This window comes from Eublepharis macularius, chromosome 5 (genome assembly GCF_028583425.1).
Source record: "Eublepharis macularius isolate TG4126 chromosome 5, MPM_Emac_v1.0, whole genome shotgun sequence".
In the NCBI taxonomy this organism is placed as follows: Eukaryota; Metazoa; Chordata; class Lepidosauria; order Squamata; family Eublepharidae; genus Eublepharis; species Eublepharis macularius.
Window position 1 is genome coordinate 24585404 of NC_072794.1, and position 72089 is coordinate 24657492.

Sequence of the window (72089 nt, forward strand, 5' to 3'; positions counted from 1 at the left end):
GGACTCATACCCACCCTCGCCCCCCATGCCATTTTCCTGAGAGCCAAGCTACAAGTGATGCCTGACACAGGTTGGAGACTTGTCAGCTTCCCTCAAGTTTTGATGGGAAATGTAGGTGTCCTGGTTTTACAGCTTGGCTCTCCATTACAGCTGTAAAACCAGGATGCCTACATTTCCCATCAAAACTTGAGGGAAGCTGACAAGTGTCCAACCTGTGTCAGGCGTCACTTGTAACTTGGCTCTGAGTCAAAATGGCCCTGGGGCATTATTTGTTCAATCTATAGAAAAAATAGAGTTTGGCCCTTAGTTTATAATTTGGACCTTAGCACAGCAGTTTCTAACTCTTACACCACATTAAGCATAAGTTGCTTGCTTTAAGGCCCTGCCAGCAATAAAACCTTCCACATCTATCTCAATAGGCAACAAAATCATTAATTATATATTCAAAAAGGATAGAAACATGCAACAGTTAGGCTGCAGGGAAAGACGGGGTTTTTTTTGGAAGCCACTGTGGATAGAGGGAAGGGCGGCATAGAAATAGTCTGAGAAATAAAATCACAAACCCTGTTACGATCATTTTTTTATTTCTTTACATTATTTATAGTCCACTTTTTCAAGATGGATTACAGAGTGTGGATTAATATAATCAACAGCAGGGATATTCAATAAACAAGGCAACAGGTTATACCAATGAAAATCTGAAGAGAAGTGAAAACAAGCAAAGATCCAATATGGAACTGAAATAATGCTGAAACTCAGCATCAACATACCGATGAATGATTTCTTAGTGAAGGTACCATTTTGCGAATTGCTTCATTTGTTTTTCAGTCAGGCTAAGATGGTTACTGTAAAAAAACTTCTAATGGAATACTAATCAGGCATGGTCTAATGATGAATCATGCTTAGTTTATGCTAACTTGATATTTACTCACTGTTAATCTTTAGGAGGCAGCTGAAGACTTGCTTTTAATTCACTTAATTTTTCTACTTACTGATAGTTTTAACCGGTGTTTTTAAATTCGGGGGGGGGGGGTTACAGTGAAATCCTAAGCAGAGTTTCTCCAGTCAAAGCCCATTGATTTCAATAAGCTCAGAATAGAGTAACTTTGCTTAGGATTTCACTGTTAGTGTATTTTAACTATTGCCATTTTATTTATCTTGTAAGCTGTCTTGAGTTCCTCGAAGGTAGAAAGGAGACTAATAATTGTTTTAAATAAATAAATAAACAACACATGTCAATGTTGTGGCAACTTGGTGAATGTCAAACTGTGTGAACTATTAAGCTTTTATGATGCCCGTAAAGTATTTTAACATATTTGATGTTGATCCAGAAGAATTAGTATAATAATATTATTAATATTAAATTGACCCGTTGAAGACTTTTGGGGCCAAGCTAGAAATGATGAATTACACTAAAGCGCAAGTGGAGCGCAAGTGAACAGGGAGCAATACATGTGAGTCTGTTCACTTGCCGTTCAAGTGTCATTTGTCACTTGCAGCTTGGCCCTGAGTCTGTTCACTTGCAATTCAAGTGTAATTCGCCACTTCTAGCTTTTCTTAACAGAAAAATGGGTAGAGCTCCTGCAGTGTAAGTGCTTAAATCCCTTTGACTTCTGTAACTTCTTAGTCCAACTTTATGTAGGAGTTAGGCAACTAGACATACTGAAAAAAATGAAAAGCACACCCTGGGAGTACTAGAGAGAATATGGTAGTAACCATGACTTCTGATCTCATTTGCCACACCCATAACTGCTTTGCATTACTTTGCTGCTCTCTCTCCAGCCCTCTGGCCATAAATCATTGGGCCAATCAAAGCAGGGGGAAGGTCAGGGGGTGGCTTGGCCTTGTTATACTTGGCCAAAATCCCACTATGTTGGCTGTGTTTTTGCCAGGGCAGCTGGTTGCGTCACACCTGGAGCTGAAAGGAATTGCCACTCTCCGGCACTCTGTAGTTTCTTTACCCTTATGTGTGACACACAACCAGCCCGACACCTTTGGTTCAGGATAATGTTATAGCAGTGTTTTCCAGACTCATTTAATCTGACTTAAAACTGAAGGCACATTTCACCCTTATAGGCGTAGGGTTTACTTTTAGGCTGACAGCAAACCTTGGCTTATTTTAACTTTGGTCAGCCTGTGAAATTAGGATTTGGATTGCAAATGATCACTCAAATCCTGGTTTGTCTCAACTAATACTGGTTTCACCGTCTTTGCTTCGTAGCTGGGAAGGGCAGCATCAGGGAACTCACTAGGATTAAGTCAAGATATCCGTGTTCACACATTATTCAAAACCATAGCTGGGACTCACCATGGTTCGCTACCTTACTTTAAAGCATGGTTTCCATTCCTGGTTTGACAGATCCGATCTAGCCCTAGTTAATCGAGCGGCCTGCATTCAAATTCCACAGACACTTTTTGCTCTACCACAGCTTCCCTATAGGAGCACTGTTTTCAGGAACACGCACCTGACGTTATCCTCTATTCATCCGTCGTCTTTTCTATCATGTGGTTCCCTTGGTCAGGACTCAGAGTCGTATTATAAAAGTGACGTGATTTTTTTCTTCCTCACATTCTTGTGCATGAAAAAATGTTGGCACTGTTCCCAGGCAGTGAAGCTTACTTGCCCACATGGTTGGAAATTAGAAAGTATTAGTTATCTATGATTGGTATTGTCAAGAAAATATTCTCTGAGCGAATCTTTTCTCCCTTTCTCTCCATACTTCTTAGATTCCACGCAGTGTTTACATAGTCTGCAAGGCAGATTGTAGTGGGTTTTGAGAGATAATTTGGGCAGGCGGTGTTAAAAATAATTCATTTATGTATGAAGGAGTTTGACAGTGCCGTTCCAAACAGTTACATCCTCGTAAGCCCACTGAAGTAACACTGCTTAATACTGTACTGTATGCTTTTTTTTCTGTACTGAGGAAATCCAAATGATATTGGAACCATGGAGCCTTGAAGGTGGTAGAACAGCATCTAAAGTAAGAGAAATAAAAACAGACAATAGGAAAAGAAAGTGGTCTTCCTGATCCCCTAATAGCTTATAATACTTCGGAAATGGGAGGAGGGGCATTGGGTGAGGGTAGCTGCAGAGCTCAGGAAATGCTATGAGGAAGGGGGTTCCCCTTTTTTTCATAGGTCCCCTACAAGTTTTGTCTTAGTTGCAATGGGATCCATGCAAAATAACTGTAGAAAATATCCACAACCCAATGAGCACAATCTTCACAACGGACACAATCTTTACAGTGGAATTGGCTGCCTAGGGATGTGTTGGGTTCCCACTTACTGGCTGTCTTCAAGGAGCAGCTGAATACTTGTTGGGGATGCTTTAGGTTGTCCCTGCATTGGGCAGGTGGTTGGACTAGATGGTCTGTAAGGCCCCTTCCAACTCTAGGATTCTACGATCTTCTTCCAGATAAGAAAGATTTTTATCTGCATCTTAAATGCACCCAGCAAACTAGCCAAGGTAAAACCTCTCTTTAGGCAGGTAGATCCACAAGGGGACAGAAGGGTTGCTATCCTTCTGCTAGGAGCAGGGGGGTGTCCCTTGCCCCCAGCCTCTCCTCCCTGCCTCTACTTACCTGGCTGGCAGGGCAGAAATGCATCAGTGGAGGGAGGCACATGCACAAAGCGCACACGTGATTTTCACTGCACCAGAAAATGTCATTTTCCAGCACAACATTCCAGCAAGACTAGGAATGATTTTTTGTTAACTTTTCCTCCAACACAACTGTACATTCCATGTCACGCAAGAAAAGGATATCATTTTCCAGTGCAATGGGTGGGTATGGAGATAAGCAATCCACTGCCCCCCCAATCCCCTTCCCCAATTTTGTCCCTGGGTGACCTGGCACTCCTAGAGGGCCACCAGTGAGAAGAGCATCAGCCTTGGCCATTTTCACGTCTTACCAGCTGTGCATCACACCACAAACTGGAGTCGTGATGGGAAATCGCGTCAGGAAGACACCATCGTTCCGGAAGTTTTGTGCGATTCTGTGTGGCCGGTAAGACATGTGAAAACGGCCCTCATCTCTGAAGAAAGAGGTAAAAGCAGGGCATCACTCAAAGATCTCAAGGCTAACAGCATGCAAAAACACTTGGAAGGAGGTACTCCTTCAAACGTCCTAGGCCTAAACCAATTAGAACTTTAAAATGCCTGTGTTGTGTGCATGCATGTGTACTTCCTTTCTGAAGTATGGCAAAAAAACAGAGAACATTGTTGCTGTGTATGTTTCCATCTACATGTCGCTTTACAGTGAAGCACAAGGCTACACTACAAAGGAATTGACCATTTAAATTTTGACATGGTGGGTGAACAGAGAGATACCAAAATAAGAGAAGACAGAAAGTTCCGAATAAGAAAAGAGGAAGCTGAGCAAGGAAGGCTATTATTTGTATTTAGCCTTCTCTTCAGCTGGAGAAAGGCTTCCTGGGGGAAAGTGGGTTTTTGAGAGAAGTTTGAGGTATTTTCCCCTTGGCATTTTTAAGAATGAAAATACACACTACTTTGGTAAATGCTTGCTGATAAAGGGTAGGGTTGCCAACTCTGGGTTGGGAAATTCCTGGAGATTTAGAGGTGCAGCTCAGAAGAGGAGGGACCTCAGTGGGGTATAATGCCTTAGAATCCACCCTCAAAAACAGCCATTTCCTCCTGGGGAACTGATCTCTGTGGTCTGGACGGAGACCAGTTGTCATTTCAGAAGGTCTCCAGGCCTCCCTGGAGGTTGGTAACCCTAATTAAGGGTAACGGAGGCATCTGAACGGAGTATCTGGTAGGAGACTGCATAAACATTCTTCCATTCCCCCCCACCATGGTTGGCCCCCACCCTCTTTTTTGCCTCCAGTCAAGTTTATTTCTAATTTCAGAGATGGAGGGGAAACAGCTAAAGGAGAGATTATGGTAGAAAATCAATTGGAAGGTCTGAGCATTTCTTGTCTCCCACTACTTGTCCCCTGCAAATACCTCTCCTGTCTCTGTACGACTATTGCAAAGCATGCACACAAGGTTGAAAAAGACTGCATTTACCTCGACATGTGCAATTCCACCCCAACTAGAAGCTTTTAATCTGTGCAGCCAAATTACAGGCCTGCTTTTTCAGCAGAGAGTCCTACAGAGTTCAGAGGTAAGTGTGTATACGGCTGAATTCTGCAGCTTCGGCCCTGTTTTCTGAGGCCAGGGATCCTGCACTGCCCTAGACGATCTGCTAACGTACAGATGCTCTGCTAATGTACGTCACAGCCAAGCCTATTGGTGCCAGATGGAGCGCCTTAAAAAAAAGCCTTCCAATGCAATCCAGATAAACAGCTGACCTTAGCTACATTCAAAAACTATTTTGAAACCAACGATCATCTACCCCTGACCTGGCCGGTTCTTCAAAGACGGCCCAGGACCTCTCTGGACCTTTCAATATTTATTCATTATAAAAGCAAACTGAGCACGTAGGCCTCTGTGAGAATTTCATCAACCTCCATACCTGAAATCCAAAGGCTGTAAATCTACTAGTATATGCACAAGATCAATGTAGGCTGCACCTATTCAGATCTCTCAAGATGGCCCTGTACATGCATGCGCACGCAGCATGCACACGTGCACTGAAAATTTTATTTATTTGCTTATTTATGGACTTTATTTATCGTCCACCTTTCTCCCTGAGACTTAAGGCGGATTACACAGTGTGGGTCAGTACAGTCAATTTCTAAGACATTTCAATACACACACACACAAAATCTTATTGTCAGCAGAATCATGCATCAAAGTTTTTATTGGACTGTATCAAGTGGGGGCTCACAATATAGTACTCCATTCTCCGTTAAAAAAAATCTCTCCACATGCAAAACTAGCATTAGCTCCCTAGCAGTTTTCTACATTCAAGGTATTTTTTTAAAATATGGTGGATGGAACGTTCAGTCAATGTTCCATCCACCATTCAGTCAATGTGAGCCCTCACCTGCAACCTGAAGTGGTACAGCTCAGAATCAGGTTTACGTCTTGGGTGAGAACTAGGCCTCCTGGTACTGCCTTGCTTACAAGCCAACTGAGGGCCAAGTGACAAGTGACGAATGACACTTGAGCGGCAAGTGAACAGACTCACGTGTATTCCTCCCTGTTCACCTGCGCTCCACTTGCCCTCCACTTGATCACGTAGTGGAGCACAAGTGAACAGGGAGCAATACACGTGACGTGAGTCTGTTCACTTGCCGCTCAAGTGTCATTCGTCACTTGTCGCTTGGCTCTACGATAAATGCCTTTAAATGTTTTAGTACTGGTATTAAAGGGCAGGGGGGGTTGCTTTTGATTTCAAAGATAATACACTATGTTCAGGGTCAGAAGCCAGAACCCCAGTCAAAACCTATTTATATTTTTTAATAAATGTAGATAGATAGATAATTTTATTGTATATGACCAAAACCTTTCATTAAAAAAACAAAAAAAAATATATGAATACAAATATAATTACATGCATATAAATAAAATTACAATACAATGCATTTGACCTAAAATGTAAAAAATAAACAACATTAAAACCAAATGGTTTCTAGCAGCTTGTAAGACAACAATCTGTATCAGGTGTTTACTCTCCTGGTTGCCACACTTGCCCTTATTTTCCTAGCAGCCAGGGTGTAGAGTGCCATCCTATTTGAAATAAAAGGGTCTGCGTCTGAAAGTATAAAATTTAGTTTATCAAAGTCAGACAGAAGATGGAGACCTGATAAAATATTTGCCAGAAATTTCCCCCTTGGTTCCTGGTATAAGGGACAGTTTAAAACATAGTGTAGTAAGTCCTCAATCGAGGTTCCACAGATACATATACGCTGATCGATGGGGTTTTTTTTGGAATCGCCCAAGTAGTATCTCAGTTAGCGTAGACTGAGGGTATAGACTGTGATATCAGTCAGGTAACGTGCTCTAGTATGGTCTTTTTTGATGGTTTTATACCATGGAGCAAATTTTGTTTTATTGATTAAAAATGTATCAATTAGGGAATCCTCTTTGTAAACCCATTCCCTTAAGTCAACATTGCTTCCCAAAGGTTGAAGTAATTCATCTCGGATGGTATATCGCGATGCGATGCCATTAAGGAAGGCCAACCAGGTTTTATCCTTATTTTGCAGCAGGTGATAGCTCAAATAACTCAAGTTACTGAAGGAACCAGGGTCTGTTAGTTGGTATTTTTTCTGCAATTTGAGAATCGCTAAATGGGCACGTGCCCTGATCAAAGGGAGACCGAGTTCTGCCCGCAGCAAGGCCACTGGTGTCCCTTTTGGTAGGGCTAGAACACACCTCATGAAATTTTTTTGAATTATTTTGAAATTGCTAAGTGTTGTTTCCTTCCATCCCCAGATCTCAATTCCATACAGTAAATGAGTAATAACTTTGGAAACAAAAAGCTTTATGGCCGGTGCTATCAAGAAACCACCCTTAGAGTAGTAAAATCTCATTATTGCTCCTATTGTCTTGAGCGCTGAGGCTTTAATAAGTTTTACAAGGGCATCCCATTTCAGGGTCTCACTAAAAGTTAGACCTAGATACTTATAAGTCCTACACTGTTCAATTGGGGTGTCTTGTATACTCCAATGATACTTTTTTGGTCTCTTACTAAATATCATTGTTTTGGTTTTTGTGTAATTAATTGTTAATTGTTCCTCTTTACAGTATTCACCCAGATGGTCTAACAGTTTCTTTAATCCAATCCTACTTAGAGAAATTAGGACCATATTGTCAGCGTACAACAATACTGACACTTTCTGTTGGCCTAGGGTCGGCGCAACAAATTCTGGTCCAGATACTTTCGTGACAATGGCAGTTTCCAGACGGCTTACCAGCCCCCGGAACGTCACGCCACGTTGCGGGGAAAATGCGAAATATAGCGTTTTCTCGCGCGAGTTTTGGGCGACGTCATGCGACATCGCGCAAAACTCGCGCGAGAAAACGTGATATTTCACGTTTTCCCCGCAACATGGAGCGACGTTCTGGGAGCCGGTAAGCCGTCTGGAAATGGCCAACATCTAATAAATGTATATACCTCTTTTTTCTCTGTTTGGAGACCCAACGCAGCTGCTTACATCTCTCTCCCACACCCCTCCACTTAATTCTTACAACAAACATCTTGTGACGGTCGGGTAGGCTGAGATAGGGTTTTGTAGGGTTGCCATTCTCCAGGTGGTGGCTGGAGATCTCCTGGAATTACAATGATCTCCAAGTGACAAAGATCAGGCATATAGATATTGAAATAAGGTTCCATAGCCATGTCTCTAAAACCACATCTTTTTTATAAACATACAACAAAATAGAGTCAGTGGGTTACACCACTGAGAGTGACGCACAGAGCCAGTCTGTTCTGTACAAGTGTGATGATTAGCCAAACGCTGTAACTGGAGCCAGAGAACAAAATGTGAGCAAGTAAAAAGGGGAGAAGTAATAGGCACAGGTTCCCTCACTAGATGGTGCTGAATTCACACCAGCCAAGCTGACATGGCCTCCCTGTAGGCTTTACCTTGTAAACAACATTTGAATAGCTCTAGAAAAAGAAAGAAAACAAGAGTGGGAGGACAGATGAATACTGAAAATGACAGCCTTCCTAGAAACCAGAAGAGAAACCGCTGTGAAATCTCTGTTCGGAAACACGCAACAAAAAAACAGGAGTCATGTAACAAACAAGTACAGAGTTACAACGATCCCGTCTGGAATTCTCCTTAATGGACCCTCTAGGAAAGCCAAAATTGTCACACATAATTAACAGCAGGGGAAGAACTCTTTAAGAGTTCATATGAGAAAAATAGGTCAGGATTCCCGCTCCTGTTACAGCCAAGTAGAAAAGGGGGCTTCAATAGATGCAGCTTGTCAGGCAGAAGTTGCCCCTGCTCAAATTTACCAATTAAACAGTCATGCTGAGAACTTCGCCTTGAACATGTTTGCCGGGCAAATGCACATGCTTTCCCAGGCATGTCTCACCCATGAGCTGGCCTGTGACTGATTCGCCTTGACCCCACTTTTCACCACCCAGCTCCTGTACGGAACTACGCAACTGTGCAGCAGTTGCTGTCAATAGGTCTTGGGACTGCTGAAGTTAAACACATACACACACATGGAGTTATGTTTGTGTCGGATTATTACAGAGCACTCTGTTGCCTCCTCTTCACACATGCGCAGTGGGAAGTATCATTTAAATAATCTTCTGACTGACTGCTATTGGCTGGCGTGCAGTTACTAGGATCTAGCGCAAGAGTCATCACCCAGGGATATGGCTGGGCCGTGAGCCTTTGCATAAGCTAACTGAACCACAGCAAGAAACCTGACAGGTCAGCAGCCATTAACGTAGTTGTGTCAGACAGATTCAGACAAACAACAAACGGTAAGAGACAGGGTTCCTCCTCCATATGGTGTAAAACCAGGGCTTTTTTTCAGCTGGAATGCGGTGGAACGGAGTTCCGGCACCTCTTGAAAATGGTCATATGACTGGTGGGCCCGCCCCCTGATCTCCAGAAAGAGGGGAGTTTAGATTGCCTTCCATGCCGAGGGCAATCTAAACTCCCCTCTGTCTGGACATCAGGGGGCGGGGCTACCAGCCATGAGACCATTTTCGCCGAGGGTGATTTAAACTTTAAAAAACTCCCCCCTTAAAAAAGCCCTGTGTAAAACAATTGTGGTGGCACATGATGCAGTGGCAGGGGGGAATTAGAGGACACCGCCTACGCATATGAGGAAAGCAACTCAGTGAACAGGCTCAAGGTGGGCTGAGCGCCAAGTGAACTCCATAAACATGACACATAATCATGACCAGGGCTCATTTTGAGGGGGAACACACAGGAACGCAGTTTCGGCAGTTCCCCAAAGAGGTCATATGACAGGTGGCCCCACCCACCTATTTGGGGCTCGTTTTGGCCTGGATTGGGGCCAAAACGGCCCGGATTGGGCCTCTGACAGGTGGTGGATCACTCTCCCACTCAGCATCGGCCCAATCCTGACCATTTTGGGCCCCTTTTCGGCCATTTTCAGCCCCTTCTTGCCATTTTGGGCCTAATTTCAGCCCTGAATGGCCAGGATTGGGTCCAAAACAGCCAGCATAGGTGATGTCAGGGGTGTGTGGCATATGCAAATCAATCATGCTAATGACACACTACTGGTGATGGCAAGGGGCATGGCATATGCTAATGAGTTATGCTAATGAGTTCCTCCAGCTCTTTTTCTACGAAATGACCCGATCATGACACGAGTCGAACGGGCAGAGCTCAAGCGTGCCTTGTGTCTTATGTGTGGGAACTTGTCCTCCTTTGCGTATCTTCTACAGCAAACAAATAGATGTGATATGTGACTTGCTTCCCAAAGGGACACAGATTCCATCTCTTTATTAGCTTTGAACTACAGCACTATGCTGTGGGGACTTTCTCCAGTCATCACTGCGACATATGCCAGGGGAACCTGAATCTATGGAACCTTTTCTTTCCTTTCCCAAAGCTCATAAACAGGCAAGAGCCTTCTAGAAAATGTGACCGTATTTACATATGTAGCTGATTACCAAGCACACAATAAGACTGGTCCAGTACCTAGAGGCTTGGCCTTGGGTCTGCATTCAAATCTCACCTCCAGCATGGACTAGTATGAGAATCACCATCTTCACAAGTGATCATGAGCCTTTACCAAGTTGCGTAGAAGAGGAACGCTGCTGCTGCACAGGGGTGAGAAAAGTGACGCCAGCTGAAAAATCCTTCCTTTTACAGTTTGCATCTAGCCACCCGAGCCAGTAGATCTTTGGCAAGTTACTGCAGGCATTTTATCAAGTACCATCAAAGGCTATTCGCATGGTGTGCTGCACAACAGGCTCGGAGATCCAAATTTGCTGGGTGAAATGGGGCCAGTGAAATGGGTTCCCCAACACTGCCTCAGCAAACGATGGGAGATTTGGGGGTGGTGCCTGGGGAAGGCAGAGCTTGGGGAGGATGTGACATCACTGCCAGGTGACACTCTTAGCTGCCTCTCCATGTCTACATAGTCTTTGCCACAGTGACTAGAGAATATTTCTAGTGTCACAATATGAAGGCCATTTTTTCTCTTGCTCCTCAATTCCTTAAGGACAGGAAATTGGGCCAGGGGGCTGGTAACTCCCCACCCTGGGTGGGTAAATTGGAGGCCAACCAGTCACTCTCTCCACCTAACCTACCTCACAGGGATGTTGTGAGGATAAAATAGGAGGAAAGTAGGATCATACCTACCATCCTTAGCTCCTTAGAGGAAGGAAAAGCAGGTTAAAAAGGTCTAGATAGTATTAGCCAGAGGTTTGCCATAGGATGCCCTTGACAAGCAGCCAATTGTGTAGCCTTGACAGCTGTACTGGTATGACACACATGCTGGCAAACATGAGTTCGCTACAGTCACACCTTTAATGTGTACACATAAGAAGTTGTGTGTGTGTGAGACCAGGCCCTAAGGTGGCAATCCTATGCACAGTTTAAAGGGAAATCTCATAGACTCACTTCCAAGTAAACAATGAGAGGATCAGACAGTACAAGCACTATTTACTCTCCCCTCCTGCTATATTGTGTGTCTTTGTAAATGGCATAACCGTACAGCTGTGTACTGTCCATCCTAGGTTAAGTGAGGGAGGGCCCTCTCTGTGCACCAGCTTGCATGGAAGCCTGACAACATTTACAGCAGAAACCTTGCTTGCCGAAGGAAGAAAACTGCAAACCACAGGAACGTATTTGGGTGTCATTGCACATTTGATCATCAAAAATGGCTCAACTTTCTTGTGAAAACTTCTTGACTCTTGGGGCCCAAATCGACAGGATTGATACCCATAGAAATTGTTGCTAAATCAAACACAGTATTGAGCACTGCATTTTATAATCATTAAAGGGCTCTGTGTGTGCTAAAAAGAATACATTAATTTGTGTGTCTCGATACCATATCCATCCAGCAACCTCAAGAATGCATTTTTTGTGTGAATAAAGGGTTTTGCCTATGAAAACAAGACCAAATTAAACATAATTCCCAAACCTAGTTTACTGGGATGTGCTTTGTGCCAGACAATTTCCAAGGTCATACTAATTACTTTGGAGCACAAACGTTCAGATCATTTGCTCTCCCTCTTTACTCCTCCTTGCTCTCCAAATCCATTTTCCCCCAACTTGAGCAATTAGGCTCAAGTGACCAGATATGAACTGGTAAGAATAATACCCATCTGTGTCTCCTGAGAAACAGTCAACCGCTTTTACGAGACCCACCATCCTCAAACCTGGCACCAAGCAAAGAACACTTTGATCCGTTCTGAGGGCTAAGAGAATTGGAAATGACCAGATGGGTCTGAGGGAGTTGAAGAGAACAGAATGCAGCTAGGGTTGCCAGCCTCCAGGTAGTGGCTGGAGATCCCCCGGAATTACAACTGGTCTCCAGGCCACAGAGATCAGTTCACCTGGAGAAAATGGCTACTTTGGGGGTGGACTCTATGGAATTATGCCATGCCAAGGTCCTTTCCCTCCCCAAACACCTCTTTTCCAGGTTTCACCCCCCAGATCTCCAGGAATTTCCCAACTTGGAGTTGGCAACCCTAAATGCAGCTCAAAAATCAAGACTTGCACTAAACTAAGCTTAATAATTTCGGACAAGGGTTTACATTGTCCAGGATCTTCAAGCAGAGAATGAAGGCAGCCAAAATCCACAACTACCTAAAGTTCTTCTTTATGCCTGCCTAGAGTCTACTGTCAATCAGTCTCACTGGCTGACCCTTCATTCTGGCACCACTCTCAAGCGAGGAAAGCACCTCCAAACTGTTAGCCTATTCAAAATTTAGGTACCAAGTGTATCGAACGGAATGACCCAAGCTTATTCCTCTTTTGTGACAAAGGATCCGCTTTCTGAAACCTGCCTGAAGATACGGCTTTCCCAGGTGCTCAAAGTGGGAAGACAGGAAGGCACAACTCTGACCTTTTAGCTCCAGTTATTGCGATTACCGGCATTAGTCCCAACAACAGACGTGCTCCTTTATCTCCCAGTTTGGGCTGCATCTCCACATTGTTGGCTATTGCACTTTTTCATTCAGCACTACTGTGCAGTTTGTCCAGAAGACAAGGTTCCAAATGACTGCTGCAGCACAGTGCTGGAATATACCCACTGATATTTAGGATGATTATAACCTGGGCTGCATCCATGAACTTTCAGACACCACGGCACCTATCAGTGTTATTTCCTAGTGCCCGTCTGCCTCTTCCCCAAAGCAAAGAAACAGTCCTGGTTTTCCTCTATCACTGGGGCCACTCATACTGAAGCAGCTGCCTCTACCCTTGGTTTAGAACCTTCCAATGTGTTGACTGACCCTGCTCCCAATGGCAGTCATTGTGTGATGGCATACATAACCCTTTGCTTAAATTTCCCACAATCTCAACAAAGTTGGGGATTCCTGTAGTACGGAATGTGTCATGAAGCTGCAGATTTATTAACTATTAAAAATGCACTGGATTATACTGCACATGTAATCGGAGGGGAGGTGGAGGTGCATGGAAGATCAGAATATGGGCGTTTTCACATACCCAAAGCCTCCAGAAGATCATGCGAAACTCATGGCATGAAGCATCTTCCTAGCGCGATTTCCCAGCACGATCCCGTTTAATGGCACGATTTCTGATGTCATTGCGCTATTAAAGGGGATCGTGCTGGGAAATCGCGCTAGGAAGATGCTTCATGCCGTTTCGCGCGATCTTCCGGGTGCTTACAGGTACGTGTGAAAATGACCTACCTTGAGACATCACAGAAGATAGTAGATGCAACTTTTAGACCACATGCATTGGCAACTATAAAGTGAAAGAATTTCTCCACAGCCCCATCATATTGAAGATGATTCAGGGATGCAACATCTTTTGTTCATTTGCTTTAGTGATTGCAGTGCCACAAGGTGAGAAGTGCATCTGAGAGACATCACTGCAAAAGATGCTGGGTGCCCCCCCCCTTGGGCAACCTTTAGTTTCATTGGGGACTGCTGTATGACGCTGAGTTGCTGTACTGTTTACTGCATAAAGGTGAACAAGATCTTGATATGAACATGGGTTTTTTTGGAGGAGGGGATTTGCATCTTACACAACAATGACAAAAACTAGGTTTGCCACCAACGCTCAAGAGAGAGCCACAAGAACCGGTCCTTGCTTTCCAACAAGGGTATCGATTGTCAAGGCTTTGCTTCCCAACATCAGTGATGCGTTCACCATTTGCAGCTTTTGGTGTACAATCATCGAAACCTTAGATGCACGTTTGAAACTAATCATAATGTGTGAAGAGGACCATCCCCCGGAATAGGGCTAAGGCTTGTTCCAGATGGCAAGATGAATAGGCTTGGGTTACAAGAGGGGAGACTTTGGGTTGAACCTTGGAAGAAATTCCCTAATGGTAAGAACAGGACAATGGATGCAACTACCAAGGGTGGGGATGACCCCTTTCCAACTCTTACAGCCACAAATTGCAAACAGACAATCGCCTTGGTCAAGTTCCTTCCTTCTTGATAGTGGGAAGGGAAAGCAAACTCGATTTCAGGGTCGCTTCTGAACATGGTCAAAGAGGTGACTCCACCTCCCTAGCCTAGAACCTGTTTACCATGTTAACACTGAATGTGTGGGGAGCTGTGTTCACTGTTAAGTGGGTGGGTTTATGGAAAGGAGGCCGAATTACCCCTTTAGCTCAGACTGACAACTTTCGATGTTTGTGCAAACAGAACAAAATGTCACGCAAAGGCATGTAAACACTTTGGAAATCACCCCAGGGCTGCTCCTGTACTCACTTTCTGGGAAATCTTCAAGGATCGGGTACAGGGCGGGGGGAATGCGTCGTTCTTTGGAGTGTTTCTTTTCTGCTTTCCCAAAACAAAGGGGAATACAGGAAGAGGGGATGGATGAAGGTAGGCGAACCTCCTCTGCGGCAAGCTCAAGCAAGCAAGCGTCCACACGCTGGCTCGGACTGCAGGCTTCACTGCGACGCAGTTAACCCCCAATGCAGCACCAGTAAACACGATTTAGCCGGGGAAAGTGCAACATTAAAAGCTCGGGGAGGGGGGGGGGGCATTTGCAACTGGTGGACGACAGCCTGCCATGCTTTGAGAGCCAAACGAAGGCAACAGCCAGTACACCGCGCACATCTTGCTTTCCCACCAACCACAACCCACCCACCCACTTTTTTTGTACGCTTCTTGCTACTTCGCGAGCCCACCACCGTGTGCTCCAGGAACAATGCGAAGGGAACACTCCAGCCTCAGAGCTCAACCGACCCCTGCGTACAAGTTCGCTCCAAAGCCCCCCTCCCCAAGCAAAGATGTTTGCAAAGATTGCAACGTCCCATTCCAAAGGAAGCCACCCCCTTCCCCCACCCACCCCTCCAGCTGGGTCCCAGCGTTTTGCAAGCGTGCACGTCTTAATCAACGGTCGTGCAACCGTGCACCAGCTTCTCGGGAAAAGGCATGCGCAACCGCGCAGAGCGAAAGCAGCAGCAGCTCCGCCCGCCCTCCAGCTTTCTGCTCTTGCTCGTTATTTCGCTCGGTCCTTTTGCAGGGGCGCCTCCTCCCCTCGCCCGGCACGGCTCTTGCTTTGCTTGCCTCTCCTCCCTCCCGCTCGCCTTCGCCAACTCCCCCTCCCCGCCCCGGGCCGCCTTTCTGCGCTGCCCAATGGCTTGCAACCCTGCGCCCCCACATCAGCTGATCATGGCCCGCTCACGCCGGTAGGGAGCCAATCAGCAGGCGGGGGGGCCGGCGCAGGGCAGCCCTTAAAGGAGGCGGCAGGCAGCCCTGCGCCTCTAGAGCTGAGCATGGGAGCGCGCCCGTGAAACTGACTAGCCAGCCCTCATCTCTGCCCGCGGACATCTCTCGTCTCCCGCAGCAACAGCCGCCCAGGTAAAAAAGGGCTTATGCGCGGCGCCTAGGAAAGGCTTGTGCTATGCACGGAGGGGGGGGGGGGGAGTGCTCAGAGGACTCCCACGGAGGAATTGGGGGAGGGGGGCTGTTTCAAGGCTCGAGCCTCTGCCGTTTGCTCCCTTGCTGGTTTTAAAGCGTACAGTGGATGCGGGGGAATTGTCTCGGGTACATTTTTCGGGGTGTGTTTATATCTCTCATGATAATCTGCTGTGATGCTGTTCACAATAGTGGGGAGGGGGGGTGTCTAGAGGATGAGATTTCTTTTTTCAAAATGCTGTGGTTATGTACGGTTTGACTGCTCGTGCATGCACGCTTGCAGAACAGGGGTATCTTCTGCCTCTGGCAGGTTTGGGGAAACAAAGGCATCGACACAGTTTTTTTTTTAATGCCATCACATTTTTCCTTGGCTCTCCAAGATGTGTCAACTAAATGTACTTTATTCAGATTTTTTTTAAAAAAATTATTTTAAACTTTTTGTTGTAGTAGGCAAAGAAGTTCTTGATCTTCTGTTTCTGGATTGTCTAATGGGAACTGTGTATAGGAGAGTGAAAGGTGCTGTTCTTTCCATACGGGGCTTCTGAGACACAACAGCATGTTTTCCTAGCTCTGGTTCATATAGCTGCCTTGGAAATGACAAGTGGAAACTCTTGTCCCATCTGTTACATAAAAAGAAAATTGGTAGGGGTGCGTGTGTGTGTGTTAAATTGTCATAGGTCTATAAGGAGCTTCTACTCCACCTTTCAAAGAGTGGAAATCTCCAATTGGATTGCTTTTCAAATTGGAAGCAACCATAAAAACAAGAGGACAGTTGAACGGGTGAGAGTGGATGGATGGGAAATGGCCTCCTTTCTCCAAAGTGGACAGGGGTGGGTTCCATTCAAGGAGGGGGATTCATTACACACACAAAGGGATCAACACTCTTTTCTCGCAGTTTGAGACAAGAATGAAACCACATTGCTGAAAGAATGCACAGACTTCTCTAAAAAGGGTTAAAAGAGGAAACTCCCTGAGGGTGTTTTTTTGAAGGGCTAAATTTGTCTGGACACTGAGTACAGAGGGGGGACTTGATTTCAGACTAGGAGAGAAGTAAGCAGGTGTGTGGAAGCAGTTCACACATTGGTAGGCTTCAAAGTGAAACATAGGGATGTGCCAGTCACCTGTAGCGTGCAAGAACTCTAGTTGAAAAGCTATAATTGGCTGCCCCTCTCAAAGTAGGCAATGTAGCAAACTCAGGTTTGTTGCCCCCATAACATGTGACATGGTCTTTAAGGTGGTGGTGGAGAGTGCCCTCAGGTCAGAGTTGACTTATGGCAACCCCTGGTGGGGTTTTCATGGCGAGAGACTACAGAATATTAAATGGAGACCATCCAGGTTTCTCAAGGTACAGGTCACAGCAGACTTCCTTGTATGATTAGGAAGCAGCCAAGATGTGATGGAGAAGAGAAGGAAACTAGAAGGTGCCACTTTTTCTGATAGGTTGCTTATGTCTTGCTCTGTTGGTCAGTGAATGCCCAGGACTGCTTTTCCTAGAAGGGGGCAGTTGGAAGCTGTAGGCAGCAGTGGCAGGAAAAGAGTGGACGATCCTTGCTTTGGCAGAAGTAGTTCTGCTAGGCACTACTGAGAAATCGGCTCCGTTCATTTTGCAGTTTGGTGTTTATAGCATTGATTCCAGAATTCTGCTAAAAGAAGAGCATGAAAATTTGCTGGGCGCACAGTTCTGTAATGAAGAGTTCATTGCAGGTTAAGTTTTCATAGTTTTGCATGTACCAGTGCTGTGATTGCAACAGCCATTTATATAATTCTGTTTCATACCTTGGTGTGCCTCAGGCTGCATACTTCAAGGGGAGCCACAGTCAGTCCTAGTTCCCTACGGAATGTGCCTGCGTGTGTGTCTATTAGGAATATACCTACAATTTCATTAATAGCAATGGCTATTAATGTGGGCTTCTCCTGAATGAGTTTAAATATTTGAAAGAATTATCTAATTGTGACCATCATTTCTGTTAAGCGATAGCTGTTACAGGAGTCATGCAGAAGGAAGGGGGAGAGGGACAGAAATCATTCAGTGAATCGTCCTTTCAAAATCCTTGCAAAATTTATCACCTTCTTATCCTGAACAAGCAGGGTTATGAGTTTAGTGGTAGCGCATCTGCTTTGTGCACAGGTTCAACTCCCGGGCAGCGCTTGTTAAAAGGATCAGATGTGATATGAAAGCCTCTGTCTGGGACCTTGGAAAGCTGCGCCAGACAGAATAGACAGTAAATGTTCTAGCTCAGGATAAGTCCGCTTCATGTATTCGCTATGTTCTCTTAGCTGGAAAAACAGAATCTTTTGCATTTGGAGGGACATCAGATTTCTAATGTTTCATGGTTGCTTTTTTATTCATCAGAAAAATTCTATTTAACCATTAAACTTGCACATCTTCTAGATCCCCGCGTTATTTTTATTTATTTATTTACTTCCTTTATACCCCACTTTTCTTCCCAACGGGGACCCAACATCATTCTTTTCTCCTCCAGTTATCCTCACAGTAACCCTGCAAGGTAGGTTAGGCTGAGAGCGTCACCCAGCAAGCTTCCATGGTCGAGTGCAGATTCAAAACGGGATCTCCCAGATCTTTAATCTGACACTCTTAACTACTATACCTCAGTGGCACTTAAGAACTCCTTAATGGATGTTCTGCCTGAACCAAACTAGAATTCAACCACCCATCATAAAAGGGAGCTGTTCTGGGCTAGATTTCTGCTGTCAAATATCTAAGCTTAACTGTTCTCTCTTTGGCTACTCGCTTCTTTTTTTTCTGAATGATACAGATAGTTTATTATTGACCAGAGTACTGTACAAGACAATAGGAAATAAAAGTCCTCGTAAAGATCTTAACTTGTAATGTTAAATGACCTTAGAATGCTAGAAAATCAGCTTCAACCTATATTGTCCAGTACACATTTAGGCTAGTGCAATCCTGTTTAGAGTTACACCAGTCCAAAGACACTGATTTCAATGGGCTTAGGAAGGGAGTAACTGCACAGGATTGTACTGACAATCCTGTGCAAGAAGGCTTTGTGAGCCTTCCTGAAGCCTCCTTCCTTTATACAATAGGAACCGACTTCTTGCAATCGGGTATATCGTATTACATGTTTAGGAACAACGCGTTACTGGAAGGGATCTCAAATGCTAAAAATAGTGGAAATGGCAGCACCCATTTACATCGAGACGATGCAGAGCTGAAGCGATGATATCAAGATGCAGCTGGATCTTGACTGACTTGCATTATAAGAAAAAATGCAGGCGGTGAATAGCGTGGTACGGTACCTCTTAACAGACGATTGCCATCTGAAGCAGATTTACTACCCTTCTCAGCCCGGTAGAAGGGTGTACCTCTGCTTAGGATGCCTCTGTGCATTTCCATAGGATATGCTCTGCCATTTCAAAGGCAAATGAATAGAATGCCCCTGGCTTTGCAACCCTGCATATGGGTTCCAAAAAATCAGAACACTGTCCGCATAAAATCCCTGATTAGGACCAACCAAATGACCTAAATAATAGTGTGTGCAAGCTTTTGAGTTTGCTAGAATCCTTCCTCAGGCTAGATGTTATACCGTCTCTTACCTTTCCCCTATACTGTCTCTTCTCTTTTACCCACGACTCAACAGATATCGTGTACATTTCCTAGTGAGAATCCTTAAAATCTAAATAGGCCGCACTGGGAGGAGCCTTATTTGCTCTGGATTTTGATCGTTTTTCAGGCATGATTCAAGGTGTTAGTTATTTCACAGTAGCAAAAGGCCCATCATGATCGGAGAAAGATTTGCAAAGGAGAGCTCGGTTATCGCCGGGATCTGTGTGCCGTGTTCCCGTCTGTAAGCAGAGGAAAACCTTTTACCTTTACCTAATTGCCCCCAATGCCATTGTCTACATTTCCCCTGTAGGAGTGATTGGTAGACAAACTTGAACTTCAGGACAATTAAACTTGCTCCTATCTTTATTGCTCCATGGTGGATTTTGTTTCTTGGCTACACTAAAATGTGATGGGATTCTTAATGAGAGAGATTAAGTGCCTGCACAGGCTGGGTCAGTGCCTTAGCCATTTGCTTGAGGGTTGCCAACTCTGACCTGGGAAATGCTTTGGAGGCAGTGTCGGGGGGGCAGTAGGATTGCCAACCTCCAGGTGGTGGCTGGAGATCTCCCAGAATTACAACTGGTTTCCAGACAACAGAGCTCAGTTCCCCTGGAGAAAAATGGCACCTTTGGAGGGCAGACACTATGACATTATACCCTGCTGAGGTCCCTCCCCTCCTCAAACCCTGCCCTCTTCAGGCTCCATGCCTAAAATCTCCAAGAATTTCACAAGTTGGAGCTGGCAATCAGCGCAGCTGTGATGCCATAGAGTCCACCCTCCAAAGCTTCCACTTCCTCTTGGAGAACTGATCTCTGTAGCCTGAAGATCTATTGTAATTCTGGAAGAACTCCAGGCCTAGGGTTGCATGCTCCAGGTTAGGAAATTCCCAGAGATTTGGGAGTGGCGCTTGGAGAGGGGGAGTTTTGAGGAAGGGAAGGGTGTAATGCTATAGAGGAAGGGAAGGACCTTAGCAGGGTGTAATGCTCTAGAGTCCACTTTCCACAGCAGTTGCTCTCTGTGGCAGTGGGGATCGGGTGTAATTCCAGGAGATCTCCTGCCACCACCTGGAGGTTGGAAACTCTTCTTGATCAGCATTGACGCCAGGGTCTTTTCTGCCACTGCATTTAATCTCTGGAACTCTCTCCCAGATGAGGCTTGCCTGTCTTGAGCAGGCAAGTGGAAACTTTCCTTTTGAGGCATGCTGTGAACGGGTTTCCTTTTTGCTTTTTTTGTTTTATGTTCTGCAGCTGAAGATTTTTTGTCTTAGTTTTCTGATTTCATTGTACTGATGTTACTGCACATTACCTGGAGCAGCTGTTTGAAAAGATGAAAGATACATTTCTTAAACAGATTATTCCCCCACCCAGTCTATAGTGGTTTTTGTGCATTGTTGTGTTTGTGCACGTGCATGTATAACCTGTGCAGTGTTACTCGTCGTTTCATCATCAGATGCTTGCAGGATAGCAGCAACGAGATTTTTCTTCCTAGCAGTACAAAGTGGCAGACTAAAACTCCACGGACATATTCCCCCAAACAGCCTAGTTTCCCTACCAAAGCTCCATAGAGAAGGACCACAAAATTCAGGCCAGATGCAACTGGAAGTATGATATAGGAAGCAGAAGCCCAATGAAAGCTCAGATATAGAGATAAGAGAAAGACAAGGATGACATGCAGACTGAACCTGCACTACTGAAGTGAGTGAAAGCCACACTTGGACATGATAATCTGTGAATGCAAGAGTATCCCTGTTTATTCATGATAAAAACAAACTGCACCTGGCATTGGCATTGCATTTAATAATGGATATGCCAGCACATAACTGCATTGGCACCGTACCTCCTTTGCACAGACATGCCCCAATTTAGAACTTGGAATCTGCATAACACTTCCAGCTTCTCATCCTTAGTGTTGCTCTGCTATGTATCTCAATCTGACGCGACAATTGCTTAAGACTGATTGACACAGCCTTGTTGATCATGCAGAAGGTTAATTATGTAGGCACCTCTGTACCGGCAGTCAAGAATCTGGCTTTTTTGATTACGTAAAAGCAACTGGGCGATAAAATTTAGTTGTCTTTCAGTGTATGAGCTTTTTTATGTCCCAGCTGCTTAGGCAGGGCCTGGTTGCCAGTAAGGAGAAATCACGGGCAATCCTCCATGGCTTTCAGTGGAGATAATGGTAACTTGAAGCTATGGACTTTGCCCATGGACTCTAATCAGATGCATAAAGTTGCATGGTAAACTGTTTTGTCAGACTCTAGGTGGCAGATGAGAAAGTGAAGACAATGAAAGTATTCTCCCATGTGATTTTTGGCAAGAATCTTTTTGAAACACAGGGAAATTTTCATGGCATTCCCTTCCTCTGCCCCTTTGCTCACCATTTTGCAGGACTTCTACGACAGCTTCTGCAACCATGGCCACCTCGGCGAGCTCCCACTTGAGCAAAGCTATAAAACAAATGTATATGAAACTACCGCAGGGGGAAAAAGTACAAGCCATGTACATATGGATTGATGGGACTGGCGAGTACCTGAGATGTAAAACCCGGACACTGGAACGTGAGCCCAAGAACATTGAAGGTAAGCAAATACCATCTTAGGAGAATAAGAGGAGCCCATCTCTAGCTAGACTGCAAGCACCATTTGGCTTGCTAGTTGATATAAGTCCCTTTTTCTGGCTCTGTGGTGTCATTCCCTGCACGGGGTCCCCTACCTCTCCCGATCTAAACTGCTCTTCAAAAACTACCTGTTCAGTGGAGCCTCTGGGGTTCATCCCCCCAACACAAACAAAGCCAAAATACTTGGAACCACACTTGCTCTCATTCACCCCTCTTTAGCTGGCTTTTACTTGTGTTCTGTAAACCTCCATGCACACAGACAGCCGCATCAGGAGAACAAAATCATAATTTAACAATTCAGTAGGGTTCAGAATCTGGTCCAAAGTTGCTAGACATGTCTTGCATTTAAGTCAAAATAAGTTCCCTCACAGCTGTAGAGAAACCTGAAGACATGTTGGGTCAGTGACCACTAAAAGACCAGAAACAAGCAAGTAGAGGAGCATGGCTTCCAATACTTAGGGGAGCAAAATTTCATAAAGGAAGATGAGCCCAGGTCTTTCTCCATAGCACTTGGCCTACCTCTTCCAAACTTCATAACTAGTCTAAGGGCAGTGCTGTATGTTTCATGCATTTTTTTGATTATTTCTTCCATGTTTTCAATTCACATAGTATACCGTAGATACTATGTAAAAGTGGGGGGGGGGGGAGCTGTTTACATTTTTTGCCGGTGTACTGTTTTTCCCCACTGAAAATGGTCACTGTTGGGGGGGGGGCGTTCCCCCAGCATAAGTAAATGTAGTTTGAAGGTGTCTTCTTTTGGAAGGGGGGCGGGGTTAGGAAAACTGCATGAGGGGGGAAAGGATTAAATAGCCCTTTTCCTTTCCCATGCCATTGCTCCCCTGGAAATCACAGCCCCAGCACTTTCAGAGAAATAGCCGCTCAGCAAAAATAAACTGAAGTCTTGTGGCACTGTAAGACTGGCATTATTTTATCCTACCCTAAGCTTTCGTGGACCAGTGCCCACCTCTTCAGATATACTGAGTGGCGCCTCGCTATGCTCTATGTCTGCTTATTGAGGATCCACTCTTTGTGTTTGATTCTGAAGAGCCTTGGCAGCTGCATTCTATCTGAAGGGCGAAAAGGTTGGGGAAAACATTCTTAGAACAACACAGCATGTTGTTCTGCCCTAAGGCACGCATTCCAAGGAAATGTATCATATTTCCATGAGTTACTCATTTTCTTCCCGGTTCCCCATGTGTAAAACTGGAATATTTGTCAAGATCTGCCTCATAAAAATTAGGGCAAAATGACTGTTTTGTCCATTCAAAGACAATTTTCTTCAGAGGAAAAACGAAATCCCAAGAAAGATAGTGGGTTGCAGAGTGTGAAACGTGTACAATTCCAAACAGGTTCACACGTGTAGTAATGCAGATACGATGTAAAGGTACAGTAAAAGAACTGGCTGGTAGGTTCTAATCAATAGTTCGGCACATACCTCTTTGCCCTCACTGCCCCTTCGAAGCAGTTCAGTGATGGTCAAAGTAGGAGCTTGCAGAATCCTTCCCTGTGGTCCACTGTGAATTGCACAGGAGGCTTCTTAAGGCCTAGACTGACAGCCCCTTTGCTGCTGTGCCCACAACCTTCAAGCCTCTTCCTCAGACTTCAGTCACTTTCATTTGCCCTTCTTTGAAGTTCATGCATATCACTCAACCTTCCTCCACCCTGCCTCTGGGTTCTTTTAGGTCCCCTACCTTCTGGGACCTTCCTAGCCAGGATTTCCTCTTGGGTTTTGTTTAAGGTTGTGCACTTTAGGGGATGACTGCTTTCATGCTTGGTTTATCCTCATGTCCCCTGCAAACAGCTGGGCTGTATCGTGCCCTGTTCTGCCTCTCAGCTCCCTGGCTCCAGCTCTTGGCCACTCAGGCCCCCATTTTGATAATTTCTGATATGACATTCAAGAGGGATAGCGCTGTTAGTCTATTACAGCAAAAACAAAGAATAGCCTTGTGGTACCTTCCTAGCCCCACAAAAGCTTATACTGCAATAGTTTGTAAAGGACCACAGGGCAATTTTTATTTTAAAAGGGGGCAGTGCTATTAGTCACACCCCTGTTTTGCCTACTGCATTGATTCACCAACGGCATAGGGACAGTGCCTGGAAAATCATGATGTAAAGGACTGTAGATCTCAGATCCTGGAAGAAGCCATTTATTGCAAAGCCCACAGGCTGTCTTTAGAGTAACCCTTCTTGTTTGCTCTGTCAGCTCCATTCGTTCCTTAACCTAGGCACAGAAGGGAAGAAAAGCTAGCCAAGAATTTGCTGTGTACATAATGAGTTGGCTTTTAAAAAAAACATTTTTGTGCATCGCTCTAAACAAAAACAGCCATTCCAACACAGTAAATAGCATTGGGATTTCTTCACGTTGCCATGGAACTGGCCGGAAACGGTTATGAAACCAATCTAGCCCGTATGACCAATTAGAACTATTGAGCTGAGTGCTTTGTTTTTGTTCCGAAGAAGTGGCTGGCACGGCTTTGTAAAAGCCCTTCTCCACCTCAACCGTATGAAAGGGCTAAAGTTGGCTGGAAAGGATTAAGCAGTTTAATGCCACTTCAAATGTGCTTACATTCATTCCTCTCTCCCTGTCCCGTCTCCGGGTACACTCGTGAGTACATACGCGGACAAAATCTGAACAGTAATGAAAGATCTGCAGCACGCACACATCCCGGCCTTGAACCCAAAAAAAACCATGCAAATGCTTGAGTAGCTTTTTTAAAAATTCAGAACCCAGTGTTCCGTTAGGAGCAAATGTACTTTGGTAGAGGTAAAATCCAGAAAATGTGATGAGAAACTTATCAGAAGGGTGCAAAGAAGGGAGAAGCAAAAGAAGCGCTGCTCCAGGAAATCTGCAAGCCCTCCATGCACTATTTTCAAGCCAGTTTGCAAAAATGAATACTAGAAACTTGCATTTTTAAAACCGTTAACTTTCAAGGATCCTCGTTTTGCCCGGCTGGCAAATGCCACTATACATTTTCATTAACTGTGTGACATTGGGAAAGCAGCTCATGAGTGTGGGGCTTTGCCAAAGGACATCCTAGAGGTCTTCGTGGACTACCCCATAGTGAGAAGCTATAAGACAGTGTACTTCCTCGTTTCCTTTCATTTTGGAACCTAAACCGGAGGCTGTTTCAGCTGTAGCAATCTGGATAGGGGAACACTTGGGCCTTCAATCTTTTCAGCATGTGAGCTGCAAAATGGGAATCTTGATGCATTTCGTAAACATTGCAGTCTTCTGGGGGGTGGGGGGGGGTCAAGTTAAAATGGAAAACACTTTTTACAAAAGCTTCTTGATGGATTACATGGGAGCGGGAGACTGCAGTCATTTGCAGTCCGAGCCCAACTGAAATCAGAGGGATTAGATTAGAGTAGCTTTGTGTAGGATTGCAGTGTAATTAATGAAAAATCCAAGTGTCTGTTTGATACAATTATCTTCTGTTGTATGATTTCTTAAATAGCAGAAATGTCTTAAATAGCAGAAATCCTAACAACGGCATAAACAATTCAGATTTCTTTTCTCTAATGCGGTTCAACTCTTTTCCTAAGGCTGCATATTTCTCTTTCCAGATTTACCCGAGTGGAATTTTGATGGCTCCAGCACTTTCCAGTCCGAGGGCTCCAACAGTGACATGTACCTTGTGCCATCCGCTATGTTCCGGGACCCTTTCCGCAAAGACCCCAACAAGCTGGTACTCTGCGAAGTCTTTAAGTACAACCGCAAACCTTCAGGTATGTTCCACCCTCTCTCCTTTTCACCCCATTCTCTACAGTGAGAGGCCTAGTAACAGTTTGAGTGTAGAGGGAAAGGTACTTTTTGAATGATGCAGAATGAATGAACATGACTTGGCTTCACCCATATTCTGTCCGTATGGCAGGAGGCATCAATAGGCTCCACTTAGGAAGTGTTGTTCTCCAAAGTAAAAAGAGAAAAAAAAGCTGTTACTTCCTTCTTAATGCCCTGTTTTGCTTCCTAGAGGTTTCTAGGGTGAGAGACCACCAATGGAGTCCAAGGTTGCTACATAGCGGCAGGCAGTGGCAAACCACCTCTGTTTATCTCTTGTGTTGAAAACTCCATGGGGTTGCCCTAAGTCAGCTATAACTTGATGGCAACACACACACACACACACACACACACACACACACACACGTCTATGGAATACTCCAGCTCACAGGAGCAAGCATGTAGAACTCTCCTATGCCCTCTTATAGTAGGAAAAGAGATTAAAGAAAGGTTAGATATATAGTGATTCCGCACATGTTGGATAATGCACTTCCAATCCTCTTTATAGATCATTTGGAATGGATTTTTTCGTGTGCGGAACAAAAAATCCACCTCAGACAACTGATAAAGTGCATTGAAAGTGCATTATCCAACGTGTGCAGAATCAGCCACAGTTAACCATTTACCAAGTTACAAAATGCCATGTTTGTGAACATCCACCAACCACTTAGCTATATTGTACGGCACTGCTCTAATATTTTTGATCAGGTGTGGGTAACATTCAACCCATCAACTTGACAGGGCAATATAGACTGTTGGTTGACCAAGAGATTTTATGTAGACAATGTTATGTCTTATGGTGAAGTTCTGTTTATATTCATCAACCTTTGAGGGCCTTTCAGGGTGAATAACCCCTCTTCCTTAACAGCGCTTACATAATCAGAATCCCATACTGTGCGCTGAGATAGTTCATAAACATTACAAATTCTGGCTGCAAACAGTGACTTGAGATACTTGGATAAATGAAGGTAGCCGAAAGCCTTTGATCAGTTAAGATCAAAATACTGGGGCAAAATAAGAATGCAAGAAATACTCTCATTGGATCAGACCAAAGATCCATCTTGTCCAAAGTTCCATTTTTGGAAGCGGCTAACCAGATAGATGCCTCTGGAAGTTCACAAGCAGGGCACACGGTTGGCAGTAAAGCCAGCGTCATCTGAAGCTGATTCCAACCCACAAGACGTTCATTTTCAATAAGCTGCGTGAGCTAATCTGATGGTCACATGCACAGCTTGATGGCATGCATTACGCTGAACTGACCCTTTCTTCTGTGCTCTTAACTGTGGCCTCGCCTGCATGAAGAATTCATTAGCATCTCAAAGCCTGTAGCAGCCATGCTGACCACACTGTTGCCAAGGTGAAGTTTCTAGGATTTCCGTAGCCGTAGTCTTACTGAATGGCAACCAGCATTTCAATCCTGACATGTAAAAGGAGGAGAGAGACCGAATTTATAGAATGAATATGGGGTCAGTTAGGAAAAAATTGTTAGACAATTCTGAGCTGTAAAGATCGCACAGATCCTAGGCAGAGTCGCACCATTCTAAGCCCATTAACTTCAGTGGACTTAGAAAGGTGCAAGTCTTACTTCCGACGGCATTGCTAATCTGCCGTCTTTTCTGTGAAGTCCTTGCTTAACCCATGTTTACATCCCCATCAGCCACAAAATATATCCTTGCTCAGGTGCATTATTTGGTATCCTTTGCAGACTTTAGAGTGCAAGTTCATTCAGGCGGAGACCACTCTTTTTAATCTGCTTACGCTCAACGGCTATGTATGGTGGCACTACTGCATAAGTAATAATGATCACGTTACTTTTGCTTTTTGCAGAGACAAATCTAAGGCATACCTGTAGCAAGATTATGGACATGGTGTCTAACCAGAACCCTTGGTTTGGGATGGAGCAAGAATATACGCTTCTTGGAACAGATGGACATCCATTTGGTTGGCCTTCCAATGGCTTTCCGGGACCGCAAGGTAAGCCTTAGGAGGGAAATCCATTTAAGGCCTTGCATATATAACTGCAAATGACAGACTTCCTTTGTGATGGCACTGCCATGCAGTGACTTTCTATGTTTCACTTATACAAAATTCCCTGTTATCTCCAATGATGGGATATTAGGTAGCTGAGCTGGGAAGTTCATACATAGTTACGGTCTGCAGTGCTGTGTTAGATAAATGAAATAGCTAGAAAAAAGACTTCAATATGACACAGAAACAGGACAAGTCAAAGTGTGTATGACAAAATGAATTCAGAATTTCGGAGAAGAGATAAGATTCCAAAAGTTGGAAGATTTATGGACGAAGGGTATAAAATTTACTGCAAGTCAAGCACTAAGAGAAAACTGCTATAAGATGTTCTATCAATGGTATATAACTCCAAAAGATATTGCAAAAATGGATAAGAAATATACAGGGATGTGCTGAAAGTGTAAAGAAGATGAAGGCACCTTTTACCACATGTGGTGGACGTGCAAAAAAACAAAAAGAAATAGAAAGAAATACACGCGGAGATTCAAGAGATCTTAAAAACAGATTTTGCTATGAAACCAGAGAGACTGTTGTTGGGAATATTGCCAGAAAATGTTGACAGAATATTATATGAACTATTTAGGCAGCAAGAGTAGTATTGGCAAGTAAATGGAAAGATGATAAATGCCCAACTAGAGAAAACTGGAAAGATAAAATGATAGAATATGTGGCAATAACAAAATTAATGAATTATATAAATAGAAGACCCATTAAGGAATTTGAAAAGAAATGGGAAAATTACTTTACTTACTATAGATAAAGATGTTGTTATAGATAAAAATAAGAAATAAAATATATGAATTAACAATGTAAATTTGGACGTGAGCTTTGATTAACAGAGATTATAGAAATGCTGTTTATTTTTCAAAACAGTATAGAAACATATTTAATTTGACTGATAAAGTATAATTAGCATACTTTGCTATATTATTATATATTATGTCTAGTATTAGAAACGTTTAGATCATAATATGTTTTAAATAATTAGTTTGGAGGTAAGAAAAGTACGACGATGAATATCACTAAATACTCTAAAATACAATATTATAGCTTCAGTATTTGATTTTAAAGTGACATATAGTAAAATAGAGAGAGGAAATGTTTCCAGTTGTAAATCCGAATATGATATCTAAACGATATATGGTTATTGTATCATAGACAATATTTGTAATGGGCACCTTAATCTTCCTTTAGTATATTTGTACTTCCGTTCCATTTTTGTTTTGTATCCCTTTTATTGTTTAGAAAATAATATATATATATTAAAAAAAAATTAAAAAGAAAAAGAACTAGAAAGAAATTCCTTGTCTATAAATAATGGAATTTAAAGGGGAGGAGATGAGTAAGCGTTTGCAAATGAAAGGTGGTTGAACCGTATGGCTATTCCCGTGCTGCTCTGGGTAATGCCTACATCTTTTACCCAAATGATCAGGGCAGCCTAATGCATCGCCAGTGTTGTACATAGCCACACAATCTTCCTAACCACATGGCTGAATGCTAAATAAAGGCTTGGAGCTAGACTACATTTTCTAACGGCTCTACAAGAATTTCCTGCCTCCCTTTCCCCACTGATCTGCACAAAATGCTGTGCTGGGGTACATGGGACCTTGAATAGAGGTCTGCAGTAGAAAGGGGTGAAATCTGTAGACATTGATAATTTAGTGTAGATCCAACCCATATACATTACCAGGAGTGCAGTAAAAGCAACCATGGAGGTAACAGCTATGACACCATTCCAGGTGTCAAACAGAACCCAAAGCTACACGTAAACACAGCCTTGAAAGTGAAGATGGAATGCGTGGATTTTTCAACCATACTAAAAGGCCCTTCAAAGGCATGGATTTTTATCCTACCTCCAATCTCAGAATTGCTTAAAATAATAACCAACTAGTAATTAGAGAGGGATAAGAAAGGACAGTGAAAATGACAGCCTAATGTTGTCTCAAGCAGTATAAAAAAAATAACCCCCAACGCCTAAAAGGGAAGGCGTTTTGCAAACGTGAAAATTCCCACTCAGCTGTACTTAAAACGTATGGGCTTGTTGGTGGTGGTACTCTTTCCAGTTTCTGAGTATGGTAGCAAAAGATGTGAAAAAGCCACCACCTTTTTTTGCTTTCCTGTCCTGCAGGTCCGTACTATTGTGGTGTTGGTGCAGACAAAGCCTATGGCCGTGACATTGTGGAAGCCCATTATCGGGCCTGTTTGTATGCGGGCGTGAACATCGGAGGCACAAATGCAGAAGTGATGCCAGCCCAGGTAGGCGCTTGAGCTGAAATTGCACGGTTGATCTCAGCTTTGCGGGTCCATCCGAGGTTCAGAGATGAGCGAGAAGAAGGCGTGGGCAGCATCTCGCAGGGGGGTTTCGTTCCCCCGCCTTCTGATCATAACCGGGTGTGTGTGTTCCTTTCCATTGCAGTGGGAGTTCCAGGTGGGTCCCTGCGAGGGGGTCGAAATGGGCGACCACCTCTGGATTGCCCGATTCATCCTTCATAGAGTATGTGAAGATTTTGGTGTCATCGTGTCCTTTGACCCCAAGCCCATTCCTGGGAACTGGAATGGAGCAGGCTGCCATACTAACTTCAGCACCAAATCTATGAGAGAGGAAGGCGGTCTCAAGTAAGTCCTACGCCCAGCTCAGAAAGCTTTGCTTGGGGAAACAATAGATAAACCTTCCAGGAATGTTGCAGCTGAACTCAGGCCTGGGATCTCTAGGAAACACTTGCTTATTTGTATTCCAATACAATCCTAAGGAGAGTAACATCTTTCTAAGCCCAATGATGACAACAACATTCGATTTATATACCGCCCTTCAGGACAACTTGACACCCACTCAGAGCGGTTTACAAAGTATGTCATTATTATCCCCACAATACTCACCCTGTGAGGTGGGTGGGGCTGAGAGAGCTCTTAGAAAGCTGTGACTGACCCAAGGTCACTCCACTGGCTTCAAGCGGAAGAGTGGGGAATCAAACCTGGCTCTCCAGATTAGAGTTCTGCCGTTCTTAAGCACTACACCAACCTGGCTCTCAATGATGTCAGTATGTTTAGATGGGGTGAGGGTAACTGATGTTGTACACACTTCCATCGCTGGTTAGAATTGCAGTATTAATCCTCTGAATTCTTTCATATGAATAGCAGTCTGTCTCTTCAAATGACCCTCCCCTCCCCCAGTTAATACGGTTTTAAGAACAAAGGCTGCAACTCATCTTTTTTTTTTAAATGCTCCCTTGAATGCATTAAGGGAGAAAAAAACCTTTCTATATGTAGAAAGCTAGCACAGAAGGAAAGGGCTAGATTAGAACATTTCTCCCTGTGGTGCTAACTTTCCAGTTTCAGGGACCTGTTTTTTAAAAAAATAACAAGGGGAGCATTTAAAAATGTGGCTTCCTCCCTATCCCATGTGTGTTCTGAAGTCACCCTTCCAGGTCATTCTGTTGCCAGGGTACTGATGGCATTGCACCATCGGTGATAATCATGCACCTGGATGCCTGTCAAGGTTAACTGTTTTCATACCCTTTAAAAAAGACTCCTTGTAGACCCAGACCATACCGCCGTCAGCTTCCTAGAAAGCTAAAAAGTTCTGGAACAATTTAAATACCCAAGTAAATCCTGCAAACAGAGCAAAAAAGTCAGCATATTTTGATGGTCCCGTACTCTTTTTCTTAAGGTTACAAGTGCCCCTAGGGATAGACAGTAAAGGGATTTTTATCTGAGCTGTAGCAGGACCTAAACAGAGAGCTTTACCTTCCAGAGTTTTGGAAAAAAACATACTTTAAAAACCTGCCAAGATACTGTGGAATCGAATGCCTGGCCATTCTCTCTCCCCATCCCATGTCAATCTACTTAGTCACATGAGTACTTAGGCCTCTCATAAGCTTTTATAAATCAGATTTGCAAAGCAAGTTGGAATGATTCTGGATTTTGCAATAGGCATTCTGGAGCTTCATTATAGTTTTCTGTAATATTCTTGAATTGCCTTTGCTGAGAGGTTTTCCTGAAAGCCAGTGTGGTGTAGTGGTTAGAGGGTCAGACTAGGATCGGAGAAGCCTAGGTTCAAATCTCCACTCTACCGTGGAAGCTTGCCAGGTGACCTTGAGCCAGTCATGCACTCTCAGTCTAATCTACCTCACAGGGTTCTTGTGAGGATAAAAGGGAAGAGAGGAGCACTGTGTAAACTGCTTTCTCACCGCCCTCCCCTTGTTCTCATCGGGCTCAGAAACCACAATGTTCGAAAATACGAAAGCACAGATTTGTAGGAAGCTGAATTCTGCAGGTAATACCAGGTCAACTAAACTGCAACACGCACATTTTGGTTCAGACATAACCTGAAACCATGTTTCTTTTGTCTATGGCTTGGATCCACCGGAGCATTTACATGGAAAGATTTCCATCTGCGGAGTGTGATACTGTTACTGCCCCTTCAGTGCAGCATTTTCAGAGGGCATTTTGGGCTGCAGTGGGAGGAGAGGGGAGAAAGTTGTAATTCATGGGCAGAAATCCTTCCAGTGGATCAAACCAGTGGTTAGCTTGTGAAACCGAGATTTGGCGCAGAAGTGTTCATTCATATACTGGTTTGCCTCAACAAAGGCTGGTCTTACCACCTTCAATCTCCCTTGCCCAAGAAACCTCTTTGGTATCCCAGCTTGCATTGCGCCAAGGACAGCAACAGTAAACAAACCATAATTAAGACTAGCTGTGCTTAATAAAGTAACTTCAAACCATGGTTTCAGGTCCTGGTTTAAAATACCCTGGCTATAATTAACCAAGTGACCTACCTCCGTATGATCACACTAACCACAGTTAATTAAACCATGGTTCTGCATGACATCAGAATGGATCTAGAGCCCTGAACAACATCCCATTAGTAGCAACAAGAGGGGGTTGAAGAAGAGGAAGCTGGTCCTTTTGTAGTTGGGTATGAACAGACACGTGGCTCCCTGTAAGGGTTCAACATCCTGCTTTTCTCCTTTCCACAGACACATTGAAGAGGCCATCGAGCGGCTAGGCAAACGCCACCAGTACCACATCCGTGCTTATGACCCTAAAGGAGGGTTGGATAACGCCAGGCGCCTGACTGGTTTCCACGAGACATCAAACATCCACGAATTCTCTGCCGGAGTAGCCAACCGAGGCGCCAGCATCCGCATCCCGAGGAACATAGGCCAAGAGAAGAAGGGTTACTTCGAAGACCGCCGACCCTCTGCCAATTGTGACCCTTATGCTGTGACCGAGGCGCTCGTCCGCACTTGCCTCCTCAACGAAACTGGGGACGAGCCCTTTGAATACAAGAACTAAGCGGACTTTGCCCCCACAGGCACCCACTCTGTCCCTCCTTCCGTATTTTCTCTGTTCTAGATGTTAATCCCGAGGGCATGAGAAACCATGTATGTGCCCCCCACCCCTCCACACACACACACTCATTCTGGGTTTTTTCCTTGTGGGAGGGGGAAGTTTAGTCTCTTTCAGTGTTTATTCTGTTGCTCAAGGGGCAGAAGAGAAGTGGAAGAGTGGGCATTAGAGGGGTAAAGAAAACCCATTAACCACTATTTTGTCTAATTCATTTGTACATCTTGACCGTGTTCAGCAGCTTCCAGGAACAGACCAAAGAGGGTAGAAATTTTAAGGACGTCTAGGGCCTAAGCATCTCCCTCTCTCATAATATTTTCTTCCTGAGCACTACTGAAATCCGTAAGAAATGTATAAAGGGCACAGTTTGCTTCATTGGCATCGGAACTGGGACTGCGCACCCAGTGAAAACCAGATGAGTATTTTCATCAGCGGTGATGCAGGACATATTCTGTGTCCTCGATCAAGATTTCTCAAGGGCAAAAGGGTGTCTTAACAGCCTCATATGTGGGATACAGAGTACATGAGCAGATGTGAGACTTTTTGCCAGAATCGAATTTCCAGTCATTCTTGCAATTCACTGTCAGGTTTTAAACCCCAAAGTTTTTTGTTTTTTAAAATAAACCTACAAGTTTCTCAAACATTTTGATCTGTCTTGGAAGCTGTCTGATTTTCTGTTCCTAACACAGAGTGAAGTAGTATTTTTATATTTAAATGTTTTTAAAAAAACAAAAAAAAGCCACTAAATCAGCCGTTTATGGAAGGGCTGAGGTCATTGCAGGTGTTAGCTGTTTTCAGTTATGGGATGGGAAGAAAAGGAAGAGAAAAGACTTTTGGGGGGAGAGAGAGAGAGAGGAAGGAGCTGCAATTTTCTTTTTCTGTTCCAAGCTTAGTTTTGGTGGTTCATTAAGGACAAGGAGGATATCAGTTTACAAGCTTTGTAAGTTAAAATAGGTATTAATTTTTTTTAATTTAAAATGGAAGCCATTGGGCTGTCTGGGCAGAGCTGCGTGCGGCTGGCTGCAGCAATGAAGATGCGTTTGTTTTTCAATAGTTGGCTGGTCAACTTTCTCCGTGTTATTGACAAGGAATTCGCAGGGGGGTGGGAGGGGAAGGAGCACGTTAAAATTTCCGATAGGATTTGCATGGCAACTGAAGCAGGGCTTTTGATAAAGAAGAAGAAAATGGATTTTTAGATTTTAAATAACATGTTTTTAGGGGTTTCTAAAGTTGTACAGTTTTACAGAGACCACTGCTGTTCCAGTAGGTACGTCCTGGCATTTGAAAATGCCTGCCACTTCTTGCCAGGACCTCCACTAACAAACTTAGTTGCTCTCAAAGGTCATGCTAGCGGGTTCAGAAGTTCTGGGATCTTGTAATTTGGTATCTTGGATGGTGCCGAACATGTTCCGCTGCTTTCGGACTTTGGAATAGTTTTTTTTTTTAAATAAAAAAGTCAAACCTAGTCCTCTGTTTCTGTGTTTTCAGTTTTTGCCTGAGTTAAGTCTCTGCTGTCAGAATTGAGACACAACGGGCGGGGGGGGGACTACATAAAACACTTGTTCTGAAGGCCATTTTGAAGAATAGTCAAGTTCAAGTTAGCCTTTATTGGCATATATCAACAATTCAGGTTATTCACTTACAAAAAGAAAAACAATCAAAAGGATGCTACATTACAAATACATAAATCCAATTGTAACTTATTTCTGTGATATCCTTTGATGCAACTTCAAAGCGGAATGGAGAAACTTAGCCACCTTCTCGGTGACATCAGAAAAGGAATTGTTGAAGAATAGTCAGCCGGACGTCTCTGGGTGTTCACAAGGAAGGCACAATGGCCTTCCCTAGTTACTTGCTCCCAGCTTCTAGTAATAATAATAATACTATTTGATTTATATACCACCCTTCAGGATGACTTAACACCTGCTCAGAGCAGTTTGTCATTTTTATCCTCACAACAATTCACCCTATGAGGTGGGTGGGGCTGAGAGAGCTCTGAGGAGCTATGACTGACCCAAGGTCACCCAGCTGGCTTCAAGTGGACATTAATCCACAGATCAGTACTAATAAACCTTGTACAATCCACCAAATATCCAACAGGCTGCTAGCTCAGTTCCTGTTTCAAGATACTTTTTCAAGGACGTTCTGATACAGTAAAGTCCCTGTTACATAAGCACAACAATAATACACATGATTGAACATACAGAAATTGTATATTGTGTTTTATTTCTTCTCCACAACGGGCTTTGTTACTAGTATAATAATATTTGCTTTATATACCACCCTTCAGGTTAACACCTGGTCAGAGCAGTTTACAAAGTATGTCATTATCCTCACAACAATCACCCTGTGAGGTGAGTGGGGCTGAGGGAGCTCTGAGAAGCTGTGACTGACCCGAGGTCCCCCAGCTGGCTTCAAGTGGAGGAGTGGGGAATCAAACCTGGTTCTCCAGATTAGAGTCCTACCACTCTTAACCACTGTACCAAACTGGCTGGGATATACTACCTCAGAACACAGAGGTTTCATCATAACTGGCTGATAAACCATGCAGTGTTGTAAATCTATATGCATTTGTCCCCAGCATCTCTGTTCCACGCACAGTGTGAAGTACATTTTTCGGTCTGTCCAAAACCAAGTGTGCAAACAGTAGGAAAGAGGTAATCCAAAGCCAACCATAGCCTTGTTGCCCTTCTCTACTATCCCACCCCAAATGCTGTCAATTGACAGCATAGCACCTTTAATTACTTGGAATATTGATGTATGTAGCATTTAGGGAAGAGAAATTCCAATAATAATCTGGAATGCCGATTCACTAGAAAGACAAATAAGACTTCCCATTTGACTCCAAACCACTACCCCAAAGGTCAGGAAGGCACCATCTTGTTTGTCCTCTACTCTTAAGCAATATGAATCAATATGTACTGCCCTTGATGTTAGCCAAAAGACCGAGAAGCTATAATATGAAGCAATATGTGGAATGCCCTCAGCCTTGGGGGGGGGGGGCTGGGGCAGTCTGCCTCCTTCTCCTCACTCCCTGGGGGGGTAAAGCAGGCCCGGGAGGCAGCAGAGGGGGCTATGGGGGTACTTACACCTGTTTGGAGGACATTTTTACTCAACTGTGCTTCAGCATGACCCGTAGCTTCCCCATCACATCAGAAAGTGACCCAGTGAAATGTGTGGGTGTGTGCATTCACCCCCCCTCCCGCGGGCTTTCTCCGGCTGACCAGGTGAATGGGGGTGGAGGCCTAGCATCCCTACTGCTGATGGCCTATTGGATGACTCCTAGGATTAGAAGGAGGAAGAGGAGGGGAAAAAACCCTCTAAATACCATTCAAGTTTTCACAAGTCTTTATCATGTAATCCTTTAAGGAGATGTGATAATATGATGTAATAATCAGAATGGTGGGCTAGGATCTGGGAGACCCTGGTCTGAATTCCCACTCTGCCATGGAATCTTGATGGGTGAACACGGGCAAGTCACACGTGAGGGTAAAAAGCAGGAGAGAAGAACAGAAAATACTGCTTTGGGTCCGCATTTAGGGGAAAGGTGGCATATAAATGTAGTAAATAAATAAATGAGAAATTCATTGTTAGAATCTCCTGCGTACGTGTGTGAGACAGAGACAGTTTCTCTCTAATTAGCATTCCCAAGTCTGCTTTAGAAAGGGGGGGGGGGAGACTCTGGGGGAAGAGGGGAGGGTGTGTTTAACTTTTTCCTCTTGTCATTTCCCTGAAGCTGCAATTAACTCTGGGCTAGTGAGGGGAAGATGCTCTCTCTCTCTGCCCCACAAATCCAGCTAATTGCAGATTCAGGTAAATGACACGAGAGGAAAAGGGTTAAACACCCCATGTTTTTCCAGCATCGCTTTTCTCAAACAGCTAATTTTACTTAAAAAGAGAGACCCTAGCCATTCAACTCCATTCAAGAAGACAGACCCTATCCATTTAGCTGCCTTATTAACTCCCCAAAGCCTTAGCTTTTCCTCCCAGAGAAGATGTTCTAACCTCATTTTAGCCCACCTTTATGCATATATGTTGCAACAACAGCGCATGGTTGTGCCCTTGTTCTACCAAGGTCACAGGGTGCACCAACCACAGCTGGCTTTACCCACCGTACTGTATCTGACGAAGGAAGCTCTGACTCTCAAAGGTCATAACTTGGATTTCTAGTTAATCTTTAAGGTGTTACCAGACTCAAATCTTGCTCTTCTAACAGACCATCACAGCTATCCACCTGAAAACTGTACCACTTTTTAAACAAAACTGGGAAGAGAGGGCCGGCTCCACACAGCAAACAGATCAGACAGAGTTCACTAAATTTCCCAAACTGGAGTGGAAGCCAAGGGGTTTTGTGGGTCTAGTATTCCTATAACCTCATCCTGTATCTAAACCATATCTTAAACCCAAAGCCATTTTTCCTGGGTGGAAGCTAAGTCACTAGGCATGAATACTGGCATGTTGAAAAACAGACTTTCAATCCACTTCCAAGGTGTTCCGAAACTGCATTTTACTGTATGGAACTGCAGGATAATCCACCTGCAAACGATTGCTAAAGTGAACTGAAAGTGGGTTGAAAGTGCATTATTCAACGTGTGCGGAAGCACCTCTTTACGTCCCACCTCTTTAAAAATGTTTTTAGAACTGAAAGCTTTTTAGTGCCCCATCGACTTAAGCAGTCGCCTTATCCCCAAGACTCTATGCATTACATTTGCCTTGCATCTTCCCCAGGTCCCAGGAATCAGACACATGCTGCAAGTTCTGTGTTCAGAATGTGTGCGAGATCAGTTTGGATAAGAACCGTAGTGCACAGGGAGAAAGGAGCAGAATTCGAGATAAGAGGAGTCCACCCCAACCCGGCACAGTTAAAGACATTTTAGATGACGCATGCCTTGTTAATTTTATTTTAAAAACTTATGAATGCTCCTTTATATGACTTATTCACATGGCAAAGCGCACATCATTGCCTTAGTATGCACACTGGCCCTGTTAGTGGTGAAGGCACATTATTTATTAAGTTATTTATTTATAGTCCACCTTTCTCATTGAGATCCAAGGCGGATTACATAGTGCAAATGAAAATACAATATAATCAACAGCTAGGACATTCACTGAGCAAAGTACAATAATAAACCGCAGTTAGGACATTCCAGTGAGACAAATACAATAGGGTATGATTGCAGAAAATTTTTAAAACAAGCATAAAACTGAGCACAGGGATAAAATATTTCTGAAAAAACGCATAACTAATTTACACAGCATGTTTAGCAAAGCAGATAATCCCTATTAGGTGCACATCTACATCGGCGGACAGTACCCAGTAGTGTAGTATATGGCCCCTGTCTCTACTAAAGCATCTCTTTAAGCTATTTCTTATGACACAGCCCTATAATCTGGGTAGAAAACCCTCCTGAATAATTCAGTTTTGCATCGTTTGCAAAAATCCAAGAGAGGGGGAGCTTTCCTGACCTCCTCAGGCAGGCCATTCTATAAGGTGCAAGCTGAATATGTTGTTCAGTTAATCAGTATGTACTAGACTAGAACGTATGCCTATAGTTTTAAGAGAAGTGCATCTTGGGAGTTGTAGTGTACAGTTCCTGGACCATTCAATGCCCACCAAAACTTGTTAGGGACATTTCCGCCCTTGTTCAGTCACACTTTGGCAGGGAGAGGAGCAAGTAATCTTTTTTTACCCACCACACTCACTAGGTCTATAAAGCTCCACCATGGACCTTTATTCATGAAAGATGCACTCTCTCCTTTCAATGTTTAATAGAACTGTGAGTAGAGATTCCTTGCTTGGTATGAAGAAGTTAAATAAAACCATTTAAGCTTGTAGCCGGTGCGTATGCGTTGACACTTGACGACAAAGGGTTGGGATTCCCTCCTCGTGTCGGAATATGGAGGCTACCACAGGGAAAGCACGTGTGTGGGGGCAGCTGTTGATTTTGCACATCTAATCTTTGCCTACTGAATGCCATATTCATTTATTCTGCCATAGTAGCCTGTCCCACACTAGAAAAGAGTCCAGTAGCACCTTCAAGACTAACCAACTTTACTGTAGCTTTCTGTAGCTTTCATCATGCATCTGATGAAGAGAACTGTAGTCCTCGAAAGCTTATGTTACAGTAAAGTTGGTTAGTCTTAAAGGTGCTACTGGACACTTTTCTATTTTGCTACTACAGACTAACACAGCTAACTCCTCTGGATCTATGTCCCGCGCTAGTTTCTGAAGAAGAGTGGGGTTAATAAACTGACCATCACAGTTTCTGCATTGCAGGGATGTTTTTTTTTGCAGGGGGTGCACTCTGGTACACCTCCTCTACTGGCACATCACGGGCTTTCAGGACTTGGGCTGAGAGGAGAGAACATGATGCCTACTGGCACCTCTCTTTCAAGAACCCCCCCACACACACACACACGCACACATTGGTTATACAAGATCAAAATTTGGGTCCAGTAGCACCGTAAAGACCAACTAGATTTCTAGAGTATGAGCTTTTGAGACTCAGAGCTCCAAGTTGTCTGACTCTCAAAAGCTCACACCCTGAAAATCTAGTTGGTCTTTAAGGTGCTACTGGACCCAAAACTTGCTCTTGTACTACAGACCAACACGACTACCCACCTGAAACTATCTTCATGGTTATACTAGGTTACTTGATGGAATCTGGTGCTACTTCTGATGGAATACCTGCACCTCAAATACATTCAGCAAAAAAAAAAATTTTTTTTTTGGAAAGAGCTGCCCTGAGCTCCTTGGAGAAACAGTGGGATAAAAATGCATGAAAATAAATAACTCTACTAGCAAGATTTTAAAAAGGCACCTCCAAAGGGCAAAATGGGCATACCAAATAGGGGGAAGTGATTTAGGAGATGAACTTTCCTTCTAGCAAGTCAGAACAACAGTTGCTCAACTCAGCATTGTCTACTATGAATGCAAGCAGCTCTCCGGGGTTTCATGCAAAGAAAGACTCTTCCCCAGTATCTGCTACCCAAGATCCTTGCTAAACTAAAGATTCCAGGTACTAAATTTGGTTCCATGGGCAACAGATGTGCTCTTCCACTGAGTCACAAATCATCCTGAATCAGTCATAGGTACCAGAAAATAGGGTCTGTGCCTGCCTGATACACATAGATCATTACACTGTGAGAGTCCAAGATCAGAAGCAATCACTATGGTTAAGAAGATATTCTTGATTGTGAAAGGTGAACATTTGAAGAGCGACATTTTCCTTCCTGTCTCTTCCCACTCACTTGTTTTTGGGGTCCATATCCCAATCTCATTCAACCCCTAACAATCAGAATTTTGAATAGATACATGTGCCCATTAGTACATAAGGTTACTAGTAGACATGGGCACGAACCCAAAAAATTTAACGACTCTGCGGTTCATGGTTCGGTGCCGATGACGATCCCGAACTCGCGAACCGCAACGGAAATTTCCCGTTGCCAAACCGGTTTGCAGTTCATGGTGTTCAGAGCGGCCCCTTAGAGAGCCCATATTCACAGGGAGTGTGCAGCAGGCTCTCCTCCAGCCAGCACCCAAGTTTGGTCAAGATTGCAATAGGGATCTTGGAGTGATACCCTCTCCAATCCGAGGTCCCCAGGAAACTCCCACAAAAATCCAAGCTCAATTATACTCTCTCTGTCTCTCCCCAAAGGCTAGAAGTAGCAAGCAGCAGCTCTGTCACACTCCACTGCTAGCTGAAAGTGAAACCCAGCCTGGGAGCCCACTGCTATTTATAAGCTGAGGACTCATTGAGAAGTGCAGGAGGTCTGTGTTTGGCCGTCAGAGCTGCCTATCAGGGTTTGCAGGGACGAGATTGGAGTGCCCATGGCCACAGAACACCCCCTCCCCCTCCCTCCCCTGGGAGTCTTCTGTCAGGATCTGCCATGCTGGGGACTTGTAGCCTGTGTAACACCATATTAATTTCTATAGTTGTTTAGTCTTTCTCCCCTCTAGGTTCCTGCAAGTACATTTCCATGGGAGAGGATGCTATGTCTTATCTGTTTCTTCCTCAGACGACATTGATGATCCAGCGTTTCCACAGAGAAGCTGCCTGCTATGTGAACTCTGGGGGGAGGCTGGGATCTCAGACTTTGAAGTGTAACAACTTTCATTTTGTAACTCATTCCTAACAAAGCTTTGCTCAGCCAGAATCTGCTTGGTCCTGGAATGTGGACATCTGGGCCTAAATGCTGTCTTTCTAATAAAACCTTTTGAAATCAAAAGACCTTGTCTTCTTGCAGAAGGGAGGAAGGCAGACTCTAGCCAACTGGAATGCCATAGCCTGACATCTTCTCCCAACTTGTAACTGCTTTGCAGCTCCATGGTCGGAAGGAAGACCTGCCGATCAAGGCAAGCTGGGCTTCCATTTGGGTTTCCAGGGCGACAGAAGGAGTGCAGACAGAGTTCAGGCGTTCCCCTGGCTCCGTTGCCAGGGGAATTGATTGATGGCACCTGACTGTCTGGGTTCCTGAACCACAGCCAAATGCATCAAACCAGTGCTCTTCTGAACGCTGGTTCATTTGCCATGGACAATCACGAACCGCCGGATCGCGATCGCGCGATCGCCAATTTCGTGGGTTTTTGAAGTTCTTAATGCGGTTCGTGCCCATCTCTAGTTACTAGTGGTGCTATGAATAAATACAGAAATGCACTCTTATTATGGTCTACAACTCATCCTTGAACTCACTGTATACATCAACCCAGCGGCTGCATATTACCTCTGATTCTGATCCAGGTCTTTTCTGGGAAGTGTAGTTTTTCTAGAATGAAGAAGACCTATAACCTGGAACATAGATTGAAAACTATCTTTATCTGCCTCTCATTTTGGTACACGAATGAAATACATATATTTCAAGTGAAAGAGCTACAAAGGAGAGCAGTGGAAAAAGTTAAAATTACCTGTTTGTACAACTGAAAATATAGTTTCATAACAGAAGGATCTGAAAAGCTCTAAACCTGGAACATAATTCACAAGGGGGCTGAACTTTGGCAGTCTTAGTGGTTTCATTCTCACATGACTTCAGCATTTTCCATCATTTTCAATATCACCAGAGGGATTAGGTTCCTGCCAGAGAAACACAACAGTTTTAAGATTTGCCACTCAATAACCCACTTAGGTGAAGCTGCTGTAATATTTATTGCAAATTATATAAATTACACATACAGGGTACTGGAGTTAAAGAACGAGGTACTTAAGCATCGTGCAACTCTTACATAACTTCCACTAATCTCATTTTTCTGCATATTCTTTTTAAATGGCTTCACTATAGGAAACAACTAAGTAAGCATATTAGTTCCTGTTGCCTGCCCCAAAATCTATTTTTATTTAACCTGTCAATCCCAGTTCCTGTGCATTTAACTCCATTTGCACACATTCAACCCTTGTTATTCTGTCTCTTCTATCCCTCCATTTTTTCTCTCTCCCATTTTGGTAACCCAGACTTTAAATTACTCAGACAGGGAACCAGTTGTCTTTGCTCATGTATAAGGTATCATGTATAGCCAGGAAGCTGCCTTCATCAGCAGAGATCTAGGGTTGACAGGTCCCCAACGGGGGAGGGGAACCAGCAGCCACTTTATCCTTGTTCTTCGCACATGCACAAAGCATGTATACACTCCTATGTCTGTGTGATGATGTCACTTCCAGGTGACATCATTGCGCAGTGCAGGAGCACATGCGCACTTCGCAGCAGGCCAATTTGGGTCCCAAATCAGCCCACTGCAAAGTGTGGGAATGCTCTTGGGGACGTGTGATGACGTCACCCCCAGAAGTGATGTCATAGCACCACCCTATGGCTCCTCCCCAACAGCCAGGTGAGTGGGGGCAGGGGGCAGAGGGTGGGAATAGGGGATCCCCCACCCCATTGGGGGACTGGTAACCCTACTTCTATAACTTCAGCAAGCAATTTACAGCCTCAAAGATTTTGGCCTGTATAAGGTTTGCCAGATTCCTGGAGATTTGGGGGTAGAGTCTGGGGAGGGTGGAGTTTGGGGAGGGGAGGGACCTCAGGAAGGTATAATTCCATAGAAACCACCTTCCAAAACTATCATTTCCTCCAGGACAACTGATCTCTGTAGTCTGGAGATGGATTGTAATTCCAGGAAATCTCCAGGGTCCGCCTGAAGGTTGCACAGGCAGAAATTATGGAAGAGAATCCTTGAAATGGTGCATTGAAATCTGAAGGAGGAGTTATGCGTCCAGAATTTGGAAGAAAACCTGAAGAGGTATGGGCCAAGAGCAGCAAAAGTTGCCAGTGCAAAAAAGTCCTTAAATAAACAATCATCTCACAAAGTCAATAAAAATATATAAAAACACGAATTGTGTTAGAATAAAAAAAAAGGAATAAAAATATATCTGGACAATCACATAAAAAGCAATGAAAGACTTCATTCTAATGCTATATCCACTATATTAATGTATCTATAAAGCTGTTAGCCCATTGAAAAAAATTACCTCCTCAGCCCCTGGCCTCTCCAGGCTCCACCTGGAGAATCTCCAGGAATTTCCCAGCCTGGAGTTGGCAACCCTATCACAACTGGGTTTCAAAATTCCAAAAGGACCCTCGCGTTCAGCAAGATTGGGGACCCCTGCTCAGAAGTATAGAAGAAGGGGGAAAGGAATGGGGTGACCATACAGCACTTTATTTAAGAACTAAGAACAACTTTTCCCTTCTCTTCAACACTCGTAACAATTCACCTTTCCCCCCTCTCTGTATCCAAGTTTTGAATTCAATGAACAATGGGGAGGGGGGATCCATGTGTGTATCCTACAAAAAACTTCAAGCTGCTCAGCTGACACCCCCCTCCCCAAATTCTTTATGCTCCTGAACAATCGGCTCTAATTAGGACAGAGTTCAAAGAGGAGATGAAGCATTAGCAAGTTTGCTCTGTTTATGCTAGCCCAACCAGCCTGGCCCAGCCGGGTAATTCTGCTTTCATAAGCCGTTATGTAACCTCCATCTTGAGCACAGACAATGCCAACTTGGAATTCAGGACTGTGGCAGTGGGAGGAGTAGAAAAATGAATGACATTCTTTTTCTGATTGGACTTAATCTCTGCCTCCTATCAAAATCCATCAGCGGCAAGCAGCCACGGGACAAGGAAAAGGCTGTACACCAAATGCCCCTACTCTTGTGCTTTGTTGCAGAGATTGTCTGTTCTCTCTCAGTACTCCACTTACGCGGCCAGCTGCTGCTTGAGCACCTAGCAGCACAGTAGTCACTTTCTTCTGGCGTAACCTACCCGCCCCGTGCGGGAGTACATGTGAAAGGTGGAGACGTGGTTGGGCCCAGTTGCATGTAGGGTTGCCAGCCTCCAGGTAGTGGCTGGAGATCTCTCGGAATTACAACTGGTCTCCAGGCCACGGAGATCATTTCACCTGGATAAAATGGCTACTTTGGGGAGGGGGTGGACTTTATGGAATTATGCCATGCCAAGGTCCTTTCCGTCCCCAAACCCCACTTTCTCCAGGTTTCTCCAGATTTCACCCCCCAGATCTCCAGGAATTTCCCAACTTGGAGCTGGCAACCCTAGTTGCATGAGTCTAACACAACTGGCACCCTTCTAGAAGACAGGGCTGGAAGACCCAAGCAATCATTTTCTCCTGCATGTAATTGTGTAATTTGCATGCAGCATTCTGCCCTGGAGGACTGTGGCACAAAGAAACTTTCAAGTGACTCAGGGCCAAGCTACACGTGACAAATAACACTTGAATGGCAAGTGAACAGACTCACATGTATTTCCTGTTCACTTGCGCTCAAGAACAGCAAGTGAACAGGGAGGAATACATGTGAGTCTGTTCACTTGCCGTTCAAGTGTCCTTCGCCACTTGTAGCTTGGCCCTTACACATCACCATAACTGTATAAGAGGGGAGTGTCTTTTTACTGGCTTCTAGGTGCACCACAGCTCATAAAAAAGTAGGTAGCTGCACTGGTCCACAGCAAAATCCAAAAAGAGAAGCCATGTAATACCTTTTATCAAGACCGACTAAAATAACATCGCACGTTGTGCAAGCTCTCTCTAGATCTCTAGATATTTAAAAGCAAGAAAAGGGTGGGGAATCTTTAGGCCATAGTTGTGAGACCTCCCTCTCGCCTCTCCATATCTTTTGTAGGCTGATTTCAATGCAGGATGCCAGGGTGCACTAATGCCGGGTGCCAGGGTGTGGCTGTCTGATATCAAGTTGCATTCTTGGCATGCTGGGAAGAAGCAGGCAAAATGTTGCCATCCATAGCAAAAAGATCCCCCCTCTTGTTTTTAAACATCTACGCTGATGAAGAGTTCTGGGGAACTAGAAAGCTTGCACAATTTGTTTGGTTATTTTGGTTGCTGTTAAAAAAAGGAAGTATGTGGCTTCTCTCATGGGACTGAGAGGTTGATTGTCACAGAGAACAGGTTTTCGTTATCTACAGATCGAATGTTGGATAATGGAGAGGATATTCACATTTGCATCAGAAGGCCTAAAGCTGCCAACCAATCAAGTATTGGTATTGGTATTGGTATTGGTATTGGTATTGGTATTGGTATTGGTATTGGTATTGGTATTAGTTGGATTTATTATCTGCTCTCCCTACAACCAGGCTCAGAGCAGATTACAACTTAAATAAATTACAATAAAAACAGCATTAAAAGCATAAAATATAATATAACAGTACATTTGGGCAGCGACTCATATAGCTCAACCCATATAGTTTTCTGAACAGCAAAAATGTGTTCCATCGAACGCACCAAACATTCCAGATTCTGCCAGACTGTGCCTATGCATGACCAATTCCATCCCAACTAATCTCCTCTGTCCTGGTTCCTCCCCATTCTCAGTCTAACTCCACTAGATTTCTTGGGGTACCTGTATGCTGGTGTACACGGTCTATGAAGGGGATGTGGCTCAGTGGTAGAACACCTGCCTGGCATGCAGAAGGTCTCCGGTTCAATCCCCAGTGTTTTCAGTTAAAAGGATAATGTGAGAAGCCTCTACCTGAAACTCACAAGAGCGGCTGCAAAATTGACAATAGTGACCTTGATGGATCAATGGCCTGATTCAGTATAAGTCAGCTTCAAATGTCCCTTCTAACCCCTGAAAGGCACCCAAGTAAGAGTGCAATCTCCTCTGAACCATCCTTGCCCTGCCTTGGGAGTTCTAATTCCATGGTTAAGACGTTCAGTCAACTCCTACCGACATGAATTGGATCATTTAGGGCCAAGCTACACATGACGAATGACACTTGAACAGCAAGTGTATTTCTCCCTGTTCACTTGCCCTCCACTCAATCCACTTGCCGTTCAAGTGTCATTCGTCATGTGTAGCTTGGCCCTTAGATATCGCTCCAGACACAACAATTCCTACACAGCTTGGGTAACACATAAAGGGAACAAGAATATATTAAGAAGCTTTTATGGGATATACTGGATGGCGTATCAGAAAGTGGCACACTCCATATGGGTTTGGGGCATGCCTGCACTGGAAGGAGAGAGTCCATGGTTTATAGCATGAAGGGACATCCCCCAAATTCAGTAGGCTGGATACCAAACCACTAGTGTTTCTGCTGGTGCTAACCTCTCTACACACACAGTGTAATTTTCCTGCCTTGCCCTTCCTGTAAGATCACAAAATGCCCTATACAATTCTGTTTGGGAGGGAAGTCCCCTCTCTCTGGAAACAGTATTTGGGGAAGGTTTCAGGCCCTGTTCCAGAAGCAGAAGTCCTTGAACCTGTGGAAATGCTAGTTGGGATTCAAGTCAATCCCAAGTAGCATTTGGAAGCTGGGTTCAGGTAGCTAGCTCAAGGTTGACTCAGCCTTCCATCCTTTCGGGATCAGTAAAGTGAGTACCCAGTTTCTTGTGGGTAAAGTGTAGATGACTGGGGAAGGCAATGGCAAACCACTTCGTAAAAAGTTTGCCAAGAAAACGTCATGATGCGACATCCTTCCATGGGTGCTTCCACAGGGGACTTCCTTTACTTTTACCTGAAGAACAATGCACACCCTGTGGTGCTCTCTCATGCTTGGATGGTTTGTTCCCTCTCCCCGAAAATGGGCAGACAGATGCTTCTTAAAGGTGGTGGGACTGTTTTCTCCTCACAAGACCCATGAAGATGGCCTGAAGTGACCTCAAGCAAAGAAGAAAGAGGAAGTGCTCGCTTAGTAACTTGGCAACTAAAGGCCTAAGCGTGTTTCCCCATCTTCTTACGGAGCAGTGAATGATTAATGTTTGTGGTGGGAGCCTGTGGAACCTGTTCCAGCACAACTGACTGGCTTCTGTTGTGCTGAGCTGTCCACAGCTGATCAGCTCAATAACGTTTTTCCCTGCTTGCTTCATGTTTAGTAATATCTGAACGTCTTCCACACCACACTCTGATTAGTCCTTTCTGTTTTCTTAAGTCAAGCCATCACTTACTGCCTGACTCATCTCCACAAAATATGCTGACATTTCACAAGGCCTAGTCTGGTGTAACAGTTTTCCTCTATGGGAAAAAAAAACCCTCCAGAAGAAAACATGTAAAAATTAAAAAAGCGGTAACTATTTTTTCAGAGCTGTGAGGTCATATTGGAAGAATCCTCACTGCACTCGTGAAAAGTATCTTTTCCGTCAGGGTTTACCTCCCAAAAGCATTAAACAGCTCTTGGAATTAGGTGGTGGTTTCTTGGTGGTGTCATAGGGAGTCTGCCAATCTATACCATTGATACTCAGAATCTCTTTAAAAAGGAATGTTCATATGATATTTTAAAAAATAAAGACATAAGCAAAACTGATGATAAGCCAGAATTTGGTTCACTGGTATGTATATTGGTAGTTTCAACTGCCAACCTGGGAAAAATAAATGGGGGCTTGCGCCACAGGTATTAGTTTATCTTAACCCCAAATCATTGTTTATTTTTAATAGAAAGATGTCCATGTGGAAAGTTGATCGCTTTCAAAATCCACATGAGTTTTTCAGGAGTCCCCTGTAAAATTAAGGCTTTTCTAGCATTCTTTAATGTAAGGAAATTATTACATCTGAAATGATATATGAGAGCCATCAGCAGAAATTTGAAAGCCACCAGCCACCACGGACTGTTTTTTTCTCTTCTTTTCCCTCTAAGCCATCCTCTCATTTTAAAAAGAGGTCCGTCATGCCATTGGAACAGCCTATCTTCAGGTCAGATTGGGACTCCAGTCATAGTTGAAAACCAACAGATGCAAGACCAATAGACTCTGGAGGCATGTATTCAGGACTTGGTGTAGCCATGGACATATTGTGTCATCCTAAGCAGAGTAACAACCTTCTAAACCCATTGACTTCAACTGATTTAGAAGTAGGCTTGCCAAGTCTTCCTTCACCTTCCCACCACTACTCAGACGGGCAGTGGCAGGGAGCAGGGGAATAGTGGCAGAATCGGCATTGTCCCAATGCTACATTAGGCGACCCTCTAGTATTCACTCCAAATTCTATGGTTAAACCATACAGTTCTAGTAGAACTCTAGAGCACTGATGACATCACAATGACCTTTGCTTCTGATCGCACTGGAAATGATGTCACTGCATTGCCAGCAACATTGTTGTCTCATTGGTGAGTACCACCCTTGAACATGGTCTCCCACTGGTTGCCAGCCCAACTTTGTTTAAGATGACCCTGCAAAAGGCCATTGGCAGATCACTGCTGTGTGATTTAAGCCACCAACGGGTAAAACTGGAACAGCATCTGCTTATTTCCACAGTGCAGTTGTGGCAATTAATTAGATTAGGAAAGGATTACCTGAAGGGCTTATGAATGAAGGCAAATGTGTGGCAAATATTACAACACATGATCTTATTTTACTATCTTTAATTCCAGCATGGCTCAGGTTGTGAGACTTGTAGGCAAAGTGGCCGTGGTTGTGATGGTGAGGAAGGAGGAATCTGTATTAGAGGGGAAGAATCGAACCCATCTCTTTTTTTCAGGTGTTTTTTTTAAGCATTGCTATTCAAAGCCTGTCTTCTGGTGAAAGGGCAGGGCATAGAACAACTCAAGCCTGGGGAATTTTGTATCCTAAGGGCCAAAGGAGCCTGGCAGGTGACCTACCTTAATTTGCTATCAAATGAGAGCAAGGGAACACACAACGTTATTACGTTGCCATAGAGTTTCTGGCTATTCCTATAGCTACCCTTCTAGATTTTACCTAGAAATGATGTAGTGATGTCAATGACATCATTTTTTTATCTTTCTCCCACCATTGCTCGGAGCGGTGATAGGCAATAGGGCTTGCCTACTTCCTGGTGAGCCTACCTCCATTTTATCTCCACAACAGCCCTGTGAGATAGGTTAGGCTGAGTTTGTGTGACCGGCCAATAGTCACCCCAGTGAACTTCAGGACTGAGTGGAGATTAGAATCATGGTCTTCCAGATCTTTATCTGACACCATAACCGCTATACCATACAGGCACCTTTGTATATTTACTTGCAAAAACAGAAGTCAATGCATCTGAGAGAAGATGGACAAGGGGCTAGAGATTGCCGTCTCTTAACAAAACAAAAATGTGTCAACCCAAATGCATTTGTTTCCTAAATCACGTGTTCAGAGACTGAATCGTTGAAGAGAAAACATAACCCAGGCTGAGTTTTTCCTTCAATTAAGTCCCGCTCTTTTAGCTTTACAAATGTTGACATATACGTAGTGGAGTCTCCTATAACGGTGCCCACGCTAGATCATTGTTACTCCTTCTTTCCGTGAGTAGGCTGCATTAGCGATGTATGCTGCATAAATATTGACTCTGACAAACCTGACCAGCCAGAAGTAACCCTGAGATACATGGTCATCTAATAGCCCACATCATGTGAGACTTGATACAAAATGTAAATAACAAGGTGTGGGAGAAAATTCAAAAGTATACAGCAACACAGAAATTCTCTTGAAAATCCAATGTTAGATGTTCGCAATCCAAAAATCCCTTCCTTTTCAAGAAGATTGTTTCAGTGTGGCATAAAGGGCTTATCAGCTTTTCTGGAACAATTTGCAAATTATGCCAAAACAAAGGGAGGCAGGAGAGATCACACTGCAATGAAAATAAAATGCCTTCAAATACACTTTCAAATGAATTCTTTTTTCCTGCAAAGCACACCTAGCTTCATCCATCTTTGCAAAGCATTTGACAGACCAACAATGTAATTGTTGCCCAGCAATTTAACTTATTGTTAAAGTGATGTCTGTAAATTCATTCATTCTGAATGTCTGTGCAGTAGTCATTTTTAACATCAACATACCTGGGGAAAGTGTTCAAGAGTTTTGGTGTCACAACCAAGAAGGCTCTTTCTTAGGTTGCCAGTAGCCTCAGGGGGCAGGAGCAACCAAAGGAGATCCTCTGAAGATAACCGGAGTGGATGGATAGGTGACTTGAGTGTCTGAATTGCACATTTTGTGTCTGATTGCACTTTTGAAAAAGCCCTGGGTCAGAATCTCAAACTCACATTAATGTTTGCAAGAAAGATTTGAAGGAGATTTGAGCAGGCAGCTAGATTTTCTCAGCAACATTCCATAATTTCTTCCTATTTCTGACAACTTTTTCTGTTAGCATTCTTTTGTGCAGTAAAAACATTATGACAGAAGCATCACTCTTTCTTCTTGAATAATCTCTCTCTACACAAGATGCCTGGGTGTGTGTTCGTCAAGTGCCGGCAATGTTAGATGGGAAGCAAAATTTTAAAAGAGCCAGCAGAGATCCTTCCGAAGAGGATGGATTCTCTCACAGCCCTCCGCAACCACCGGCGTGCTGGACTGTCTCCCCCTCTGGAGCTTTTGCCCTGCTGCCCTCACTGCTTAAAAGTTTAAATTAACTGAGCCTTGGCAGGGCAAAGGCTTCAGAATGGGAGACAGTGCTGCACACCAGAGGCAGCAGAGGGCTGTAACAGAATCTGTCCTCTCTGGAGCGATTTCTGCCAGCTCTGTCATTTAAAACTACACTTCCCGGCTAACACCGTGTCTCCCAACACATGAAGAACACGTGTCAGAAAGTCTTGTGTAGAGTGACTCATAGATCTTGCTTCAGCAGAGAATCCCTCTTCTCCTTTAAAGCAACCCCTTTCCCGGCCAACAAGTCAGAAAATCAAGAATTAAAAGCCAGCATGCACTTTTCATCAAAAAACATTATCCATTCCTGACTGAAAGTTTGGATACCCCCCAAAGTGACAATACTTACTGAGAGCCAGTTTGGTGTAGTGGTTAAGAGCATGGGACTCTAATATGGAGAATTGGGTTTGATTCCCTACTCCTCCACTTGAAGCCAACTGCGTGACCTTGGGTCAGTCACAGCTTCTAGGAGCTCTCTCAGCCCCACCCACCTCATAAGGTGTTTTGTTGTGAGGATAATAATGATATACTTCATAAGCCACTCTGAGTGGGCATTAAGTTGTCCTGAAGGGTGGTATATAAATCAAACGTTGTTGTTGTTGTTACCTGTAGGAGAGGGGTCATATAGCACCTTTTGAAGACCTAATTTGAAATGTGTCAAATGTGACTGCAATTTCTTTAAAGTTTTTACTTCATGCAGTCTTTTGTTACTTCAGGCCCCTGAACTTAGAGAGTTTTATGATATCATAGGAGTTAGCCAATTAAAACACTACATTATTTATAGTCCTCCTTCCTCTCTGAAGCACAAGGCAGATTACAAAATCTTGCGCAATACTATAAACAATAAGTATTACAGTCACCGGTGACAACTAATAGCAGTTACAAAGCAAGTTTTAATTCAAACGGGTCTCTATTGAGTTTGAGCAAACACAGTTTAGCAGCTAGAGTGTTTTAACTCAGACAGACAAGACATCAAATTGAATTCTTTCAAAACCTGGGACTCATTTGATCATCTTGATAAAATCACAAGCTCAGGTACCCTTCTGTGAAAACGGGAAGAGTGACCTGCCTCATAGAAACGGTTGTACAAGCAGATGAAATAAGGCTTGCAAAGTAATTTGCATGTTAAAAGAGCGAAAGGTATGATTAATAAATTTAAGCAAAATTTAAGCAAACTTCAGACTTCTAAATTAATCACAGCCCTAGTTCTTTTGTCCCCAGTCTTTGCAATTCAAATGAAAAAGCAATAAAATAGAACAAGAGCCCCAAAGATAAAAATGCCACCCAACTCATCTCTACAATTTTTGTTTTTTTTTTAAAAAACCCTCTCAGAATAAGGCAGATTTCTATAAGTTCACTGTACATATTAAGCAGTCAAATGCCCATCTTTTGGGTGGGATGGGAAGGTGTGGAGAAAGAGCTCATATATTGCAAGGTTTGTGAAAAATAAACTTTGAAGGGGAGAAGTTGAGTGAAACTTGAGAAATCTCACTGCCCAGTGAGGCATTTTGTCCAACCAAAACACTCATAGGGCGGCTAAGAAAAGGAGTCACTTCCTTGCAGTCTAATCAACGTCATTTATTTGACAGCTTGCTGTAGTGGTTAAGAGCGGCAGGACTCTAATCTGGAGAACCGGGTTTGATTCTCCACTCTTCCGCTTGAAGCCAGCTGGGGGACCTTGGGTCAGTCACAGCTCTCTAGGAGCTCTCTCAGACCCATCTACTTCACAGATGGGGATAATAATAACATAGTTTGTAAACTGCTCTGAGTGGGGTTAAGTTGTCCTGTCAAACGTTGTTGGTCGTTATTGAAACTAACAAACTACTGCAATGGTTGTTGTGGATTTTCCGCGCTGTATGTCCGTGGTCTTGGCATTGTAGTTCCTGACGTTTCGCCAGCAGCTGTGACTGGCATCTTCAGAGGTGTAGCACCGAAAGACAGAGATCTCTCAGTGTCAAACTGAGAGTGTCAGTGTCAAACTGTTTGACACTGAGAGATCTCTGTCTTTCAGTGCTACACCTCTGAAGATGCCAGTCACAGCTGCTGGCGAAACGTCAGGAACTACAATGCCAAGACCACGGCTATATAGCCCGGAAAATCCACGACAACCATCGTTCTCTGACCGTGAAAGCCTTCGACAAAACTACTGCAAATTAGGAAGTTCCAAGTTAGAATCATGACTGCTATGAGCAGTCAGTTCAATAGGGTCAGTTCAATACTGGAGCTATACCTAGCTATACCTAGCAAACTGTCCTGGAATTAGCTATGTGCAGAATTACAATGGAGGATCCACATGCTGGCAGTTCTTCTGCCATTAAAATCATTCACGTTCCAGATTTTTTCCCCGTCCAAATCATGGGAGTGGTTTTTCTTCTCATCATTCATTTACCCTTTTCCAGTTCTTCACTGATAGCAGCTACTCCCTCTGCCTTTTTTTAAAAAAGTGAGCCCATCTGTGCTGCTACTGCATGGCACAAGGCCACAAATCCCTGTCCTGCCTCCACATGCCCCTAAGCAGCAGCATCCAGTTCACCGAGGGCAACTTGTTCAATCCTGCCATGAGGCTGCTTTCCAGTTTCCACAAACTGGAACTCAAAACTTCAAGTTCCAGAATTTCCTCCTGGCATTAATTCGTAACAGTATTACAATGCCCATTACAATTTCTTTGGTGATGGAAAGTGCCATCAAGTCATAGCTGACTTATGCTGACCCTTGCAGGGGTTTTCAAGGCAAGAGTCTCACAGAGGTGGTTTGCCATTGCCTGCCTCTGCATAGCGACCCTGGTCTTCCATGGAGGTCTCCCATCCAATTACTATCCAAGTTTAGTTTCCAAGCTTAGCTTCCAAGATCTGATGAGATCAGGGTTGCTTGGGCTATTACGTATTTAAGCATTGCATCATTTATATGCTTCTTCTTGGGTCCCTTCCTCAATTTTATCCTTAGAACAACCACCACACCATGGGGTATGCTAGGCTAAGAGAGTGTGCCTAGCCCAAGTTGGCACAGCAGGTAGTCGCAGCGTTCTGTACTGGAAATACCATGCCCAGAAGTCGCAATGAATGGGAAGGAACAGGAGACCAAAGTCAATCCACAACTCAGAAACGGAGCTTTTACTGAATATTAAGAAGCAATCACAGAAATCAGCTCCAGGGAAAATTACAGGAGCAAATCTATCAGATTGTTACTGATGTCATCTCAAGCCAGTGTTATTTTTGCATGTACCAGTGAAGGCAACTGAATGCATGAAGCTGCCTTATATTAAGTCACTTCCTTGGTCTATCAAAGGCAGTACTATCTGCTGTGATTGGCAGTGGCTGTCCAGGTTCACGGACAGAGGTTTTTACATCACTCACCCTCTAATCCTTCAGCTGGGATACTGGGGTTGAACCCGGGACCTCCTCTGTGCAAAGCAGATGCTCTATGATTGAGCCACCTGCTCTACCCCAATTGTGCTACAATTGATTGGCATAGAACGATCCTGGGTGCCAAGCTGCTGTTCCCTTTGTCTCAGTCCCCTCCCTCATCTGCAATATTGGGAAAAATAACTTTGGCCTACCTTAAAGGGTTAATGTAAGCATTACAAGGTAATGTACTGGAAGTCCTATGAATCTTCTAACGGTCCAATTCTAAGCAAAGCTGCACTCTCCTCTGTTTAGGCTTGTTCTACTGGAAGTGCTGTATGTACGCTATATCATCTGTTGCCTTTCAGATAGCATGAAAAATTAAACAAATTGAGTTAGCTCTCTTCCAAAATTCCTTAGATTTCAGGAATTCGGCACTACTAGGATCTAGGATCTGGCTATTTTTTACAGATGAAATCTATGAATTAGAGCCTATTCATGCCCTTGTCACACTGTACCATTTAGGTTCTTCTCCATGCAGCGATGGAGCTGTGTTACTCGACTTTATTGCAGCAATGAGTACGTTTCCATAGCAACCTGCTCCCTCCGCTGTTGTACTCCTAAAGCCTCTAAAGCTTGGGGAGGGGGGAGAGAAGAGTTAATTCTAGTTCCCAACAGCTTCCCCTGGCATCATGTCAGGAGAAAAAAGATTGCTAAAGATCCTGGTCTTAATATGCAGGCCTTAGCAATAGACCTATTGTCAGTTTGGTGGCAACCCAGAAGCCAATGACGACACTGGACTTTTTTCACACCACAGACAGTTGATTTAAATGTGCCTCCCCACATATGGAAGAGACTTTTCCAGAATGGGCCTACGAGAGTATTGTACACAACGTGTTTCTTTACATGATTAAATTTAGACTTTTTTTAATGGAAGAGAGAAACAAAATTTCTGCCAGGAACAGGGAGACTTCTTCCTTTACTCTTTTTAGAAAAACCTGCTCCTCTCTCTTCTAATTATGAAGATCAGTTCCCCTAGAGAAAAGGGCCACTTTGTAGGGTGGATTCCATGGTCTGTCCCCAGGCTCAACCCCCCCACCCCCAATCTCCAGGAGTTTCCCAAACTGGAGCTGGCAACCATACCTAAAGATGAGATTGGGTGTGTGGAGAGACCACAGAGAGATCTGAAGGACTCAGGCCACCTCCTGGGAAACAAATAGCCATATCGAATTCTAGGCATTGGAAAGTAAAGGCAGGTAGCATCAAAGAGTTTTCCAGTGGAAAATTCCGCTGTGTATTCCCAATGCTGGCATTTTCCTGGCTAAGAAATGGCTGCTTCCTGGCTTCCTCTGAGGCGCTCGCAGCAGGTTATTTATTGAAGAGAGCCATGTTCTTGCTCAACAAACGGCGGACGTCAGGGCTCCCCACAGCTTCACATCTGGAAGGGAAGTGCTTGGGAACAAGCATACGAGGCATTTTCCCTATAAGTCCCCCTCCCCTTTGTGGCCTGAACCTTTTTCTTTATTGTTTTATTGAAAGGAGTGTTCCATAGTATTCCTCCTTTCCTCCTCAATCTGGATTTATGCAAACACAAAAACATCATCCCCAGAAAATCGAGGGCTGGTGGGAGCAAGTCAAAAGATTACAAAAAGGTGTAAGTTATCTTTCCCTTTTAAAAAATCTACTTTTCTTTGTGTAAGTTTAGGACTAGGCAGAGATAAGCCACCCAGAATTACTGCTCACGTTCCACTAATTATTTATTTTTGCAGCATACTACTCTATTATCTGAAGATTTTTGAAATAAAGTACTAGGGCAGTATTTCTTAAACTAGGGCCCAGGGACTCTTAGGGGTCTGCAAGTCCTTTGTAAGGGCAAAAGGTAACCCCCCCTCCTTCTTTCACCTCTCAAGGTAACATGAAAGTGGGGTCCTCTCCATTTTCTAGGAATGGGGCCAGAAGGGGAAAGTGACAGAATGGACTTCCTCCTCTTTTGAGGCCTCCAGATCACTTCAGCGGATTAGCCAGAAAAAGCACTCGCTTGCCGCTAGGAAGCAGTGACTCAGCCAAGAGAGCCAAACTACACGATACGAATGACACACAAACGGACTTACACGTGTCTCCCTGTTGCTTTCCTGTACACTTGCCAGCATGGCCAGACTGTACTTGATCCCATGTCCATGCTGGCATGGGTTTCTTCTGTGCTTCTCCGAGATGCAGGAACAGTATCCCTTCATGCACTGTCAATTTGTGCATGCTTAAACCGTCCCCTGTAACCGACCCCTGTCCCCTATTGCCTTTCTGTGCGGGAAGAGGGAAGTGGAATCACTACTCTGCAATGGCAACTCGATGATATGGTCTGTGGACACTCGCCAATGTAAACCGCTTTTTTGCTGACAAGTGCACAGAGCAGAGCCACGGACACGAGTTCATTGGGGGTAAAAGAGACATGGGAAGGTGAGGGGGAATAATTAATCTGGCCACTCGCATAGACTCGTGTGATTTGTCTCGTCTAGTTCAGCTCTGAGTAGCATCAAGCCGGTACAGTCCTAACATACATGTTATAGTTAAGTCAAGCATAAAATTGAACTGGTTTTCACCCTATTTTCCAATGCAAATGATTTCACCCCAGAGATAGAGAGATGCCACTGTGCATCCACAGTGAATAATAGTCAGTGCCAGTTTTCAAGTTAAATAGTTAACATTCAGGTTGGAGTCTATGAGCAAAATTCTTCCAAGCCCTGTTCCACAACCTGTTCACCAGGCCTCAGTCTAGAAGTTATTGACTATCAAGGAAGGGTTTTGCTGTGAAAAAGAAGATAAGTATAAATTTTAGTATTGACAGTCTTCATTTGCCACCAACCCCCTAAGTGATGCAGTAACATACAGAAGCTAGACTGGGTATCTAAGGGATGCCAGAATTAATTTAACCCTGATTTGTAACGAATGCATCTGTCTCAAATCTGGGCTTGCATTATCTGTGTGGCCCACTGACTTAAACACAGCCTATGAGCTATGAGCTCTGGATCTGTGACCTCAAAAAACACCTATTGTAGATGCCTGGTCTTGTATTGCAAAAACAGAAGGTCTAAGTGCCTGACAGGATATATAAAATTAATGCATGCTGCCAGTTGAGAACTACTGACTACTCTAGACTAACATTTGGTTTCCAACAGAGGCCACTGACAGATGTGCTTGTACGATAAGCAGGCCTACACATCTTGTTACTCATCACAAACGATTAGGTTGCCAGTTCTGTGCTGGGAAATACCCAGAGATTTGGGGGTGAAGCCTGGGAGGCTGGGGTTTGGGGAGGAATTTCAGTGGGGTACAGTACCATGGAACCCACCCTCCAAAGCTGCTATTTTCTACAGGTCGAATGATCTCTTGTAGTCTGGAGATTCCGGGAGATCTCCAGACTCCACCTGGAGGCTGGCAACCATACAAACCATTTATTTTATTAGGGTTGCCAACTTCCAAGTGGGACCTGGAAATCTCCCAGAATTACAACTGATCTCTAGGCAACAGTGAGCAGTTCCCCTGGAGAAAATGGTTGCTTTGCAGGGTAGACTCTATGGCATTATACCCTACTCTATTCCCTCCCATTACCAAACCCCACCCTCCCCAAGACCCACCCCTAAATATCCAGGAATTTTCCCAACCTGGAGTTAGCAACAAGGCCGGTGATCAATGGGACACATTGAGGGACAGACTGTAGAGATCACTTCTGAAACGACCTTTAAGTGATGTCATTGTGTAAGGGGTGACACTCTAGCATTCGGACAAAACTCTATGATTTAATTATAGTTTTGAGCAAATGCTAGAGCACTAACCTACACAATGGCATCACTTCCAGGTTGTGCCTGAAGTGATGTCATGGCAACATCTATTGCCCCTCCATTTCTCCCACAATTCTTCTCATACCGCCCAGCTGAGCAGTTGTAAGGAGACCCAACGGGGAGAGCCCTGGCAAAATAGAAGACCTGGCCTCCCTATACATGTGCCATGAGTGGGCTCAGAAATAGTCTAGGTGGGATGCAGTTTTCATAATAATTACTAACTCACTCATCTTCAATCTCCACGTCCACCTGCCATCTCTTGCTGACCCTACCTGCCATGAATTATCCAACTGTGATCTTTTGACATGCTAGTATTAACCTCAGACTCTCAGTGCTTCTCCTAATCCCATTTCCCCTGCAAGTGTCTTTGATGTGCTGCTTCCTGCTGACCCTGCCTGCCGGTGATTATTCATTAAAGCCATAGCAATAAAATGTACTCCCAAAAACACTACTGCGATTTTTATATACATAAAATTTAGTGTAAACACTCGTAAACATATTAATTCCCTTCTCAGAAAAATAGGCTTTTCATTTCTATCATGGTGTTTCTATCACTTTAATACAGTTATTAATGAGATGTAAGATACAAAAGGTTGAGAACCACTGGTATAGATGAACCATCAGGGCAATTTCTTACATTCTTGTGCCAACTCATCGGGGGATCCCAGCCCAAGACTACCAACCTTAGATATATAGCTACAAAAAATCCTTAGAGGGAAACTACTGGCCTTGCGTTTCTGGTAGCTGGCCAGCTGGCTGCCTTAGTCACATTACAGTGCTGATTTGCAAAGTGGAGTGGAACAAGTTAATGAGTCTAATTTATTACCCTAAAGGTTGCACTCGTATGCAAGCTTGCTTGGGAATGAAGCCCCGTTGAACTCAATGGGACTTGCTTCCACACGAACACAGATAAGAACAGGCTGCATGTGTCAGCCACGATCCCTAAGGAGAATGAAGCGAGCATGAAATAAAAGAAACAGGAGTTTTGTCATGGGACTAACCAAATGTATTGCAGTGCGAGTATTCATTGACTTTAGGTGACATAAAATTACGTTAGTCTTTGAGGTGCCGCAAAAACTCTTTGTTTATTTTTGCTCCAGCAGAGTGACATAGGGAATGCCCTCTGGCTGGGCAAACTGGAGTTACAGTGCAGAAGATAGCACTGCCACATTGTAAACTGGCATTATGCTTTTAATGTGTGCCGTTAATTTCCTGTGTATTGTGCCCCCAGCCCACTGCAGAAGTTACCTTTACATATGATTCACTCTGGTTGTGGCCAGTGTCTCCCCACTTTCTTACCATGCAGTCATAATCAGAATTACCCCCATTGTAACTTCAGTGACTTCAGTCTACTTGTTCAAAATAAGTGTGCACCAGCAGCACAGTCACATCGCACACTTCTGGTTCTGGTTCAACGGAGACTTGTATGCAAATGCCCATGTGGCAATTTTGGTTCAAGAAAAACAAAATTCAGATTGGTTTGATTGTTGATTTGGGTTCTGTTCAACTCCCAGAGCCTTGAGTTTTTACAGGATTGGTACTCAACCCAGCTGGGAAGCCAGATCTCATTCAGGTAGCATCCCCAAAACTGGAGATCCCAATAAGATTCATATCTTCCACTCCTTCGACTAAGCCACTTGTGGGGGCACAAGAAGGAGGGTGCCCAATGCACTGGGATACTTCAACTTACTCCCAGCCATTGGAGGCATGGCATGTGACTGGCACACACCCCGATCTATATTGCTGCCAGCTCTGTTTAGATTCATCCGGCAGCACCACAGCTCCGGGAAGGGACGGGTGTACCTTGCTTGGGATGACAAAAGACCTTGAATTTGTCCAGCCTAAAACTGAGATCCCTGAATATTTCATGACCAAAGGGAATAACAATGTCTGTCCTAAAGAAATCTCTTTATCCAAGTAAGCTCTTGTTTTATCCCATACATGGGAGAGGGCTGAGCAGCACTGTTCTTTTTTTCCCCTGGTACTGAGCCCTCAAATGATCTGCCAGCCAGTGTCACACCTCTGAGGAAGTACACCACCAAACGACCCATTTCGGACTTCCTTGCATGTGGAAATTTTTCTCTTGACTGGTATGAAGTGGACTGCTAAATGTGCTCTTGGAGATAATGTGTGTTGACAGGAGATTGGCTGCTAATTGGCCTTTTATTTTATTTTATTTTGCTTGTCCCTTACTTGAATGTTCTTAATTAGGAAGCGGGAGAGAGGGAAGTGGGAGAAGGCAGGAAAGAAGAGAAACAGAACTTGATTCTCGAAAGCTTATGCTAAAATAAAATTGGTTAGTCTTAAAGGTGCTACTGGACTCTTTTTGATTTTGCTACCACAGACTAACACGGCTAACTTCTCTGCATCTAGAACTGTGAGAGAAACCCAGAAGAGAACTGAGGAGAGATATTTTGCAGAGCGAAGAAAGTGTGCATAAGCCCCCAGGAACGCCTTATGTGGGCCACTGATATATTTATAGCAGTCACACATAATTGACAGCAATGAATCTGCCCCAAGGAGCTTATACCAAGACCTGTGTAGGGATAGGGAATATTGTCAGTGCAATTTTATTACATTAGGCTTATGCAACGGGAGCTTCTCTTCCACTCTGTGAACGTTTGATCACTGCACTGCTAAGTTCGGCAATCCACCTCCAGTCCCGGCAAGAAAGGCAGACCATATAATAAATAGAGAAGCATCTGTAATACAAATGAGCATTCCGCTCAGCGTGGGCTTTGCATTACTAGCCAATGGAAACTCTCGAAATCTCCTTTGTGAAAGGGCCATTTCTTGACAAAAAGTAAAGTGATATACAGTGTCAAACAGAGATGTTTTTCTCCACCTTGGCTTCCCAACTGGAGCCATTTTTCCTGGAGCTTGTACATGGCATTGTACTGTAATCATCCTCTTTCCAGGTTTTCCCCATCCTCAATATGCCCTTCTCTAAATCTGTTTTACTTCAGTCTTATCATTTCAGTGTCTGGAAGGAATGTTGCACATTTTCCCATCCACATCAGCATCACCACTCTCCCACCGCCGGTCCCTCACGGGAACAATTTTCTCTGCATATCTTCTCTGCTGCACCACCAGAGGGCTTTCTAAGGGAGTTTGTTAAGCCCTCCAATGGATTGGCAGGCACGACAGGCTGACGGAGGAAAGCATAGATAACCCCATGTGTGGCAGCTCCATTGTCATTGCACCTGGCTGCGCATTGGTAGGCATGATGTAATGAAAGAAAAACATAGAGAATCCTCACTGAGTGGAAGCAGACAGATTCTTGGTGGAGTGCACTCCAAACTGAATTTTTGCAAGCAAGGAAGATTGTTTGAGATTCTTCCCCCCGCCCCCCAGTCATTTCTGCCCTTGTTTGAAAAAACTTTGGTTAAGGAATCAATTATACTTCTAGGCCTCTGTGAATGCTGAGAGATGTAGTAGTGAGATGTAGTAGTACCGGTTCACTTTTCTTCCCATCATGTTTTCTGTAAAGGTGCCACAGAGGCACACCAGACTTGCCCGTCCGTCTCATCGGTCTCAATTACAGGGAGGTCCCATCGAGCCTTCTTTGGCACAAAGCCCAAGCAATAACCTATGGCTGACCTGACAACTAATTAAATATTAGCTCTAGTTATGCTGCTGTTGCAAGAAAAGGAAAGAGAGAGCAAACGTAAGGATTTTTGTGTGCAAGAGCAGAAAGTTAATTATTTGTAGCTTTAGGGTGTGTTAATACACTGTGCAAAACCGGGCAGAGATTTGGCCCAAACATTAACAGTATTAGGACTGCTTCCTAACCATCGTTTAATAAACTGCTTGCTTGCTAATAGTTAGCAATGACAGGTTGACATTTCCTTGGTGGGAACTAATAACCGGAGATGAAGCTGTCCTGAACGGGAAGTAAAGTAGCAGGGCTGGGATCTGACAGAAGCAATCTGTGGGGGTGGTTTAAAAAGGAGCTTGAATTGCAGGTAGAGAGCTCCAAATTTAGCTTGCCTGCAAGTAAAGTCTGCAGTCGCTCTTTGGAAAACAGACACAGGACCAACAGTTTTGCTGCCAGCTGCAGGAGTCCATTGCATTCCTTATGCGCTGATTGCACAGTGGTAAATAGAGATGGGCTCGAACCAAAATATGCACCAAAATTAAGCACAAACCAGGCCAGTTCATGGTTCGTGAACCACGGTTCGTCAGATCCCATTTCTGAAAAACTGCCACGAACTTTAGGCTGGTTCATTTGGTTTGTTTTTTTGGTTCGTCACTGCAGACAGCCTGGTGCCAATCAATCAGTTTCCTAGGCAACAGGGGATGGACTTCCTGCAGACCTTCTGCTGGCCCGGAAGTGACCTTCTGCTGGCCCAGAAGTGACCTTTTGCTGACCCGGAAGTGATGATTTTCTGACTTGAATGTGACATTTTTACGAACCAAACGAACCGGTTCGCAAACCAGGGGCAGGTTTGTGAAAGTTCATGGGGGTTTTTTTGGTGAAATTTGTCAAACCACGAACCACATGGTTTGGTTTTTTTCTAGTTCGTGCCCATCTCTAGTGGTAAATAAAATAAACAATACAAAAGACAATACGTTTCCAGTGCATCTGTTCATCCAAACAAAACCCTGAAAGGTTTCCCTCCCCTAGATTTGTCCCCATTTGGGAAAGAGGGGGAGTGCTTAACTACTATCAGCAACACAGAATCCACACATAGTAGGACAGTCACATGACATCACAGCCATGAAACAGAAAGGAGGAGAAGCCGAGTCAGAATCTCTGAAAGGAATCCTCTCTTCTTCACCATTGAGTGACTTTGCTTCAGTGTCCCGCTGCTCCTCTTAGCATGCATACAAGATACAACACACAATGCCACAGTTCAGCTATTATCAGGAGCTAGATGGAGCATGCATTGGGGCAGTCACTCCACTGGCTGTGGCTCCCCATCAGTTACCCGGCTCAGTTCAAGGTATTGGCTCTCATAGCCCTTCAGGGCCTTGGGCCGTCATATTTACAGGAACATCTCTCTCCCTATGCTCCGCCAAACACTTCTCTCCCTATGTTCTGCCATGGCAGCTTCACTCATCTAAACAGGACCTTCTGCATATACTAATTCAACAACTGCCCACACACATGCATTCTGTTGGGGCTCCCACAGGGGTCCCATTCTCTTGGCTTTCCATAAACTATGCAAAGCTGAATATTCAGGAAGACTTTTTACACAGGTAGGAGGGCTGTACTGTAAGATATGGTTCATAAAGATGCTTTGGTAAATGGACAGGGGCTGTACATTATACTACTGTGTACTGTCTGTTACTCCGTATGCTCCTATCAAGTAATTTCTACATAATTCAACATGTCACGTCACGTCATGTTGAATTGCTTATGGTTTGCTTTAGCATTGTTTTAGCTCTGTATCAGATGTTTACTTGTTTTTCAAATTTTTCTGCCATTCCAAACCCTCTTGCGTTGTTTATTGGATGTCCCAGACATATGTAATCTGCCTTGAGACTTGGTGAAAAAGGCAGACTATTAATAATGTAAATAAATAAGATGCAGGAGGTGTGGTGGCATCCTTACGCTCTACACATGTGCACGAGCAGATCCTTCCATAAGGCAGCAAAAATGGTGGTTCTGATAGCAGCTTGCAATAAGCATTTCCTGATGTGTGGCGTCAGTGGTGCTCAATGGAGGGGGAAATGGGAGGGGAACAGTATCATGCAATATATTGTCGAAGGCTTTCACGGCCGGAGAAAGATGGTTGTTGTGGGTTTTCCGGGCTGTATTGCCGTGGTCTTGGCATTGTAGTTCCTGACGTTTCGCCAGCAGCTGTGGCTGGCATCTTCAGAGGTGTAGCACCAAAAGACAGAGATCTCTCAGTGTCAGATATCTCTGTCTTTTGGTTTTACACCTCTGAAGATGCCAGCCACAGCTGCTGGTGAAACGTCAGGAACTACAATGCCAAGACCACGGCAATACAGCCCGGAAAACCCACAACAACCATAGTATCATACAATGTCACAATGTCACTTCCCGCTAGGTACCAGGAACTGACATAATCTTGTCACTCTAGGAATATCCCCAATCTCTACAGTTTTGACCATGGCCGTTCCCACACTGTTTACCTTGTTGTGGAAAATAGCAAAATCTCGTGTGAAATCTCGCGAGAAGACACTGTTATCACACGAGAAGATGCTGTTATCGCACAAGAAGACGCGATAACAGCGTCTTCTCGCGTGATTTTGCGTGAGATTTCACTATTTTCCACAACAAGGTAAGCTGTGTGGAAATGGCCCGAAACATTTCAGAGAAACCCTAGAGCATCAAGTGACTCAGTAACATCACTTCTGGTTACCCAGCCAAAAGTGGCATCATGGCGACACTGTTTCACCATGTCTACCCCCCTAGTCTCCTGCTGGTTTTAAGCACTGGTCTGGCAACCTTACTTGCAATCCACCCAATGAGGTACTGCAACGCACCAGAAGGTTCCACCCCCTGGGTTGAAGACCATTGGACTAGACCCGATTTGAGATAGATCGACTCAGTTTAAGAAAGCAAATGCCATCTAAGCTGCCAAAAGAACAACAGAAACGATTTAAAATTGTTACAGTGATAGGAAATATTATTTTAAATATGCATTAAGGAAGCCAAAGAGCCTTTTCTCTGCATACCAGCTCAGCAACTTCAATGAATAAGGTCCTGGTTCAGTATGGTTACTCAGGGGCAAACGAGTTGTTTTGGCCTGCTGCCGCTGCACTGCGGGCCCGTCAGCCCTCGCTGAATTCTTTTCTAAAATGGCTTCGGCATCTAGTCTGGCTCTCGCTGGAACCAAGTGGCCTGATCTTTATCATGCTTACTCAGAAGAAAGGTCCTTTTCATTTTAATGAGGATTATATCAAAGTAAGATTAGGTTTGTAATTCAGAAAGGGGGATTGTGCACTAGAATTGTTGCCAGTCCTAGCAGCCCATTTAAACAGACTTCCCACAGAGAACTTGCCACTCCAATGTAGCTGTGAGAGACCATATGATGAACTCATATATTTCTCATAATGTGTAGTTTGGCCCTCAGTTAAAGAAGCTCGTTAGCGCCTGTTTTTTACTAAACTTTTTAATAATCTGTCTGGTTTCATTATACCACCTTTTTCTGCTTCATAACGTCTGTGGTTACTTTTCCGGGGAAGGACGACACAAATCTTTTATTGACTGCAGTAATATTACTCCTGCTACTCAAACTGAGCTACTGGCCAATCACCTGATAAAGACAAAGAAAGAGGGAGGGGACTATATAACAATACAGATTACATTTAAAATTGATTTTCTTTGGACCAGAATAGGAAGGCACACAAGTGAATTAACACTCAAGACACCTGTACCTGACGAGGGCAGAAGGTGAATCCAATTAAGGCATTTTAAGTACATCTCTGCCTTGAATTACTGAAATTAATTAGAATACTATTCCAACTGGTTCTATATTCACTAATTATGGTAATAATATTGCATTGACTGGAGCTAATGTGTAATAACTCTGCTTGACCATTGAAGAAGGTCATAAGGCTGGAACGCGTTTGGTCAGGGTCACATAAAGTCTTTGTTTGAGATTTCTGTATGATTTTAATTTGAATTGAGGCTATATTTGGGGCTGTAATTGTTTTTAAACTAATTTTTCATTAATACATATGTTTTTGTATATTAAAATATATTTATGTCCTATATTTAGCAGTTTTAATATTGGGCCTTTAATTTGGATTCATTTAACCTTCTAGGTTCTAAATTCAATCTCCTGATAAACTAAAAACATTGAAAGTACCCTGAAGCTAGAGTTTAGAAAGGGACTGCTTGCTCGTGTAAGCTACCACAGATACGTGCAAGCAAATTTGAAAAGCCAGCACCATGTTCAGTATCTGGCAATTTAAATTCCCTTACAGTCCCACAAATAAACTTCTAATAGGAGCAAGTTACCATGCTAGAAAAAAACAAGACAGATCCCACAGGACAACAAGCAAGGTTTTCGAAAGAAATAAAATAGAACTTGATCATTAAATCAGGGACAATCAGGCAGAGGAAACATGCTGCTTGCTAGACAAGTCACATGTGGGTGTTTTCTTTCAACAGCCGGCATGCATGGCTGGCAGAGAAGCCAACGTGAATTAGAATTCCAGGAACCCTCTGGACACAAGATACACTGCCCCAAAGGCAGTAAACAAGATTCTATAGCCATCCTGTAAGGAACAACAGCAGTTCTGCATATTAGCTGTTCCCTCACAGTGGGCCTTCTCAGTGCCGTAGTTTTCCACACGCTGGAATTTCCCTTCACCTCAGACGAGGAATCTGAGGCACCCACGTCTGCCTTGGGATCTGCCTCTGATTGGTAGCCAGCAGGGCTTTTTTTCAGCAGGAACGTAGGGGAACGGAGTTCTGGAACCTCTTGAAAATGGTGGCCCCGCCCCCTGATCTCCAGACAGAGGGGAGTTTAGATTGTATGACCTTGAGAAGAATTTAAAAAACAAAGATGTACCCTTCAGAAGGATCTCTGCTTATGCTCAAAGGAACCCTGTCCTTACAACGATTTTAAAGGAGACAGGCACTCTCTGTATGCTCTCCAAAACACTCAACACACTAGTGTCAGAACTTGAGAGTGCTATAAGCAGGGCTTTTTTTCTGGGAAAAGAGGTGGTGGAACTCAGTAGTGGAACTCAGGTCTGCACAATGACATCACTTTGGATTAGCTGGAACAAGGGAGGAGTTCTTTAAAGTTTAAATGGCCCTTGGCGAAAATGGTCACATGGCCAGTGGCCCCACCCCCTGATCTCCAGACAGAGGGGAGTTTAGATTGCCCTCCGCACCGTACCGGCCCCGCTTCAATAACCCCTCCTCCCATCATGAGTGCGGATGACCTTTTGGGCTCTCCTCTTCTGCCTGACTGTGCCAGCAATCCCTTCACCTTCTAAATCTAAACTCTCCTCTGTCTTGAGATCAGGGGGCAGGGCCACTGGCCATGTGACCGTTTTCAAGAGGTGCCGGAACTCCATTCCACCACATTCCCGCTGGAAAAAAGCCCTGGCTACAAGTACGTTTTTGGGGTTTTTTTGGTTGGACCACTGACTGTAATGAAAAAGTAGTTTTACTCTCAAAATGATTTATGTACACCGCCAAAATACAACTGTAGGATTTGAACTGGAAGTCCCAAATTTAAGCTGACTACTCTGTTACAGAAAATATCCACTGATCACCCCAGGGCTTTAGCCATCTTTATTTTGATTTCAGCAGCTGCTAGTGAAAAATTTGCCACTTGTTGTTAGCTCTGTATCATTAGCTCCTGGAAAAGTATGATGCTGTCACACGCAGTTAGACAAAATGCTGGGGTTGCCAACCTCCAGGTGGCTCCTAGAGATTCCCCCTGGAATTACAACTGCTCTCCAGATGAAAGAGATTGGTCCCCTCAAAGAAAATGGTAGCTTTGGAGAGAGGACTGTATGGCATTCTATCCTGCTGCAGTCCCTTCTCTTCCCAAATCCTGCCTTCCCCAGGCTGTATCTCCGAATCTCGAGGAATTTCCCAACCTAGAGTTGGAAACCCTTTCCTACTAGCATTTTTCACAAGAATTAGAAGCCCAGGGTAGAAGAATCTAGAGATGGGACAGAAGGGTGACTTCCACAACCCATAGCTGGAGGCCTGCTTGTAAACTTTATCAAAAGCTGGGGTTGCCAACTCCAGTTTGGATAATTCCTGGAGGTTTGGAGGGCAGAGTTTGGGGATTGGAGGGACTTCTACATCCACCCTCCAAAGCTGCGGGGATTGGAGGGATTTCTACAGGAATGGAGACCACCTTCCAAAGCTGCCATTTCTTCTAGGGGAATTTAAGTCTGGAGATCAGTTGTAAATTCAGGACATTTCCAAGCCCCACCTGGAGGTTGGTAACCCTAAAAGCAGCAGTGACAACAGAGACTGACATTTCTGCAAGCCTAGGAAGATTTAAGCCCTGTTGCTGTAGCCGGCTTTCTGATGACTCACGGAAAGCCTCCTCGAGCCGCCACCCTAGTTCAAAGTAACTCCCACTGTTTAATATTTCCTTGGCAACCCATTCCCGGCATCTATATACTTTTATCCTCCCGGTCAGAAATAGCTGCCTGGCTGAGGAACAAACATTTTCCTCCCCACCCCACTCTTGTGGCTGGTCTGCTGCAATCGGACGTCACTGCTTCCTTGAGCAGAGGATTCACATTTCGCTCACCAGTGATTCGTTACGCCCTCGAATTGGCCAGCACAAGCATTCACTTTGTTTCTGCTGTTTGAGGAAAACCTTAGCAGCCACTCAGATTCTAGGAGGCCAGGAAATGTCTATTGTGGTTAGGAAAGTTTGGACTCTGCACTGCTAGCATTTCCCACTTCAGAGTGTGGTTTACCTGTTTTTATAACGGGAATGCCTGACTCTTTAAGGAACTTGGCATAACCTAACACAAGGAAGGGGTCTTCAATGGAGGTTTCAAAACTCCGAGGGCTGAATTCAGGCATCTGTGGGCCAAACTACTAGTGACGAATTACACAGGTTGGACTCTTGTCAGCTTCCATCAAGTTTTGATGGGAAATGTAGGCAGCTGGGCAGAATGTTGGACAAGTGACAGTTGAAAAGTCCACTGGACAGCAGTTGGAGAGCCAAGCTGCAAGACCAGGATGCCTACATTTCCCATCAAAACTTGAGGGAAGCTGACAAGTGCCCAACCTGTATCATTCATCACTTGTCGCTTGGCCCCACATTGCAAGCTGGATGAAGTATCCAAGAGGGACTACAAGATAGGATGATTTGATTAAAAGTGGGTTTTGAAAACAAGATGTTAGATTTCCTTCTGAAAACAGGTTCTTCCCCACTTCGACCCTCTTACGCTCTGAAAGGTTCCCGCTCCACAATAATCTGCAGGTAGAATTGAAATGTTGGTTTTCCATGCTACACCGAACATAGCACCACATTCCCCATAAAAATCCATCAAAGCCTGTCCTCACAGGCAAATTATGTGTACTTGGAAGTAGAAGTAAATTCCATTCAACAAGGTCCCACATCTCTCTGAGATGGCCCTTCTAAATGTCGTTACTTCCTTCTTGTGTTTTTCTGATTCTCTAGGCTTAATTAATTAGTACCCAGTAATTCATGGTGGCCACCGTATTCCCAAATGGAACGAGTTCCTTCCTCTTCCCCCACCCCCCTGGATAGTTTGAATTGCTACTTTCCCCTTTGCAGCTGTAGTGATTGATTTCCATTTCTGTTTAATTCTTGTGATTTCAAACTTGCATTATGACAATTGTAAAAAAAAGTAAAAGTCGTGAGAAGACTCTCTGGCTACAAAGAGAAAAGCAAGATTAATTGAAAGGAATGGGAGTTGATTGAAGATCCGCTCAGCAATGCTGACAATAGTCTATTGGCTCTGCTTGGGTGGAAGATCTTTTGCTCTTTATTAAACATGTTTGCTACTTTGGCTCCAAAAGCAAGAAGTTACAACAGCCTGAGCTGTGCAAGTTTTCAAAGTAATGGAGCTTTCGTATACAGGATCTTTCAGTGGAAAGTGCTTTTTGGCTGGCCCTTGGTACCTACATCTGCCGTATAAAATTACAAAGCTAGGAGAGTTGAGCACATACAAGGGGACCAAGAACTCAGTTGCATCCCTTTTTATATTAGGTCTGTCGTCACCCAAGCTACGTTACTCAGTCAAGGCATAAAAAAAAAGCCCAAACAAACAGCAGAGCAATCTGGTGGCACTTAATAGTAATTTATTATGGAGCTTTCGCAGGCAAGATCCTAATTCATCCAATGTGATAACAGTAAAAATTCCAACCTATAAATCATATACTAAGTACTCTCCACAATCTCTCTTGGGAAGCAGAATGCCTGGCTTCCAGCCCATTGCGCTTCAGACCTGAAAGCACAAGAGAGATCCATTTTATTTTGAGCCAACAGCAATTTCTAATTATAGCTTCTCATCCACATAAAGAAATAGTACGGACAAGTTTCTCTGTTTAGATCAGGGAATTTTTTTTCAGCATGTACTGCAGGGAATCCTGGGTGTCCCATTCAATTTATCAGGATTTCCTTCACATGACTGGTAACGGTGAACAAGAATCCCTAAAAGGCAGGATCGCTACCATTATCCATATTCCTCCACATTCATAGAAGTGCACTGGGCATGTTCTTGGCCTCCCACACAGTTCATGAAGGGCAGCATTATTTGAGACCTAGCCAGTGTCCTGCATGAACTCATCACACACCCTAGAATATGACCCAGAATCCTCTGCAAATCACTGGAGTTCCACGAGAGAATGTGGGCTCAGCATGTGGGGTCATGTCGGAGTTTCCTGAAGGTGAACATTTTGGCAACGAGCGGTTTATGGCATAGCAAAGGTACAGAGTTATATAAAGGGAGGCTGGTATAGCCAACAATCCTGATTCTCAACAGGTTTTACAGACATTCTGTCCCGGGTGATTGAATTTGCCAGTTTATTTATAGCCAATGATCCTGTAATTGTAAAGTTGGGAAGGTTAATAAAACTCTAGCCTGGTACGCTTGCTATTTCCTCGCAGGGTCTGGAAGCAACAGCTGATATGTACAAGTGTCCCAGCAACGTCACCGGTCCCAGTGACATCACCCCCTTGAGGGAGCAGTCTGTTCTTCCCTCCCTGGCTGTTAGTATCACCCAGTTCTAAACACCCTTATTTTGTCCGCCCATTACTTCACGGGACCTGCAGTGCCGCCAGGAAATGAGCAGAAGATTTGGGCGGCGTGTCTCTGTAGAGGCAGCAGCTGCAGCTCCAAGAAAACAGGATCAGTTTGTTTGCAACGAAGAGATGAAGCCCGAAAAACAACAGCAAACATATCCTAGCCAATGGGGCAATTGTTATCACGAGGATTTGAGTGTGTGTGTGTGCTGTACCCTCCTGTTCTCTGGATTTTCTCTTCCTTTTACAATGCTGCATTTGCTGTCCTGGAATCAGGCCAGTCATGAAATATTCAGGGGCGAATCCTGTTCTTGTCAGTGGTGCTGACCAGTCCCCACTCTTCCCTGTATAACAATATTCTGCATTCTGTAAAATTAACCCACACTGGAAAATATTCCCCTTCCTTTTCAAGCATACAGATTTCATGATAAAGGAAGCCGTAGAAGATATCACCCTTTGCAAAGCGATGCTACGATGACACCAAGATTTGTATCTCAAGACTGCACCCACACAGCAAAGATTTCCATGCTCCTTCTATTCCCCCTGCAAGTACCGAGGCATTCGCGATAGCAATGGAGCGTCGACATGAGTGAGCCCCATCCTTTTGTGGTATGGTGACCCACATCCAAATTGACTTGATATGGTGACCAGGTTAAATAAAACAAAGCGTGCGTAAATCAATAAATCTGCAAAAGCCTGGGATCTACTTTCACAGGCTTCACAACCTGCTTTTGGTTCGGGACCCACAGGGTAGGAAACCGTGATGTCCATGATAGCATTAGGCTATAGCAATTATGTCAATTACCAGTTTCCTAAAAATGGCATTTGCAGGGAATGGCATCTGTATGGGATTGAGGTAAGGAAGATGGTGCTGATGTGAGCGAGACCTGCAAAAATGCCCCCTCCCTCCCATCTATGCAGTATGCAAAGGCACTTCAACTGCAGTTTGCAGCCACTTGGCTTTCTAAGGTAACTGCTCCGTCAAGCAGTACTCCCCAAGCTGCAAACCTGTCTTTTCAGGAGTGTGTAACCTCATCCAAGAGAGGGGAGAGTCTCACATCTCTGGTCAGCCTTTCTACTAACTCAGACAACCTCAGATTTGTCAGGATTAAGCTTCAGCTTCTTCGCCTTCATCCATCCCGTTACTGACTTCA

At 44.1% G+C, this 72089-nt stretch overlaps 1 protein-coding gene across 1 annotated transcript; it reads left to right on the forward strand.

Moving 5' to 3' along the window:
- Positions 1-15757: 15757 nt before the first annotated feature.
- On the forward strand, positions 15758-34736 carry GLUL (glutamate-ammonia ligase). Its single transcript, XM_054979789.1, has 7 exons — positions 15758-15863; positions 21891-22081; positions 25684-25845; positions 27725-27871; positions 30054-30181; positions 30342-30541; positions 32902-34736. Exons 2-7 carry the CDS (start codon positions 21916-21918, stop codon positions 33218-33220), a joined length of 1122 nt encoding a protein of 373 aa, XP_054835764.1. The 5' UTR covers positions 15758-15863; positions 21891-21915; the 3' UTR covers positions 33221-34736.
- The last annotated feature ends 37353 nt before the right edge of the window (positions 34737-72089 follow it).

What these genes read in the sequence shown, in the direction of transcription:
- GLUL (XM_054979789.1), top strand. Translation starts at nt 21,916, where the DNA reads ATGGCCACCTCGGCGAGCTCCCACTTGAGCAAAGCTATAAAACAAATG. An exon ending in TGAGCCCAAGAACATTGAAG is followed by an intron (nt 22,082 to 25,683) that starts GTAAGCAAATAC and finishes TTCTCTTTCCAG; the next exon opens with ATTTACCCGAGTGGAATTTT. An exon ending in CAGAAGTGATGCCAGCCCAG is followed by an intron (nt 30,182 to 30,341) that starts GTAGGCGCTTGA and finishes TTTCCATTGCAG; the next exon opens with TGGGAGTTCCAGGTGGGTCC.